The 72,089-nt window shown below is 35.4% G+C and overlaps 2 pseudogenes; both read left to right on the top strand.

Moving 5' to 3' along the window:
- The first annotated feature begins 19,390 nt into the window (after positions 1 to 19,390).
- On the top strand, positions 19,391 to 55,739 carry LOC127557375 (ubiquitin-conjugating enzyme E2 D3-like; annotated as a pseudogene).
- Positions 55,740 to 56,206: 467 nt separating this feature from the next.
- Positions 56,207 to 59,751, top strand: LOC127557376 (ubiquitin-conjugating enzyme E2 D3-like; annotated as a pseudogene).
- Positions 59,752 to 72,089: the final 12,338 nt, after the last annotated feature.

Genomic DNA, 72,089 nt, shown 5'->3' on the forward strand with positions numbered 1-72,089 from the left:
TTTTGGTCTCTGGAATGAGCACAGACTTAAATCATGTTCTACCTGGTATTGTCCCCATAAAATTCACTTGCAAATATGGTCTATATTACATTAGTCTACATTATCAGCTATTTATGGACAGGGTCCAAAGGTTGTTCATTGGGACATTTTTGCTGGACTAACTGGTTGCAAAATATGTCATGAACTCCACTAGACCTCCTGGTAGTTTGCTTTTTTAACCTTCCAAATGTCACAATCTCCAATCTACATCGACTGAAAGTGAGAAAGACTGGCTATAACAAAGGCAAATACAACAGTATAGCCATATGCTCTCAGTTTCAAGTCCAAGAACCCTCTCCAGCCTAGAGGTTCTCATCAGCTAGTCCTCCTTCTTCCATGACAACAAGGGAAAAGCCTGGCTGACTTTCTAAATACATCCCGTGTGTTCAATCAAAAAGACTTCTCTTCACCCCATAATTAGCAACTAGAATTAGTCACAGAATGTCTGCACTGGTTTCCAAGTCTACATCAAAACTGCCTCATCCAAGCACTGTGCCTGCACATGCTTATAAGGATCAGGATTGGCTAGTCCCCTATTCCTTGGCCTCTTCTAGATATTCAGCAGATTATCAACATCATTCTTAAAATTTGGCAATCATAACTAAACACAATATTCAAGATGACATCTAACTAGAGCAAAAAACAATGACTGCATTCTATTTCTGGAGCTATTTCACTTTGAAACAAATTGTGGGTTAGTGAAATCTAAGATTGCCTAGAATCCTGGTGTCCAATTTTTATTTCCCCATCTAGAAGAACCAGGGGTGTCTCTTTGTCAAAATCCTACTTTTATTTTTCCTGAAGTAGGATGTTAATATAAGTGTCTCCACCCCATATTTATTATAAAAGCTTTGTTTTTCTTTTTTTTTTTTTATTCGGAGTTGGGTGAGAAGGCAAGGATAGGGATAAAAACAAAGAGAAGAAAGGAAAAGAAACAAAAGAAAAGAAAAAAGGGAAGCAAGAGGAAAAAGAAGGGAAAGAGAGAGGAAATAAAATAGCTTGAGACAGAATGAGAGAGAGGAGTTTTTGGCCAGTTCAGGGCCTGAAGACAAGAGAAAGCTTAGGAAGGAAAACCAGGATAAGAGGAGATGTGAAGACTTCTCTTTTTTTACAGATGTATGATTTGGGGGCATTATAGGATAAGACTAACTTAGGGGATATATGATTAAAGAAATTGCTGAGCCCACCAGCCCACAGCAAACAGGAAGCAACCCCTATACACAGATGACCTGACAAACTTAAAACTCAAGAAGAATAAGCAATCATCCTGAATGTTGTCCTTCAATCAGTACCAAAGACAGTCAAAAAGAAGCTTAGGGCTGAAGTCAAAAGACCTTGTTTCCAATTCTGGTTCTATCACTTTTCAGTCATGTTAATATAATGGAAATATAAGAATCCCTGTTCTAGGTCTTGTGCGAATGTTGTGAACAATATAAATGGTGCAGGTAAAAGATGAGTAAATGATATCTTAACTTGAATAATCTGGAATTCTACTGAATAGAGAGTACATGAAATATTGTTACATTCATTATGAAAAAGAGATAGTAAAGACAGGAAAGATATAGCTTAAAATTCATTCTGTTTCTTGCAAATTCCAATATGTTTCCTTTTCTTTTTATATCAAATACTATAGTGAGGCAAAGGAGATAGCAAGACGTTGAAAATCTCTGGTTTATCTTTGTTTTCCAGATCTTAATAATATGTAAAGCTTTCTCTTTATTGTCAATTACAAGTGTCACAAGAATTAGGGTCTCAAAGACAAACCATTCATTGTAAATAGGAAAAAAAAACAGGTTGGGAAAATGGCTTATCTAAGGTTAAAAGGGTAGCAAGTAACAGAGATGAGATCTTAATATAGATCCTTTTATTCCAAATCAAGGATGTTAAAATTTTCACCACACTCTTTATACTATAGAACTTCTGGAGCAGTCACATGAGGGCACTTTGGCATGATATTCAGCTCCAGAGAGATTTTTTTCACTTTTTATAGTTACTGCAATTTGAAACTTTCAAAAGATAGGAGCTCAGGGTCCATAAAGCCATGTAGCATCCCTTTGCAATTTTAAAAATCAAGCACATGGGGAGAAACAGCACAGTTTTGATATTATAAACTCTTTCCATGGATGGTACAGAATAACACTCATGTACTTTCCAGTAGAAGCCCTGTGGCTCTATTCTGCCCCAAAGACAAAGGTAGAGGAATATAATTTCTTTCTAAAATGAAATTGCTTACAATTTCTTTTTTAAAAAAATCAGTTTTATTATGTATAAATATGTGTGTTCACATTACAGATAGTGAGTATTGGAAGCTTCAAATCCAGTGGATATACATGTGTGTGTATACATACACATACACAATATATACATACACATATACATATAAAAATGTGCAGATCACAGTTTCTGAAGTCAAAAGAGACATGAAGATTAAATAACACATCATCCTGGCCTTTCTATAGCTCACAACTTAATTGGAGGACAAGATTCATAATGATCCATGATAAATGCATAAGAAAGGCTTGTAACTCTGGTACTCTACAATTTCTGGGAGTGAGGGTAAGAACAATGACCATTATTAACTTGAGGTGACCACAAAAGGATTCAAGAAATTATCTTACTTTAAACTGTACCTTAAAACACATAGAAATAAGGAAGAATAAAATGAGCATAACCAAGAGAGCATTGTATATAGTAACAACATTATTATTTTAAGAATGAATTAAAAGAATGTTACTTTTTTCTATTATAAATACCCAAATCAACTATAAAGGACATAAGAAGAAAGATACTATCTGCAACTAGAAAAAGAACTGATAAATAGAAGTATGTATAGAATAATTATATATATATATATATATATTATACACAAACACCCCTATTTGTGTCTAACGGTAACAATTTTGGGAGGTAGGAAAGGAAAATGAAAAATAAAAAGATGTTTTTCTTGTCAACCTTATAATAATGCTTTTTCCATAAATTAAAAACAAAATAGAAATAAAGGTGGGTAAGAAGAATTTATCATAGAATAAACGAAATGGCTTATGCAAAGGCACTGAAACAGGACAATATAGGATGAGATTCAAGATAATGAATGCCACAATAAATCCACACCCACAAGCTTGTAATCTTTGTTAAGCACTATGGCAATCCCTGAGCATACAAAAGAAGGTAAAAGACATTACCTGATCTCAAGTAACTTACTTTCTTTTTCTTTTTTTTTAAGTAACTTACTTTCTAATGAAGGAGATAATTAAATAACTCCAGGAATATAAGATAAATACAGAACAATTGAAGGTAAAATCTCAGAAAAGAAGATACTGATATCTGGCAGGGAATTGAACTGTTTCCTGCAAAAGATAAGAGTTTGAGATGAATCTTGGGATAGATTAAGAGATAGAAATGGAAAGAGAGAGAGAGCATTCCAGGCAAAGAAGTTGACAACCACTGCCAAGACATAAATCACAGAATTTGATTTTCAGAAGGGACTTTAGCCGTTATTTCATCCAACTCTGGAATATAGTACATGCACAGAGCAGGTATAAGCTTGGTATAAAGTTGGCTGACAACAGATAGTATTGTTGTTTGGGTTTTTTTTTTTTTTTAATTTTTTTCTTTTGTGAGACAATTGGAGTTAAGTGAGTTGCCCAGGGTTATACATTTAAGAAATGTTAATGAGGTTGCATTTGAACTCTGGTCCAACAGATTCCAGGGCTTGTGCTCTATCCATTGTGCCATTTAGCTGTCCTGCTGGCAGCAAATTGTAAAGGGCTTTGAGTGCCAGACCAAAGAATCTAATGAATCAGAGTCACTGAAGGAATTTGGGCAAAAGAGTGATACAATCAGATTTGTGCATAAGAAAAATTAATTTGGCAGCATTTGAAGGATGAAGAAAAGAGGAATGGATAAGGGGGTAAGCCTTCAGGATGTTCTTAGTCCAAATGGGTTATCACACTGGAGGGAGATTGAGAGAGACAGAGACAGAAAGAGAGAGACAGAGATAGAGACAGAAGCACAGAGAAAGAGGCAGAGAGAAAAGATAGAAGGTAGTCTTAGAAGAGAAGACAGACTATCCATCTAATTTCATGTTATAGTTTCGAACATAAGCATTCTTCATCCACTTGTTTTTTTTTTTCTGTGTAAATAATTCTAGTTAATTCTTTGGAAAAATCGTGAATCTCACTTAGAAGGATATGCAATGTTTTGGGGCTTGCTATAATCAACCCAATGTTATCAGTTATCAAGAAGAGGGGTATTCTGGTGCTAAAATAAATATGAGGTACAATCTAGAGATCATTAAACTAGGAATGAAGAGACCTGGTTCTATTCTCAGCATTGACTAGTTGTATGACTTTGAACAAGTCAACTCCTCTAGGTCTTTATTTCTTCAGAAGATTATTTAAAATATTTTGAGGAAACACATTTTTTCTTAAATGCCAAAGAACATGAACCATCTTGTTTTGATTCTTTTATTTTCAGAGAGTTAGGGACTTCTAAATTTCAAAACTTCTAAAAGTTTTGAAATGCATATGATGATAGTAGAGGTAATAATGGTTATGGTTAATGGATTCTGAATAGATTATGATTAATAATAATAGACAAATAAGTTTAGATAACAGAATATAGTAAATATAGAAATGAGTTTAAATCTAAAGATCTGGGTTCAAATCCTGTTCTTGATACATAATAGCTATGACTGTCTGAGCAGGTCAATGTTTTAGTGTCCCAGACAATTCTACAAGACCAAAAGTTGCAGATCAGATAGCAACTTTATTGGCAGAGGAGGTTTCCTTACTAGCAGTTCCTTGTACTAATAAAATTACAGGCAAAATTTGCAAAATAACTCACATTTCTGACATGTTTTAAGTTTGATACTGCATTTTCTTCATACTTATCTTGTGGGATAAGTAAGTAAAGTAAAATTATCCATATTTTACAGTAAAAATTAACACTAGGGTTAATTGACAGATCCACAATCACTCAGCAACTAAATATCTGAGGGGTGACTAAACTCAAGTCTCCTAATCTAACACTTTACATTAAATCACACTATATTTCAGATTATAAGATGTTTTAAGATTTATAAAGTGACTTTACCACAATCTTATAGAACATAATTGAAGAAGTTTCTCAATTGACTGAATGTATTTATTATATTTAGCTAGCCTTGGTACACCTTAGGTAGATTTGAAATTTTCCTATGTGCCATCTATTCTTTTCTTTGAGGATGGGGACCATGTCTTATTTGTCTTATTTTTTTCAGTCCCAGTTCATGACTCTGAACATGGTTGGTATTTAACAAGTGCTTTTGAATGAATGACAAAAGAATGTTAGAATTCTAAAATCTAAAATCAGCTTAGCATTTACCACAGTCTTCTCTGTAAAGCACTGGATGTCATCTGAGTGGGTAGTTTATCTAAAAGCATCTGTTATTGTACTTCAGAAATAAAGTCACTTGAGATCTTAGAGGTTTTCAAAAAGCTCTAGCAAATTCTGAACTTCAAGGCTGTTTCTTTGAAGAATCCAGGAAAACCTGTTACAGCCTAGAGCCTAGAACTGAAATAGTTGGGAGGAAAAAAGATCATAGTGTAATTAATGTTATCACAGGCAGCCCAAATATAGCTCAATTGGACCAATCAATCAAAAGTATAAACTAGGTACAAGCAAATACTTAATCAACTTGAAATGGAACAGTCTTTTGATCTCTGGATAAAGACAGATGAGACCACATATGATATATCTTGTGATTGACTGAAAGCATAAAATGCATCTCTCAGTCTGTTTAGATAACACTTTCACAGTAGACCTTTATTCCCAAGTAACTAAGGGAGGTGAGGCACTGTTCAGAGAATGTATATGCTGTCCAGCACACTAAAGATGAGCTCTGAAGGAATCAATATTTCCTATTAACACTTCTTCCCCTCATTCCAGTGATTCCATTATCATTAAAATAGCATTACTCTGCCTGGTCAGGAATCTTTACCTTGTTCTTCCATGCTATCACCCTTTAATTGAGCAGAAACAAAACCTGAAAGAGATCAAATACCATTAACATCATTTTCTTGGAAGAAGCTTTGATGAAGATTTTGATGGTGTACTATTTATCTAATGTATAAAATCCAAACTCTTTAACCTGGCATTCAAAGTCCTTTATGATACAGGCCTGGTTAATCTATATAATCTTTCTTTTGCTTCTGTTCTTTAGTAATCCAAAGTTCCTGCCAAACTGGACCCGTAACAATACATAAATTTACACCCTTTGCTTTTCTGCCATGATTGCACTTGTGTTTATTATATTCTCTGGTTCAGAATAATCTCTTTTCCAACACTGTAACCTGTTGAAACCATATTCATCTTTTAAGGTGCATGTAAATTACGGACTAGCTCTTTGGAGGACCTCGGGGTCAGCCAGAGTCAGGATAAATCAAAGTCCTTGGTCTTTAGGGGAAGAAGTGAAAGAAGCAGTCAAGCAGAATCCTGGATTCTCCAGTCCAAAGCCATCAGCTCTCTCCTCCTCATCCTGCTGCAAAGTGACTCTCTGGCCTGCTCTCAAATCCTTGTCTCTGATTATCTTAACACCAAACTTTCAGTAAGCACCAAACTGTGAGAAGAGCCATTTATCCAAACATATGCTAATAAAGTCATTATCTCATATCAAATAGGTAATTAGCCTTAAGTGCTCAGTTGTCTGATTCAAGCACACCTTTTTCAGAGTTTCAACCCTCTACAAGTGCAGTCCAAATATTACCTTGTAACAGCAAACCATCATTAATGCACAGAATCTCTGATTTGGAAGGGACTCTAAACATCATCTCATCCAACTCCCTCCTTTTACAAGTATCACATTTAAGACCAAGAGAGGAGAATATATTTATCAAAAATCACACAGCTCAGAAGTAAAGTTTCACATATCTGATCTAACAACTCTTTTAATTCCCTCATCCTACCACCTTTTTTTTCACTGAAGGATGCACTCAACCAAAAATACTTTCTTCCTTCTCTTCCATACTTTTTGTTTTCTCTATTAGCCCAACTTCATGTATCTTGTTTTACATTGAAACGATTTGCAAAAACTATTAAAATACTTAATTTTTTTCAAAAAAAAAAAAGTGAAACTGCTATACTTGAATTCTAACGCTATAGACCCTGAAGTGTTTAGAAAGGGAAAAATAGTAGAAACAAGACTAGAAAATACAAAAACAGGAAAAGCAACCAGATTGGAGTTAGTATATAAAGAGATCCATATTGGAGGTGATATATTGGTTAGGACATAGAGAGACCAAATTACGGGGTATTTAAGGAAATGAAGATACCAAAACCTGTGATAGATGAGTTTTTGTCTAAAATTATTGGAAATAAGACCTCCATTGTACTTACTAACCATCTCTACACCATGAAGAAGCACAGAAACACTTTGTTGCTACTCCGTTCCCTTGTTCCCCTTTTTATGTTATCTTTTCTCATTCCTTGAAAGCAGAGACATTCTTTTTGCTTTTCTTTGCATGCTCAAAGCTTAGCAAAGTGCCTAATATATAATAAGTGCTTAACAAATGTTTTTTTAAAAATCTGTCTATCATTAGTCAGAAATAAGCAGACTTTCAGAAATGTTACCATTTTTCAACTGACAAAGATATAGAGTATGCAAAATCCTATTGTACTTTTTGTTTATTGATTACAGAAAATTATTCTCCTAGGTAGAACAAAATATTCCATTACACAGAAATGCACTGATGTGGTCTAGAGTGGATGTGAATAAACTATAACATAACCTATAACAAATTCTTAGGAAGAGAAAAAAGCAGAGATATTATCAAGGAATTGCATGGGAGAAAAAGAAAATGAATCAGTCATATAGTAAGAATGGGGGATGACAAGTTCAAACTGTACCACTAGCATTCTTGAGACATTGGAAGAGAGAAAGAGAACCTCTAGCTTGTTGAGTGGAATCTCTGCATATACCTTTGGAGGACAGTTACATAGAATGTGTATGTATATGTGGACAATGATTTACTTCACTAGTAGCAGTTCCCTAATTGATGAGATCACAAATTTATTTGAGTTGAGTAATATGTTAAACTTACTTTAGTATAAATTTCATCTTCACTATATTGTAAGTTTGTGGATGACTTAATTTATTCATCTTTTTGCTTCCCATAATGCCTGGTAGAGTGTCTTATATTTAAGAGAAATAGAAAAAAGACTTCCAAATCATCCATTAACTCTTCGTTGACAGTAATCCCCTATATATTATCTTGAACAAATAGTTATCTACTTTCCACTTAAAGACCACTAGTGAAGGGAAACCTATTAGCTTATGAAAGCCTTTTCAGATTAGCTTTTTTGCTTTTATTTTGTTTGATTTTTTTCCTTCACATCAAGCCCAAACTTTCATAATTTCCACAACACTATTCCTAGTTCTTCTCTCTGGAATCAAACAGAGCAAATTCCTCTTTCAGTCAAAATTTACCTTTCAAATATTTGAAAGCAACTGTTATTATTTATAGTCCTCCAAACTGTTTCCTTCTTCTCAGGGCTCAACAATTCCTAGTTCCTTTAACTAGATCATTATAATTCATGGCCTCTAGTCCTAGTTGCCCTCTTCTAGACAAGTTACAGTTTGTCAATGTCTTTGCTAAAAAAACTTCCATCCAGAATGAAATATGATATTCTGGATGTGGTCTATCTGACCAAGTCAGAGTACAAGTGCTATCTTATTTCCTAACTTCTCAATACAATGTTTCTATTAATTCTGTCTACAGTAGTTTTATCTTTCTTTTTTCCCCCTTTTATTGGTAGAAATAATGGTAGAAATTCAGATGCAATCATCTGACCCTCAGTCTCAATTTCTTTAACTGTAAGATAAGGGCATTGAACTAAAGGACCTCTAAAATTCCTAACAGATCTAGATTGATAACACTAGGATCTCAGTGATCCTATGGTAACCCTGATGGTTGTCTTCTATTTACAAAAAAGTTTTCATGTTCAAGAATTAGCCATGTTCTGCTTGGACCAGAGAGAAGTGTTAGAACTAGTGAACTAATGAAATTGAAAAGTAGCAAATTTTGATTTATTCAAAGAAAAAATTATAGAATGTTATGTAAAACAATACTAATTATTAGTATATTGTTAAGGGAAGAAAGCTGGATTTGGAGAAGAAGAGTTCAAATCCTAATTTTGTATAATCTTGGGTGAAATTCTTCATATCCTTGGCTTTAGTTTTCTCATATATAAAAATGAGGGTTTTGAAATAACTAGTAAGTCCCCTCTAATTCTAAATTGTGAATCTATAGGGACTCCAAGGATTCTTGCAGCTGCTTTCTTATAATCTAATTAGAGGGTTCCAGAAATGGAATGGAATGCTGCTTCAGCATGTGATACAATTAGATTCTCCCCATTTTTCCAAGGACAGGGTAATGACTTCTCAGGCATGTGGTCAAGATGATTTTTTTCTCATCAATGGGGTAGATTAGATCAGAGATATCAGACTCATAGAACCACTGACGAATTACAGAATTTGCTATTGCCTGTAATCAGGTTAAAACATAATGGGGATTGTTTAACAAAGCAAATAAAAATAAAATGCTGCAGAGTTAGTGTTAATTTGTACTTTTCCAATACAATATGTGAACATTCAGGCATCCATTTCTACTTGAGTTTGACACCACTGTGCTGGAATTCCTCAGAAATCCACTATAATAATGAGATTCCATAATTTAGATATTTCTAATAGCTTTGATGCTACAAAAGGAACCCCAGAAGAAACTTCTGTATGTTGAAGAGTCATGGCCCAAGCTCTTTTCTATCATGCTCCCTACTGTTCTATTCCTTCTATTATACTAACCAATGAAAGGAATAAATGATCACCTCAGCAGAATGCAGTTTCTCATATTGAGTAAGCTTGTATTATAAATTGGGTGGAAAGATCCCTATAATCTCTGATGCTTGTCTTTAAAAAAAAAATTGATTTTAAATGCTCTGGTTACATTTGTCATGAGAGGAACCATATGTTGGATTTCTTTTTTAGTCTGATTATCTCTCCGCTTTCAAGATCTGGAATTTTGTGTAACTTTGTCATTAAATGAGGCTCACCTGATTAGCATTAGGATTAGTTGTTCATTCATTTTCAGTCATATTTGACTTTTCATAACCCCTTTTGGGGATTTCATGGCAAAGATACTAGAATGGTTTGCCATTTCCTTCTCCAGGTCACTTTATACATGAGGAAACTGAAGGAAATAGATAAGTGACTTGCCCAGGCTCACACAACTAGTAAGTATATAAGGCCACATTTGAACTCAGGAAGACTCATCCCAGAATTCTATCTACTATACCTTCTAGCTGCCTCAGGATTAGAATAAGGGACAAAAAAAGTTTGGAAATTGGCAGAAACAGGGATTTTAGTCATAAATGGGCTAAAGAAAAGGTCTCAGAAAAGAAAATGATCTACTTGAGATGAATCCTTGAAACCAATATATCTTTCCCTGAGGGCTTATGAAACCCTATTCATTATATTCTAATGGACATAACTATGCATAAATCTTGCTGATTCAATTATATTTACTTTTCTTCTAGCTCAGCTTTCTTAGCCATGGAGAGTTAATTTATAGCCATATAATACTTTGGTGCTATTGAAATGTTTTCTTCATAACCACCCTGTAGACTTGTAGAGGGCTGCAGATAGTGGGGGAACTCTGGGTGAAGCCCTATTTTTCAGATAATGAAGTTCAGAGTGTGAAATTTCCTTGTCCATCATCATCCAATAAGACAATATTTAATCCTAGGGCATTGCTTGAAACCAACTTCATCCTTTCTGCTCTCCATGTTGTTTCATAGGGAGAGCCTTATTAGTTTTTCCTAATCCCAGCCCAGCCCTGGGCTATTCCTCCTAAACATTCCAGAATTAGTTAGTTCATGGAAGTTTTTCACAAAATCCCATACCATTACCCTAGATCTTCATGAAGATGGTACATTCCTGACCTGTATTAGGGTCAGGCCAAAGCCAAAATATTCCTCACTCCTTGAAGCATTCAATCATTATTACTTTCATCATTACCAATGAAGTAATAAAACTAAAAAGAAGATTCCTTCCCACTTTCTTTTTGTTTAGCTAAATCAGACTGAAGTGAAATCCTCTTCACCGTGCCTTGATTGAGCTTTATCACACCATACTTGGGATTTTTTCCAAAAATAACATAGATTATGTCAGAGATGTCTTTAAAAACATTTACATTGATTCAGATCAGTTCAATAGTCTTGTGATGAAGAAAACCATTTGTATCCAGTGAGAAGACTGGGTGGGAACTGAATGTGGACCACAGCATTGTATTTTCACCCTTTTTGTTGTTGTTTACGTGCATTTTGCTTTCTTTCTCATTTTGTTTCTTTTGGATCTTATCTTTCTTGTGCAGCATGATATTTGTGGAAATATAGAGAGAGGAATTGCACATGTTTAATATATTGGATCAGTTGCCAACTGGGGAAGTGGGGGAAAGGGAGGGGAAAAAATTAAAATACGGTATTTTGTAGGGGTAAATGTCAAAAATTATCCATGTATATATTTTGAAAATAAAAATATATATAATTTTAAAAATATTTACCTCTTTTTTCAAAAGAGCAAGAAAAATGCAGCGTCCATGACAAAATGGAATATAGATGGTACAAGTGAGATTGAAGGAGACAGAGGTCTGGACAAGGAATCACTAAGATCTGAGTTCAAATTTAGCAGCAGACATGCTATTTATGTGATTCTCAGAAAATTACTTAGCATTTGTCTGATCAGTTTCCTCATATGTAAAATGGAGATAATAATAGCAACTATCTACCAGCATTGTTGTAAAAATAAGATAATTGTAAAGTTCTTTGTCAGCTTTAAAGTATTAGCCATTATTATTGACATCATTATCATTATAATTACCATCATCATTAACCTCTTTGACTTGGAGATAAATTTTTCATTTCAAGAGAGTAGTCCAAGTTGAATAAGCCAAAGTAGGTACTAGAGGAACATAAAGAATAAGGTTTCAAAGATGGTTCAATGGTTAGTAACTGAGTGGTAAGTTCACTAAGAGTTAAAATGTGAAAAGTAAGGAAAAACATCAAATAAGAGCCAGGTGGGAGTATTGAAAATCCACAGATTAAATATGGATACCACGAGAAAAAAAATACATGCAGATATACAAAACTCAGGGATTGGTAAATGCATCAATATTTGGTTTGTTCATTTCTTTAGCTGGCAAAGCTACAACTACTTAACCAGGATCAGAGAAAGAAAGAGTAAGGACACTTGGAACCATCCTTGGATAGTTCATCAACACACCAACTTCAGATTCTAATCTCAGTAACTAGTCTCTTGTTTTGTACTTTATAGTGTGGTACCTGCCTGATTTTCTAGATTTTGGACATATTCGCCCTATATTACCCTCAGCTATCTAAGAAAACTTGATCCTAATGTTCTATCTTCTTCTCCATTGATTCCTGGGATATTCCTCCCATGAGCCAGTTAGATAACAAGAGAGCATATTTCTCCCATGAGCATAGTTAAATAACAGTAGAGAAAAGACTTGTAATGAATCTTGGGTCTGATACTGAACTACTTATGTGATTTTAATTAAGTTATGCTCTCTTTTGCCCCTTTATTTCCTCCTATTTAAAATATGGGTGTTGGATGGCACCATCTTTACAATTATCCAATCTCTAAGGCATAGGAGGGAGGAGGAAAGAAAAAAAATAACATGATAACGTTAAAAAGAAATGGAAATTTGCATACAATAGATTTGCTATTTCATGTGTAATCTTTTTATTATATTTTACTATGGAAATACTTGCTTTATTCTATAAATTAAAAATAAAATAAACATGAATTTTTTTTAAAAAGAAGATGAAATTCTCAGAGGGAGAGAACTATTTTTCTGTTATCTTTATATGTCTAATTCATAGCCTAATACCTATGTACATATAGGTCGTAGCACAGTAGACATGACTTACTCATTGTTAGTTGATTGAGCCATTACAAATAATACTTACCATCATGCTATTTTTGTCCTTATCTTGGTACCCCAAGTCCCATCCCTGACTTGACCCCTTAACTACTCCCCCATCCACTGACAGTTATGGTGGAAAGAACATGGAATATGAAGTCAGAAGACCTGGGTTCAGTTGCCACTTCTATAAGCAGTGGACATATTCCTTTAACAACTCTAAGACTCAATTTCTCTCATCCCTAAAATGGAGATAATCATACTCGCGTTATCTTCTTCTTAGAGTTGCTGTGATGGAAGATTTTTGTAAAATTAAAGCACTGTAGAAATGTGACTCGGTTGCTATGAAATCTTGTCACCAACCACTGGTCACTATTGTCACTTCCCAGACACAATTTTTTTTTCCCCCAGACACAATTTTATGGGACAGCTGTGTTCATTGCCAAACATCCCTCAAAATGACATCCTGGAGCTCTGCTTACTGTCTTTGGCTACTGCCACTGTTTACTGTCATGCCTGTTTGGCACATCCTTCCATTGTCCCCTTCCAGACTTGCCTTTCTGGGCTTCCTGATAAGGTCACTATTGCTACTGCTAATTCTGCCACCGAGATGGACTCTAGTGTTTCTGGTTACCAAGGTCCCGATTATTTCTTACTTGTTCTAGGGAAAACAACAGCTGGCTGAGATGGGGAAATGAAAGCACTTTCTAACATCTGGATACAGTTGTTGTTAATGAATTCCCTGAATCCTTAGGGCTTTGATTATCCATATTCTCTTTGAAAAGCAAGTAACAAGCCTTTAAACGTCTGCCACTAGATGGCAGTGGTCATAACAAGAAGAATGCCTGTTTACCTACTTCCGAGGAGTTTTTCCCTCAAGAGGCAGTATTAGTCCCAAATCACAGATGTACCTAGGAATTTCAGCACCTGGGACAAATTCTCTTGAGGAGATTGAAGAAAGGCCATCTAAATTACGGACTCTCTTTTTACTTGGCTAAGGGAGAATGAAGACAGAATTCATTGGGCTTACCAAAGCTGAGAAACTGGAAGGCCAGGGTTAGGGTAGAAGAGCTTGTTCTCCTAGCCCAACTCTTTATCATATCTATATCATCACCTAGGTCAAACTCCTAACTGCCCTGTGCTAATTCTGGCTTAGTAGGGTTTTATCACTCAAATTGGTACTTTTGGTAAAGAGAAGACAACAACTTTTTAAAGAAAAATAACACTAGAAAAGAAAATTATCTTACTTATTCTGAATTCAATAATAACAAAAGATTGCCCTCTAATTAACAGATAAGATTGCTTAGTGAAAGTCCTATGAATTTACCTGAGAATACATAGGGGTCAGTTTTTCCAAGGTCATAAGATCATATGAGCTAAAAAGGGGACTTCATAGGCCATCTAGTTCAATATCTTTGTTTTACAGATAGGGAAACTGAGGATAAAGGAGGGGAGAGTGATTTGCACACTGAGAGTAATTGTCAGAGGTGTTATTTGAATCAAATCCTATGATTTCAGAACCATTTTTCTTTCCTAAGGAACACACTGTCTCCATGCTAGTAAGTTTCAGAGATGGCATTGGAACTCTAGTTCTTATTAGCTCCAAGTCCAACATACTCTTCACTGTATCACATTGCTTTGACATAGGCCCAATATATAGATGTATACAAGATATTCTGAGGTTAAATATTTTGCCACACAGCCAGTAAAGTCAGAGGATAGAATTGAGACCCAAGTCTTCTGGCTCCAACTCTAATCCTTTTTTTCATTCTCCTAGATTGCCTAGGCTAAATGTTAATAAAGAATCTCTGTGCTTTGAGCAGAACTAGAATACCTATACCTGATTTCCTGTCTGTCTGTACTGCTTACAAAGTAAAGCATGGCCTTTAGTCCTGAAACCCAGGCTTTCCACATTCTGATTTTCTGTGTTGTGCTGGACCAGGCCAAGACTGGCAGTCTGTCTTCACACAGATGCCAGTTTTTATTGAAATGCCTGACCATTTACTTTAAAGAGACTTAGCTAGCTTATTTGACTTTTCATCAGTCTGGGTTTAAAGTGAGATAAATCCAATAACAGAGGCAGGAAGTGTTCCCTTGTGCTAAGTTACCGCTGCACTTAATTGGCTCACAGCTCCAGGTTCTGTGAGTGCCAGCCTGAGAGGAAATCACTGAGTTCTGGGATCCAAGGTGTTTGAGTAAAGTCTTTAATAAGATAAGAGCTACATTGTTTCAAGTATACTTCCTGGATATATTTGGTTTCCTCTGAGTCTTCTCACCTGCCCCCTAAAGAAATCAGCAGAGACAGGAGAGATACACAGTAATGATGGTGTTAGGGTCTGATATGACAGGGAGAGAATTAATATGTCTCTCTGGGAGTTAGAGGAAGCAGTGACCAAAGTTCAGCTCAGAAAGGAAAAGGGAGGGTGATTGATATTAAAGAGAATTGCCTAGTTCATGCTTTTCATCCTGGAACTGGGTCTTTGTGCACATTCATTCTCTGTTGATGAGCTATAAATAACCCAGTTTCTACAAACAGGAGATAATTGTAATTGTCATTTAATGGAATTCATGAGAGACCCAGACATGTTCTCTAATTCTGCTTTTGGTATAGAAATCGAGTCATAAAACAGTGGAATTAAAAGAGGCCTTGGAATACCTCTACTCACAAAACAGAACCCTAAAATAAAGAATATTTGGCCCTTGATGGGCCTTAGAGATCAGTTAGTACAACACTGTCATTTGTTGGACAAGGAACATGAGGTACAGGAGGATGATTTACCCAAAGTTATGCAACAGATTAATGGCAGATCTAGGATCCAAAAACCCACTAGGAAGTCAATTCTTTTTGTCTTCTCCCATGGGACATGTTCATAATGGATCTTCTTGGTCTGGGGACTACACAGGAGCTTTGGGACCTCCTTCTACCCATCTGTGATTCTGTTCTGAAGGGTTTGCACTTGGAGATTACAAAGAGTCCCCCTCATGGACACTGAGCAGGAAAAACTAATGATTACGTGAATATGAACTGTGCAAACTGTCAGGACTGCTTCCAGCCACTTCAGGGGAGAGGTGGGAGAGATGCAGGTAACCCAAGTCTCCTTCCTTGCTGTCACATGTTTATAAGCACATGATAGCCAAATCTCATGTTCTCCCTAGTCTAGCCCAAGACTGTGCTGTGTTTGGTGTTTCCTAATATTAGGCAAATGAATTTCTTTCTACAGATGGACATGTCCAGACTTGGAGGTGATCTTACTGAGAAAGGTCCTAGATCTTTTCAAGTTATAGCTTCCTGGCAGCAAAAAAAGAGACTCAACAATTCCATCATACTTAGAGAAAATGACCACCAGCAAGAGGTCCCAAGTCTGGCTTGTTTAACCTAAAGATGGCCTAGAAATTGTTGGACAATGTAAAAGTGAGATGAAATGTAAATGGCCATTATAATTAGCAATCTTCAAGCTGCTTTACATTCTGATAGAGTTCAATTATCATCTTCTCAGGTACAGTATAACCATAATTTTTAGTTCTCAAATTCTGTTTAAAGACGTTCTGTCAATATGTACCATGAGTCTTTTGTCTTAGAATTACCTATCTGCACCATTCTCCACTTATATAGTATATTAAATATGGTTCTATATCCTCTTTAGAAAAATCTAGACAAGAGCCCAAATCTAATAGTTTAAAAAAATTGTCCCCAGAATACCATAGTGGAGACTTAATGAGCCCAAGATGGTGAAAAAAGAAAATATAGTTTCCCTCTCAGTCCCTCAGCCCTCTCAGAATCCCTAGGAATATCCTTAGTTAAGAGTATGGGTCCATTCTTGAAAAACTAAAACGGTGAGGACAATTCCCCAGCCTCTCTAAACCGAGGAGTGGTTCTTTAGGTTAGACAATTATCCCACATTATCTCTCTGCATGACACATGAACTTGAATCCCAGCTTCTTGACATCCCCATAATTATGTCACAACTCTTGTAACCACGAGGAAGAAATAAACAACTCATTTCTCTACTCACTGCTTCAGTGAATCATCTTGGGAAAATGACTTCCTGTTTTCTGTTTGACAGGCTGAGCAGAAATATAGGTAAATGAGTTGAATTACCCCTCTTTGAAAGGTTTGGACATTCAATCTTCATAGTTCTATAGGACAAAGATTAGGGAAGATATCTAAATTGCCTCAGTTCTAGTTAATACTTTTTTCCAGGCCAAATTATTAAAAAAAAAAAAAAAAAAAAAAAAAAAAAAAAAAAAAAAAAGCAAAGTTTCCACTTCCCTTTCTGAGTCCCACATACCTTTGTGTGCCACCAGAATTTTCATAGCCTCACTCAACTCTCAGACTCTCTGCTACTCCAATTCAGGATTTCCAGGGTAGTTTCAATATATCTTTATAAATGTAAAGGAGCAGGACACTAAATATCAAAAACATATCACCAACCCTCTTCTAATGAAGTTAGAAGTGTAACGGGTATTATACATGTGACATAATGTATATTGTCACCAGCCTAGGTCTCTAGATTAATTCTGACTCTGAGAGATGAAAGAAGACATGCTATTTCCAACAGACAAGGCCTGCACAAAAATGGTACCTGGCTTGCCTAGCAAGGTTAAAGATAACAGTTTTATTGTAGGAAGAACAAAATGGGCTGAAGTACTTTGCAAATGTGTAAGTCTAGGGTCAGCAGCTCAATTATTAGTAAGCTAAGTAAAGAAACATACATACTATGACAAAAATACCTTTGGTTATCTTGATTCCAGAGGACTTTTGGTGAAATATACCATGATGTATGAGATGTAGAATGAAGCCATTACCAGGTCAAGCTCTGAGTTGATTATTAAGTTTAACTTTTTTTGGTAGTCAGTTAATTAGCATTTATTAAGGCGTGATCTGTTATGGGCCCTGTGCTAAGTACAAAGAATACAAATGCCAAGGAGGGCTTTATTGTGGTAGAATGGGGGATAAGATATAATAACAGCATCAATAATAATAAAAATAATATAGTTACCATTTATATAGTGTTGTGAGATTTAAAAAACACATAATTTTGCATATGTAATCTACTTATGTCATCATTGCCATAATTCCATTTCAGAAATGAGGAAACTGAGAAACTAAGTGAATTGGCCAGGATCACACAACTATTAAGTGACTCCATGTCCAACATTCTATCCACTTTGTCACCTATGAGACAATGACAGTAACAGAAAACGTTTAAAAGTATCAATAAATGTGTATACTAAAAATTGCATTGATGTGCAGCAATTATATATCTCAAATGAAATAGTCAAAAGTTTGTTATTCTTTATGGTCTCCATGTTCTTCCTCCTCTTTCAGGGAAAAGAGAATATATAAGCATCTACCTCGACCTTTTCAGGTGCTATCTCACTCTCCTGACCTGCCCTTTGGCCTTCTTCTACAATAAAATTTACCAGTCTTTTCTGCTACTCCCTCACCCCCACAACTAAAGGATTAATTAGCAGGTCAAAAAAACAAAACAAAACAACAACAACAAAAAAAAAAAAAAACCCAGACACAAAAGAAAAAATGGCTGATAGAATGGTTGTTGTTGTTGCTCAGTCATGCTCAACTGTGTGACTACCCCCACTGCAGTGATTTATCATTTCCTTCTCCAGGTCATTTTACAGATGAGGAAACTGAGGCAAACAGGGTTAAGTGCCTTGAACAGAATCATAAAGCTGGAAGACTCATCTTCCTGATTCTATAATATAGACTCCTGTACTGTATTCCCCATCTCCTCCTCCCCATCCCAAAATAAGAGGATATTTGCATATTAAAAGAGGTTGACTGGAGAGAGAGCTTTCCTTTTTCCTTTATCCTTGTCTAGAGATATATATACCTGTGAGCCAGATTGTCCTTTTGCTTATTCTCACCAATAGCTTTGTAATCCTAGAGGATCAAACCATCCATCAGCTCAAATGACATTTATTAGCTTTGTGTGAAAGATAAAAACAACTCTACTAATTACTTTGTTTATCTTGTTGAAAAGAACCTTTCAGTTCTTGCTTGACTCTATTTCTCAACTCCCACTTCCCTGCCTTTGAAAAGGTTCCATTCCCAGAATGCCCTATATTCTGATTTGTCTCTTAAAATTCCTAGTTTCCTTTGAAGCCTGAACCAAGTGCCTTCTGTTATGAGGCCTTTCCTATTCCTCCAGATGCTAGTGCCCCACACCTCTGAAATAATTTTATATTTATTTGTACAAATTGTTTCTAACAATAGAATATAAAACCCTTCAGAAAAGGGGCAATTATAATTTTGTCTTATATCCCCAGCTCTTAGCTTTGTGTTTGACATGTAATAAATCTTTAAGTAAAGCTTCCTGTTATATTCAAGATCTAACTGCTCTGTAATCAGCGGCATAATGGGCATGTTCTTAACACCAATCAAGAAGTCCTGCCAGCCCTTGCAGGTAGTTCCACCTGCAGGTAGATCCTTGGCAGCTGCTCCTCCTGCCTCCCCCACTCTGCCCCACAACTCTCTAGCCTTCTCATATTCCAATATTCTCATATTTAATAAAACATTCAAGAGAATCTGTGACAGTGTTAGTCATCTTTCTTAGGAAATATTGAGCCCCAATGAAGAAATCTCTGATTTTCCTATTAAGCTCAGCCTGAAGCCCTACAATGATCGACACTATTAGATAGAAGAGTGAAAACTGCATCAAGCCTAGAGAATGTCATCAAACATGCTATTTCTTCATACAAAAGCCACATTGCAATGATTCTTACTAATTGGCATTATATTAAATTGGGTAAGTCTTTCTCATGAATCATGGTTGGGAGCAGTCTCTACAAGAGAGCCATGGGGAAAGTATGCCTGAGAAAATATTAAGGAAAGCAAATAAATGTTCCAAAACAGAAAGCCTTAACTTTGTTTGTGTATGTATATGTATTATAGACCCATAGTTTTTGGATCCCTTCTCAAAAATACTAATAATGCTTTTAAACTCACTACATGATATATGAGTACTTTCCTTTGCAATTGTAGATATAATCATATATATAATGTGTATATATTTACAAAGTAACATATATTGTACAATTACAAAGGAAATATGTATTGTAATGTGTGTTGCTTTGTAAATATATGTGTATGTTTATGATTATTCCTATGCTTACTAAGGAAACTACTTATATGTGATAAATATGATTGTTTTATATATAATACACATATGTATATATGAATATATATAAATACGAGGTAAATTATATATATATGTGATTACATATATATAAAGGAAACAAATCATATTTAAATACAGTTATCAGTATAGTAAGGAAAAAAATACATGTCTGTGGACTTCCTGAAATCTATCCTTAGGTGCTTACTATGCATCCTAGATTAAAAACCCTTAATCTTCTACACTCCAGCTTTTTAAACTGTGGGTTTCCATATAGGCCTTATAGCTGATTGTTGGGATCATGAAATTATGATTTACTATCACAATGTTTGATTTTTACATCTATTTTATATGCCTATATACCTAGGGTCACATAAAAATTTCTCAGCTGAAGATGGGTGGTGAGTAGAAAAAAGTTTAAGAAGCTCTTCTCTAGGCCAAGCCAAGAAGAGAGAAAATAAGAATGAAAAGACAGATTATATCCAGAGTCTTTTAAAAAAAACATTACAATGTATATATTTATAAAAAATATATATCTGCATTTAATTGTAACCTTCTGAGAAGAGGTAGGAGGAGGAAGGGGAAAAAATAGAATAATATAAAAAAGTGTACAGCAGAGAACAAAAGAAAACCCACAAGAAAGCAAAGAAAAGATGGACAGCTCTGAACATAATAGGAAGTATTATTATTTAGGCTTTCTTGAAATGGAAATGTATTGCTTTATATTTTGAATCCTCTCATGATCTACTGTATAAATGGCAATGTTTGTATTTTTATTCTTTTCCTATTTTGTATTCAAATTTAAAATAATAATAATAAAAAAAACATTACAATGGCAAGGAAAGGGCCTCTATAATTTAATCCCACTTTATCTATTCAGTCTGTCTCTCAGTATTCTGTTCTTGGTGCTTCAGTCTCCAATCAAATTGAACTAATTGTTCTTGTGACTTATATATTTTCCTTCTAGATGGGGGTGGAGTGGGAGGGAGGGCAGGTCATAGAAAGAGAACTGTGTCTTATTTAATCTTCATATCACTCCCTGGTTCCTTGTTGTGTTTTTCACACAATAGGAAACTGAGGTCCAGAATAGAAGCAATTTATCAAGATCCGAGAGTTAGTAAGTAGCCAAGACAAGATTCAATCCCAAGTATTCTGATTCCAAATCCAAAATTTAGTATAGAACCTGGCCCATAATAAGCACTAAATGCTTTTTGATCCATCAAATCCAGTGTTCTTTCCAGTGCACAATTCTTTATTGTCTCTCTAATCAATCAAAAAATCAGACCAAGGCACTATGCTATCCACTTTGTGAGCAATGGATTTTGACTCAGAGGTTCTGAACTTAAATCCTCATTCTGCTACTTTTAACCATGTATAACCATGGACAAGTCCCTGTTCTTTCCTCTTTTTGAGACATTGTCTTTGTATCTGTCTCCATTGTCACTCTCTCTCTATCTCTGTCATCTCTGCTCTGTCTTTGTGTTTCATTGAGTCTCTCTCTTTCCTCTCCCCCTCCCTCCATTGATAAGGCTCCTTTCTGTTTGAAAATCCTTTAATCTTAGTAGAAGAAAATAGGATGGGGCAGATTATTGATTTTCTAAATCAACCTCTATGTTTGCTGATCAATATTTCCTTGGTAGATTGGTCAGCTCTAAACTGTGATCAGCTATGCTCTGTTCATATCCTTATATAGTAATACTTCACAATGAGGTATAAATCTTCAAATTTAAATAAAATATATATTTTTAAATCCTCACATCTATCACTTTGAATCAGACTGGAACAAATTAACTGCATTTCTTTTCATACAGTTAATCATTCTTGATCACATACAGTCTGTTTTCAAAATAACATCAAAATATAGCATTTTGTCCTTGGAATTTATTATTTGAAAACCGAACAATATTAGAAATTAGTTTTTGATGCTGTGGAACACATTCACTATCTAAAAAAGGATTCATCAAAGGTGAATTAAAGTATACTTCCCCCCTGTTTTATACCAATAAATAAGGTCAATTAAAAATCAAGCCATTTATCATTCTGTTTTGATCCTCTATCTATATTCCTAATTGCCATTGTCTATAAATGATCAGAAATTATACATTTCAGTTACCATTTTAGTTTGATTCCTTTGAAACATTTATGCAAAGCATTATGCAAAACTTAAAGGCTAGATAAATACTATTATTATTATTATTCAGGAGAATATGTACATTAACTTCTTAGGAATTATAGGATCATAGAATGTTAAAGGTTGAGAGGGATTTTCTTTAAGACCCTGTCCAACCTTCTCACTTTACACATAAGGAAACTGAGGCTTAGAAAAAGAAGTTAATTGCCCCAGGTTGCTCAGTGAGTTAATAGCCAAGTTGAAGTTAAAATTCTTAAGTTACAGCACTGGTAAGGCAGTTTTACCTTGGGGCAATTGTCCATTCTAAATGATGGCTGAGGGTGAGAAATGATGTAGAGTTTTCTTTTCAAATATAGGATGCTTCTTCCAACTCTGAGACTCTGTGAGTCTAATCTCTTATAGCAACTAGGACGGTGCTGATGTTCAGGGGCTCCTATCGGTTAAATAATCCATCCACTTGATAAAGAGTTGACTCAATGATTAAAATCAGCAGCTGAATATGTTGGAGTCTCCCTATTAATGCAACACTAGACAAAGAGGAAAGACACAAATTTTAAGAAAATTGCTTCTTTTACAAAGAATGTTTCACTTGCTCTGTTTTTTCTCTGCAAATCTTAGATATTGAATGCATAACAGAATCCTGGTTACTTGGTGAACAGACTTCATTTGATACCTGACAGTTCAGACTATCCCTGATCCCCTCCTAGAAACTGCTAAAGTCAATCAAATGAGAGTGTTTTTTTCAAACCTGCCTTATTAGAATGGGAAACCAGAGTCTGAGAATTAAAACCATCAAAGACCCAAACTGGGTGGAAAACAGAAAGAAAACAGCTCATCAAACAGACTGTAAAAACCCTGTTCAGGTTTCCAAATTCCAAAAGCCTTAAAATAGTCACATCAAATGCACTGCCAGGTTTTACCCAAAATCTTAACTCTCTCCATCCTTTTAGAAAGAAAAAGAAAAAAAAAATACCTTATTAAATCAGAGACTTCTCAGAGGCAAGGAAAGATATAGATTCCCCCAAGACCAAGGCAAGAAGTCCTCCCCAAAAAACAAGCTTTAAATAAGCTTAAGATTTATTTTAAATTTGAATACAAAATAGGAAAAGAAAAAAACACACACACAAATATTGCTACTTATACAAAAGCTAGCCACAGAATTCCCACCACCACCATTGCTTTATAATCTCCTTTCATCCCTAGCCCCATTCCAAAGCTATATGGGTATGATGTTTCCAGCCTCTTCTTAAAAGTATAACGTGTTCAACCTCTTCTCTACTTGTAATGTGGCCTCTTTCCCACTTATTGTCTTCCTTAAGTCACTTAATTGCAGCCCAGGAATCAGTTGAAAATCAAAGGTAGGGAAAATGAGAGATTGTGCCACGATCCTGAAAACCTCCTGTGTGGCTATAATGAAACCACTGGATAACATTATCAACTTCTAGGTTTCCTCATTATATTATCTTCACTGGTTGAGGGATAATTGATCATCATCTTTATTTTCCCAAATCTTAACAAAAAGACAATTCCTAGAGAGAGTACCTGGGAGGTAGAAGAAGGCCTGTGAGGAAGAAATGTTAATTCCCAGGTGAGTTTGTGTCATTTTCCTAATTATTCTGAGCTGCAAGAATTAGAGAGTGATTGACAGGCTATGAGAGGACTCAAGCTCTCCAGTTGTTACTAATAACAGCACAGTATCTCTTGAGGGAGTTTATGTTTCTAGAAGTGTCCAACCAGAAGAAGGACAGACACAAAAGCTACCTTTGCTTCATAGATCCCAGAGGTTTTGTGGTAGAGCATACAATATCTTGAAAGAAGAAGCAACAGAATGTCATAGAACTAGGATCTAGCATTAGGAAGACTTGGATTTGAATCCAACTGAAAACATTTATTCTGTCACTTTAGATAATTCACTTCAACTCTGGGACCCATTTTCTTCATCTGCCAGATGGAAATGGTACTCAGATCAACTTTTCAGAGTTGTTGCAAGAATCAAAGCAAGCTGTGTAAACAGATCAGAAAATTTAAAATACCATTATATCCCATATTTTCTGACATAGAGCTGGATCTAAAGCAGATATACAATATATCTGTTAATCTGACGTGATTCATTTATTCAACATTTACTGAGCCACTTCTATGAGCTAGCATGAAGACTAGAGAGGATGAAAAAGAAATACCAGAGAAAACTTTAGAAGTAGTTTGCTTTTTAAAAGGACCATCGTATTATATAGGAAATACAAATACTATCATACACACACACACATACACACACACACACACACACACACACACACTCCCTTTCCACTGAATGCCATTTGGCAGAAGAGAAAGCATAGATTAAATGACTTGCTAGTATCACACGGACAATAAGAATTAATCCTGGATTTTCTAAGTCCAAGATCAATAACTTTTCGGTTAAATCACACTGTTTCTCATTACAAGCCTCTTAATAGATATGATCTCTGCCCCCATGGACTTTCTAATCAAGTAGAGAGAAACTCTAATAACTCAAGTACAAATGAAAATATACTCACCATATATGAGGATTGCAAAGTATCATAAGGAAAGGTCAACTAAGCATTTATTAAGTACTATTGCATGACAAGAACTATTGCTAGAAGGTTCAGATATAAAGACAAATGAAACCATCAATCCCCACCCTCAAGGATTTTTTATTCCATCAGGGAAAACAATATGTACAAAAGCAAATTGTCCCCTCTATTATCCCTCACATTCTCATTCATCTTTAGTCTTTTCCTGTCTACCCAGGACTTTCCTGATTTCTATAAATATGTTTGTTTCTCTCTTATCCTTAAAAAGAATTCTCCCTTGATCTGGCCATATATTCTAGTTATCCTGCTATATCTATCTTCTCTTTGGTAGCTAAATCCCTTGACAAGGCCACCTACAATTGGTGTTTGCAAATACTCTCTTCTCATTCTCTTCAAAATTCTCTACAGATTGACTTCCAACCTAATCATTCAATTAATGTGCTTTCTCCAAACTTACCAATCACCTCTCAAGTGCCAGATCTAATGGCTTTTTCTCAATCTTCAGACTTTTTGACATCTCCACTACACTCACACTGTTAATTGCCCTTTTCTTCTAGATATCCTCTTCTCTCTAGGTTTTCAAGACACTGATCTCCTTTCTGTCTGACTATTTATTCTCAGTCTCTTTTGCTGGATCTTTATTCCGGTCATGAGTGCTAAAGTGCATATTCTCAAAGAGCAGTTCCTATGGAATCAATGATTATCTCTATGCTAATGATTCTCAGATCTAGTAATCAAGGCTTAACCCCCAGGTTTATATCTTCAACTAACTGCTGGACATCCAAATTACACATGTTTACAACTGAACTCATTATCTTTTCCCTCAAACTCTCTTCTCTACCCAAATTTTCTATTATCTTGAGTATTAATATTATTCTAGTCATCCAGAATATATCTAGATAGATAGATATCATCTTCTCTTTTTCCCTCTCACCAGCCTTCCTTATCGAATCAGTTGCTAATTTCTATTACTTCTATCTTTACTACTACTACTACTTCTTGCCTCTGATATTGTTACTAGCCTGATGCAGGCACTTACCAAGATTAGGCTTTTTGGTTGGTCCACCAGACTACAATCTCTCTTACTCCAGGCCATTCACTCAGCTAACAAATTGTTCTTCCTAAAATGGAAATCTATATCATCTTCTTTCATTCAATAAACTTGAGTGGCTCCTTATTACTCCCAACATTAAATATAAAGTATTTTGTTTAATTTTAGTGCATTTTATAACCTAACCCCTTCTTATCTTTTCATTTTCCTTACCCATTACTTGCCTTCAGAAACTATATGATCTAATGACACAGATCTCCTTATTGTTGCTTACTCACTGCACTCTCTCCTGACTCTATGCATTTTCACTGACTAACCCTCTTGCCTAGCATAATTTTCCTTCTCAAATGGCTTTTTTCAAATTTCAGCTAAAATTTCACCTTCTATATGAAGCCATTTCACTCCTCCCTAAAATCGTGCTGGGAACTTTATCCACCCAATGCCTTTCTTCTGAAATTAATTATTACAGAGAATTGGACATAACTGAAAAATGACTGAACAACAAAGTGCTTATGAAATACATTGATTGATAAAATAAATATAAGCCATAAAAATAAACTAAATATTAAACAATTAGTGAAGAAATAGCAGCTAGAATTTCAAGTAATATACCTTGATAAAAGGTAGAACTTTCAAATGGGATAAATTATATAGTTTTCTTGCATAACCTAAGGAGATGATGAATGAACTGAGGTTTGAAGTGTATCAACACACAAAGTTGAGGAGGGAAGAAGGATTTCTAGGTCTATAAAACTTCGTGAACAGAAGGAAATGTATGTATGGCAGACACTGAGATGTCTAGTTTCTTGTAAAATAAAGATAATAGGGGAAATATGAAGCTAGAATTGAAGGATAAATAAAGCACTCTGATTTCCAGACTAAGGAATATGGATTTTATTTAGCAGAGAATAAGGAACTTCTAAAGATTATGAAGCAATAGAATGATGTGTACTCTAGGAAGGTTGATGAATCTGCCCCAATAAGCAAGACTTAAAGCAGGGAGGCTAATAATAATACTACTGAAGTATTTCAGATTAAAAATGAGGGCCTGGACTAAGAAAAGCTAATATTTATATAAAGCCTGTGGTAGTTAGGTTGTGCAATGGATAAAGCACTAGCCCTGCAATCAAGAGGACCTGCATTAAAATCAATTCTCTGATGCAAACAAGCTGTATGACTCGATCAAGGCACTTAATTCTATTTGCCTCACTCATCAATAAAAAAAGCTAGGGAAAGAGTTGCCAAACAGCTCCAACGTCTTTACCAAGGAAAAGCTGAAATGGAATCACAGAGCGTTGGATACAACTGAACTCAACAGCAAACAATATATAGTGCCTACTATGTGCCAGACACTATTGTAAGCTCTTTGCAAACATTATTTTATTTTTTTAAAATTAAATATTATTTTATTTGATTTTCACAATAATCCTCGGAGATAGGTGCTGTTATTATACCATTTTATAGATGAGAAGACTGAGATACACAGAGATTATTTGATTTACTCTGAGCTACACATTTCTTTTGATCCATAGATAAACAGCTAATATGAAGATAAAGAAATAGTGATAATAAACCCAAAGAAATTTTAAATATCCTGGATCACACATTTTGGCAGAAAACCAAATGCTGCCTTACAGTTATGTACCTAATTTCTAATGTATGCGGCATTTCTCACTCAATAGTCTGATGGATTCCAGAGGGCAAAAGATGAGACTTCTCATTACTATCAAGCACAATTCTAATGACTAACTGCTGAATGAGTGTTATGGAAAGACCTTAAGACTACTCTCAAATTCAAGAGTACCCTAGAGTACCCCCAAATTCAAGGCAATTCCAATAGATTTGTGATGAAAAGTGCCATCTACACCCAGAGAGAGAACATAGAGACTGAATGCAGATCAAAGCATAATAGTATTTTCACCTTTTTATTGTTATTATTTGCTTGTTTGTTTCTTTCTTGTGTTTTTATTTCCTTTTGATCTGATATTTCTTGTGCAGCATGACAAATATGGAAATATCTTCAGAAGAAAATGTTTAACCTATATCAGATTGCTTACTGTCTAGGAGAGGTGGGAAAGAGAGAGAGGGAGAAAAATTTGGAGCACAAGGTTTTGCAAGGATGAATATTGAAAACTATCTTTACATGTATTTGGAAGAAAAAAAACTACTAAAAATAATTTAACTCTGCAGCAAGTGTTTGGGCACATCCCATACTGCCTGCCAGGGCTATTCTAATAATTTCCTTAGCAATTTTCTCATTTCCATTTTTCTCCCCCACTGCAGTTCATCCTTCGTACTGGTGACTGATTCATCTCATTAAAGTCCAGAGCAAGTGGGCCATTTTTTCTGCTCAAAACACTTTAGTAGCTCCCTATTGCTTATGATATAAAATAAAACTCCTGGGCCGTCACTAGTTGTCTTGATGTGTCTTGCCTTGAACTCTGACTTTGTGCCGCTATGCCTGACTTAAATCCAATTCTTGAGCAAGTCAAGATATCATCCTCATGATTTCACTGGTTCTTTCTGAGAATAAAAGATAAACAACCATCATCCTAGTCACAACCACCATCACCACAATAAAATCCAAACTCCTTGGGCTAGCATTTCAGGTCTTCTAAAGTGACACAGGTTTTTCAGCCTCATCTTATAGTACTTTCCTTAACCTAGTATAGCACCCATTGAATTGAACTCACTGTCGCTGGAAAACACAATACATTTTTCTATGTCTTTACCTTTGCTCATTCAGTTCCCCTATGTCCTCCTCCCTTCTCTTTTGTACCTATTGAATCTCTATGGGTTTTTATTAAAAAGTTGAGGCAAATCTCTGTCTTCCCCTCCCGTTTCAGACAAATTAAGTTACCTTTTCTTTGAACATCAGATATCACTTTTTTATATACACTAGAATAAATGTCAAATATTATCATTCTTAAAGTATGGGTCATATCTTCCTAGTAAATTGCAAGTTCTAGAAGTATGGAAACTGAGTTATCTAAACTTCAGAGTGGGTCTAGCAACCAGCCCCAAGCTTTGCAGACTATAAGTGCTTAATAAATATGTGTTGAACTTAAAATAAATTAAATAGAAGGCACTTTAATGGCAACTGGATGAGTACTCAAGCTACAAGGAAATTTGTTTTCTTTTTTTTAATAGAAAGGCTTGTTAAGCGAACTATAACTGTCATCTTACAGATAAGAAAATATTTGTGTCCTAAGGAGGTGAGGGGGAAAAAAGATAAAGCAAAAAACTTGCCCAACAGATAGCAAGTTAATATAGAGCAAAGACTAGAATTCCAGTCTTTTGGTGTCCAGAGGCTTTGAGTTCCTTTTTAGTACTTCAGAATCGATTTTCCTGCCTCTATATTATTACACTGTTTTCCCCAAGCAGACACATTTCTTAAAATTTTCAGAGAAGACAATTGTGCTGACTGAATGATCTCCTCCCTTCTGCTGGAATCTTGACACTGATTTGTCAAGTGCTATTTGAAGAACCCTGTTTGACAGCAATTTCCCTCCCAGGTGCTTTATACAGATGACTATCTCTGCTAGTCAGAAGGAAATAAGAGAAAGTTTTGAAAGACAATGAAATGCTTTTCTTGTGTGGGATCATTGGTACCCTACTGACATGTGGCCATTCAAATGTTTTATCTGAATCTTAGCTGGAATTTATTTCTGGCTTTTAACTGCTATCCATGGAAGAGAAAAATTAGGCAGCAAAAAAGGCATATAATTAGAAGATTGAAAATCTGATAAAAAGGGGATTATTTGAATAATTGCATGAGCAATGTGTAAGTACAGAAAGGAATGACAAAATTAAAACTTAATAGGGCCAGAATATCAATTTGGGACATTTTGACTGCAACAGAGGATTTAAATGCTTTTTCAAAAATATGAAATTTACCAAATATTTCTAAGGTCAAATCACTGGTTTCACCCCGCAGGTAATAGCTCTATTATTAGGAAAACTTGGAGGGCCTTAACTTCTGCAAAAATACTGAAACGTAATAGGAAGAAAAGAACTAGAAGAGTCTGTGAGTTTCCAATTGGTTTTCTATTTCTATTATTATTTTTTCAATGATAAAATTGGAAATTTTTCTAAAATTCTATTTACCTCCTTAAATTCTTTCTTATTTATTTTAGGGTTTGATTAATCTAGTTTTGAAAGAACAAGATTGAGAAACTCCAGTAGTATAGTTTTGCTATCTATTTCTTCTTGCAACTCTTAACTTCTTTAGGAATTTGGATGCTATGCCACTTGGTGCATATATGTTTAGTGTTGATATTGCTTCATTATCTATGATACCCTTTAGACAAATATAGTTTCCTTATGTACCTCTTTTGATTAGATCTATTTTTGCTTTTGCTTGATCTGAGATGAGGATAGCTATTCCTGCTCTTTTACTTCACCTGAAGCATAATAGATTCTGCTCCAGACTTTTACCTTTACACCATATGTATCACTCTGCTTTAAATGTCTTTCTTGGAAGAAATATTTTGCAGGATTCTGGCTTTTAATCCAGTCTGCTATCCATTTCTGTTTCAAGGGAGAGTTCATTCCATTCACATTCACAGTTAAAATAATCGATTCTGTATTTCCTGCCATTTTTTTAATCCCAAGTTATGTTTTTCTTTCTTTTCCCCATTTCCCTCCTCCCCAGTATTTTGCTTCTGATCACCACTTCCTTCAAACAGTCCTCCCCCTTTAGAGCCCCTTCTCCTTTCTTATATCTTTTCCCTACTACTTCTGTTTTCCCTTCTATTAGCCCCCCCTTTCCTTTCCCATTTCCCCTCCCACTTCCCTATAAGGTGAGAGAACTTTCTCTATGAAACCAAATATGCCTGATATTCTCTGTTTGAGCCAAATCTGATGATAAAAAAAAGAAGTGATGAGCTCTAAAATGCTCTTGGAAAAACCTGGAAAGATTTCCATGAGCTGATGCAAAGTGAAATGTACCATGTACATAGTAACTGTGATATTGTAAGATCATTTGTGAATGACTTGGTTATTCTCAGCAATACAATGATTCATGACAACTCATGGCAGACTTAAGATGAAAATGCTATCTACTCCCAGATAAGAATTGATGTCTGAATACAGACTGAACGATATTATTTGTTAACTTTACTTTTGTTCAGGTTTTTTTATTGTGTATGTTTTCTTTTACAACATGACTATTATATATTATATTATATAATTGTATAAATATATCATTATATTATATTAAAACAATGTTTTGCAAGATTACATATTTAGAATGTATTATTTGTCTTCTCAAGGAGGTGAGATGGAAAAAGAAGAAGGGAGAGAACTGGAACTCAAGGCTTTACAAATTCGATGTTAAAATTCTTACATGTAATTGAGGAAAAATAAAATACTAAATAAATTTAATAATAAAAAAGAAAACTATTAAGAGACACAAAGCACTAAGATTAAGAGGGCTTAGTCAAGGCTTCCTACAGAAGATAGGATATTAATTGCATTTCAAGGAAGCCAGGAAAGCCAATAGGCAGAGAGGAGGAGAAAGAACATTGCAGATATGGGAGAGAAATGTCTTGAATCTGGAGATGAAATATCTTGTTCTAGGAAAGAACTAAACCCAAGAATATGTATGTATGTTGGGAGAAAGATAAGATGGGAGAAGGGAAGGTTGTGGAAGGTTTGAAACATTTAACAGAGGGCTTTGTATTGGATCTTGGAGGTGATGGGGAAGCACCGGAGATTATTAGGGAGGGATGTGTCATGGGAAGATGTGAACTTTGGATTTAGATTGCAATGGGAAGAGACTAGGGGCAGACAGACCCAGGGCAGGTCATCACAATATTTCTGGCTAAATCTAATCATCTTCAAATTGGGATTGGGATTGGGAAGCCTAGCATCCAGAAAAAAAGGAAGTGATGGGGTCAGGGCCCTCAGAATTTCTCCCATCCTGTCCAGGGTCTAGTGGGAGGTTCTGGAAACTATATTGTGAGAGAAATATTGGTCTTTAAAGCAGGTCAGGTCCTAATATCATCTACTTTAATCATGCACTGGGCACCCCAAGGGCTGGTGGATGGGTTCCCCAGTTGTTAATGAGAAAGAAATTGATTTTCAATTGCTAAAGTCCCACTGATGGGAAGCATTTGAAACTTCTGAGTAAACATTAGTAAAGGATGCTCTAAAAGAGAGACACGTTCTAAAAGGAAAATACATGTGAAATACAGACGCCGAGGATTTTCACCAGAGTTCAGGAGATTTGGGGCTATTTTTTTTTCAGTTTTCTGATCTTGGAAGGTCTGCTGCTTGGTCCTGTTCATATTCACTTGTTTCTCATCTTTGAGAACAAAGATGTGCTCGAAAAAGCTTTATGGAACTCTATGCTTTGCTGAAAATGTCAATGTAACCCCAAATCAACTCCAAAAATGTGCTGGTGATACTGAGCCATTTCCAAGAGCCTGAAAAAAATCTTCATTTTTTTGTCCAGGAAATTCCAGTAATTAATAGGAAGATAGCGGGTTCAGTCAAGGATCCATTTCCTAACTGCCCCCTTCCCTATCCTCTCCCCCAGAATCGCAGATGGAAATGGAGCAGCAACGCCCTATACCTCTACAAGGCCTGGGGGGAGGGCTTCCCAGCGAAGACTGATCCTAACTACTGTGTGAGCCTGCCTCCTGAGTCTGGTGAGTCCAACCCTTTCCCTCTGCCAGCTGCACAAGATGCTCCTCTTCTCTTTGTGTGGTGTGGAAGCCTGGGGGAAATGGGACACCTCCTTTCTAGAATATGAGTGATTCTCTTTTCTATTCTTTCCTTTCTCCCACCTCTCTTGTCTTCTTTCTTTGCCCTTTTCCAACCCTTTCATTTTTTTCTGTTCTCCCTTTTTACTTATCTTCCTTTCTCTTCATTCTCCTTTGTTTTCAGCTCCTCATGGATAAACTTCAATGAGTAGAATATCTGGTACCAGGAAGTTTCAGTCAACAGACTAGGGACCTACCATCCTAACCCATCCCTTCATCTAACTTACACCATTTCTTTTTTTTTTTAAATAATTTTTTATTGATAGAACGCATGCCAGGGTAATTTTTACAGCATTATCCCTTGCATTCATTTCTGTTCCGATTTTTCCCCTCCCTCCCTCCACCCCCTCCCCCAGATGGCAAGCAGTCCTTTACATGTTGAATGGGTTGCAGTATATCCTAGATACAATATATGTGTGCAGAACCAAACAGTTTTCTTGTTGCACAGGGAGAATTGGATTCAGAAGGCATAAATAACCCGGGAGGAAAAACATAAATGCAAGCAGTTTATATTCATTTCCAGTCTTCTTTCTCTGGGTGTAGCTGCTTCTGTCCATCTTTGATCAATTAAGGCTCTCTTTATCGAAGAGAACCACTTCCATCAGAATACATCCTCAAACAGTATCGTTGTTGAGGTATATAATGATCTCCTGGTTCTGCTCATTTCACTTAGCATCAGTTCATGTAAGTCTCGCCAGTCCTCTCTGTATTCATCCTGCTGGTCGTTCCTTACAGAACAATAATATTCCATAATGTTCATATACCACAATTTACTCAACCATTCTCCAATTGATGGACATCCTTTCATTTTCCAGCTTCTAGCCACTACAAACAGGGCTGCCACAAACATTTTGGCACATACAGGTCCCTTTCCTTTCTTTTGTATCTCTTTGGGGTATAAGCCCAGTAGAAATACTGCTGGATCAAAGGGTATGCACAGCTTGATAACTTTTTGAGCATAGTTCCAAATTGCTCTCCAGAATGGCTGGATGTGTTCACAATTCCACCAACAATGTATCAGTGTCCCTGTTTTCCCACATCCCCTCCAACATTCCCCATTATCTTTCCCTGCCATTCTAGCCAATCTGATAGGTGTGTAGTGGTATCTCAGAGTTGTCTTAATTTGCATTTCTCTGATTAATAATGATTTGGAGCATATTTTCATATGTCTATAAATAGTTTCAATTTCTTCATCTGAGAATTGTCTGTTCATATCCTTCGACCATTTATCAATTGGAGAATGGTTTGATTTCTTATAGATTAGGGTCAGTTCTCTATATATTTTGGAAATGAGGCCTTTATCAGAACCTTTGATTGTAAAAATGTTTTCCCAGTTTATTTTTTCCCTTCTAATCTTGTTTGCATTTGTTTTGTTTGTACAAAAACTTTTCAGTTTGATATAATCAAAATTTTCTATGTTGTGGTCAATAGTGATCTCTAGTTCTTCTTTGGTCATAAATTCCTCCCTCTTCCACAGGTCTGACAGGTAAACTAACCTATGCTCTTCCAATTTATTTATCATCTCATTCTTTATGCCTAGATCATGAACCCATTTTGACCTTATCTTGGTGTACGGTGTTAAGTGTGGGTCAATGCCTAGTTTCTGCCATACTGATTTCCAATTTTCCCAGCAATTTTTGTCAAATAATGCATTCTTATCCCAGAAACTGGTGTCTTTGGGTTTGTCAAACACTATATTATTAAAGTTATTGGCTGTTTTGTCCTTTGACCCTAACCTATTCCATTGATCAACTAGTCTATTTCTTAGCCAATACCAGATGGTTTTAGTAACTGCTGCTTTATAATATAATTTTAGATCTGGTACAGCTAGGCCACCTTCATTTGATTTTTTTTTCATAAATTCCCTTGAAATTCTTGACCTTTTGTTTTTCCATATGAATTTTGTTATTATTTTTTCTAATTCATCAAAGTAGTTTTTTGGGAGTCTGATTGGTATAGCACTAAATAAGTAGATTAATTTAGGTAGTATTGTCATCTTTATTATATTTGCTCACCCAATCCAAGAGCATTTAATATTTTTCCAGTTGGTTAGATCAGACTTAATTTGTGTGGAAAGTGTTTTGTAGTTTTGCTCATAAAGTTTCTGATTTTCCCTTGGCAGATAGATTCCTAAATATTTTATACAATCAGTAGTTACTTTAAATGGGATTTCTTTTTGTATCTCTAACTGTTGGGTTTTGTTAGTGATATATAAGAATGCTGATGACTTATGTGGGTTTATTTTATATCCTGCAACTTTGCTGAAGGTGTAGATTGTTTCTAATAACTTTTTGGTAGAATCTCTGGGGTTTTCTAAGTATACCATCATATCATCAGCAAAGAGTGATAATTTGGTTTCCTCATTGCCTATTCTTATTCCTTTAATCTCTTTCTCAACTCTTATTGCCAAAGCTAGCATTTCTAATACAATATTAAATAGTAACAGAGAGAGTGGGCAACCTTGTTTTACTCCTGATCTTATTGGGAATGGTTGCAGTTTGTCCCCGTTACATATAATGCTTACTGATGGTTTTAAATAGATGCTACTGATTATTTTAAGGAAAAGTCCATTTATTCCTATACTCTCAAGAGTTTTTAATAGGAATGGATGTTGGATTTTATCAAATGCTTTTTCTGCATCTATTGAGAAGATCATATGGTTTTTGTTAATTTGATTATTAATATGGCCAATTATATTGATAGTTTTCCTAATATTGAACCAGCCCTGCATTCCTGGTATAAATCCTACTTGATCATGATGTATTATCCTGGGGATGATTTTCTGTAGTCTTTTTGCTAATATCTTATTTAAGATTTTAGCATCAATATTCATTAGGGAGATTGGTCTATAATTTTCTTTCTCTGTTTTCAACCTACCTAGTTTAGGTATCAGTACCATGTCTGTGTCATAAAAGGAGTTTGGTAGGACTCCTTCATTCCCTATTTTTTCAAATAGTTTATAAAGCATTGGGGCTAATTGTTCTTTGAATGTTTGGTAGAATTCACATGTAAATCTGTTGGAATCCTTACAAACTGATAACTAATTAGATTTGATCTAATCTTACAAGAAGATGTTTTGGGCAGAACCTGAAACAAGGTACTAAGTAGAACTAATTAATACAAGGCTTGTGTTTACACCTTTACTCATTGGAGTTCACAAGTATGCCAGCTTCACAAAGTAAACTTTGTAACTTTGAGTTCACACCTCCCTTGAAGCCCTTAGGGCCAGAAAGCACTATGGGAGAAAACCCATAATCCCTCTCTCTCGTATCCCACAATTCCTCCCTCTTGCATAAAAGAAACAGACAGAGGCTCTTGGAGTGATTTCACCGGAATGACATAAAGAGTGGAGCTGGCTGGAGGCTGAAGAAAGCAGATGCAGAGGCTGAAGGACAAAACCTTTGGATTTGGCGACATTCGGAGAGAGCTCTTGGAACCAAGCAGAGAGATAGGCCTCTAAGCTAACCGGGCTATATTGGAGATAATAAAAGATCTGAACTTTTATCACCTGGCTGCATTTGGGAAGAAGATCACCAACATTTTGGCGCCCAATGTGGGGCTGACAGACCCTCCCCACCCCCCCTCAGTGGATTTCAGTGGAAAAGCTCCGATCCTGATTCAGTGGAAAAGCTCTGATCCTGATCCAGTGGGAAAGACTCTTCAACCCAGAAATTAGGGTGAGTGCAACAAAGAAATTTTGTTAGAAGAGTTAAAGTAGAATTTCCTCTCCCCCAGAATCGCAGATGGAAATGGAGCAGCAACGCCCTATATCTCTACAAGGCCTGGGGGGAGGGCTTCCCAGCGAAGACTGATCCTAACTACTGTGTGAGCCTGACTCCTGAGTCTGGTGAGTCCAACCCTTTCCCTCTGCCAGCTGCACAAGATGCTCGTCTTCTCTTTGTGTGGTGTGGAAGCCTGGGGGAAATGGGACACCTCCTTTCTAGAATATGAGTGATTCTCTTTTCTATTCTTTCCTTTCTCCCACCTCTCTTGTCTTCTTTCTTTGCCCTTTTCCAACCCTTTCATTTTTTTCTGTTTTCCCTTTTTACTTCTCTTCCTTTCTCTTCATTCTCCTTTGTTTTCAGCTCCTCATGGATAAACTTCAATGAGTAGAATATCTGGTACCAGGAAGTTTCAGTCAACAGACTAGGGACCTACCATCCTAACCCATCCCTCCATCTAACTTACACCATTTTTTTTTTAAATAATTTTTTAGTGATAGAACGCATGCCAGGGTAATTTTTACAGCATTATCCCTTGCATTCATTTCTGTTCCGATTTTTCCCCTCCCTCCCTCCACCCCCTCCCCCAGATGGCAAGCAGTCCTTTACATGTTGAATGGGTTGCAGTATATCCTAGATACAATATATGTGTGCAGAATCAAACAGTTTTCTTGTTGCACAGGGAGAATTGGATTCAGAAGGTATAAATAACCCGGGAGGAAAAACATAAATGCAAGCAGTTTATATTCATTTCCAGTCTTCTTTCTCTGGGTGTAGCTGCTTCTGTCCATCTTTGATCAATTAAGGCTCTCTTTATCGAAGAGGTCCACTTCCATCAGAATACATCCTCAAACAGTATCATTGTTGAGGTATATAATGATCTCCTGGTTCTGCTCATTTCACTTAGCATCAGTTCATGTAAGTCTCGCCAGTCCTCTCTGTATTCATCCTGCTGGTCGTTCCTTACAGAACAATAATATTCCATAATGTTCATATACCACAATTTACTCAACCATTCTCCAATTGATGGGCATCCTTTCATTTTCCAGCTGCTAGCCACTACAAACAGGGCTGCCACAAACATTTTGGCACATACAGGTCCCTTTCCTTTCTTTTATATCTCTTTGGGGTATAAGCTCAGTAGAAACACTGCTGGATCAAAGGGTATGCACAGCTTGATAACTTTTTGAGCATAGTTCCAAATTGCTCTCCAGAATGGCTGGATGTGTTCACAATTCCACCAACAATGTATCAGTGTCCCTGTTTTCCCACATCCCTTCCAACATTCCCCATTATCTTTCCCTGTCATTCTAGCCAATCTGACAGGTGTGTAGTGGTATCTCAGAGTTGTCTTAATTTGCATTTCTCTGATTAATAATGATTTGGAGCATATTTTCATATGTCTATAAATAGTTTCAATTTCTTCGCCTGAGAATTGTCTGTTCATATCCTTCGACCATTTATCAATTGGAGAATGGTTTGATTTCTTATAGATTAGGGTCAGTTCTCTATATATTTTGGAAATGAGGCCTTTATCAGAACCTTTGATTATAAAAATGTTTTCCCAGTTTATTTTTTCCCTTCTAATCTTGTTTGCATTTGTTTTGTTTGTACAAAAACTTTTCAGTTTGATATAATCAAAATTTTCTATGTTGTGGTCAATAGTGATCTCTAGTTCTTCTTTGGTCATAAATTCCTCCCTCTTCCACAGGTCTGACAGGTAAACTATCCTATGCTCTTCCAATTTATTTATCATCTCATTCTTTATGCCTAGATCATGAACCCATTTTGACCTTATCTTGGTGTACGGTGTTAAGTGTGGGTCATTGCCTAGTTTCTGCCATACTGATTTCCAATTTTCCCAGCAATTTTTGTCAAATAATGCATTCTTATCCCAGAAACTGGTGTCTTTGGGTTTGTCAAACACTATATTATTAAAGTTATTGGCTATTTTGTCCTTTGACCCTAACCTATTCCATTGATCAACTAGTCTATTTCTTAGCCAATACCAGATGATTTTAGTAACTGCTGCTTTATAATATAATTTTAGATCTGGTACAGCTAGGCCACCTTCATTTGATTTTTTTTTCATAAATTCCCTTGAAATTCTTGACCTTTTGTTTTTCCATATGAATTTTGTTATTATTTTTTCTAATTCATCAAAGTAGTTTTTTGGGAGTCTGATTGGTATAGCGCTAAATAAGTAGATTAATTTAGGTAGTATTGTCATCTTTATTATATTTGCTCGCCCAATCCAAGAGCATTTAATATTTTTCCAGTTGGTTAGATCAGACTTAATTTGTGTGGAAAGTGTTTTGTAGTTTTGCTCATAAAGTTTCTGATTTTCCCTTGGCAGATAGATTCCTAAATATTTTATACAATCAGTAGTTACTTTAAATGGGATTTCTTTTTGTATCTCTAACTGTTGGGTTTTGTTAGTGATATATAAGAATGCTGATGACTTATGTGGGTTTATTTTATATCCTGAAACTTTGCTGAAGGTGTAGATTGTTTCTAATAACTTTTTGGTAGAATCTCTGGGGTTTTCTAAGTATACCATCATATCATCAGCAAAGAGTGATAATTTGGTTTCCTCATTGCCTATTCTTATTCCTTTAATCTCTTTCTCAACTCTTATTGCCAAAGCTAGCATTTCTAATACAATATTAAATAGTAACAGTGAGAGTGGGCAACCTTGTTTTACTCCTGATCTTATTGGGAATGGTTGCAGTTTGTCCCCATTACATATAATGCTTACTGCTAGTTTTAAATAGATGCTACTGATTATTTTAAGGAAAAGTCCATTTATTCCTATACTCTCAAGAGTTTTTAATAGGAATGGATGTTGGATTTTATCAAATGCTTTTTCTGCATCTATTGAGATGATCATATGGTTTTTGTTAATTTGATCATTAATATGGCCAATTATACTGATAGTTTTCCTAATATTGAACCAGCCCTGCATTCCTGGTATAAATCCTACTTGATCATGATGTATTATCCTGGGGATGATTTTCTGTAGTCTTTTTGCTAATATCTTATTTAAGATTTTAGCATCAATATTCATTAGGGAGATTGGTCTATAATTTTCTTTCTCTGTTTTCAACCTACCTGGTTTAGGTATCAGTACCATGTCTGTGTCATAAAAGGAGTTTGGTAGGACTCCTTCATTCCCTATTTTTTCAAATAGTTTATAAAGCATTGGGGCTAATTGTTCTTTGAATGTTTGGTAGAATTCACATGTAAATCTGTTGGAATCCTTACAAACTGATAACTAATTAGATTTGATCTAATCTTACAAGAAGATGTTTTGGGCAGAACCTGAAACAAGGTACTAAGTAGAACTAATTAATACAAGGCTTGTGTTCACACCTTTACTCATTGGAGTTCACAAGTATGCCAGCTTCACAAAGTAAACTTTGTAACTTTGAGTTCACACCTCCCTTGAAGCTCTTAGGACCAGAGAGCACTATAGGAGAAAACCCATAATCCCTCTCTCTTGTATCCCACAATTCCTCCCTCTTGCATAAAAGAAACAGACAAAGGCTCTTGGAGTGATTTCACCGGAATGACATAAAGAGTGGAGCTGGCTGGAGGCTGAAGAAAGCAGAGGCAGAGGCTGAAGGACAAAACCTTTGGATTTGGCGACATTCGGAGAGAGCTCTTGGAACCAAGCAGAGAGATAGGCCTCTAAGCTAACCGGGCTATATTGGAGATAATAAAAGATCTGAACTTTTATCACCTGGCTGCATTTGGGAAGAAGATCACCAACATAAATCCATCTGGTCCCGGGGATTTTTTTTTTTAGGGAGTTGATTAATAGCTTGTTCTATTTCTTTTTCTGAAATGGGACTATTTAAGCAATTTACTTCCTCCTCTGATAATCTGAGAAGCCTATATTTTTGGAAGTAGTCATCCATTTCACTTAGGTTATCAAATTTATTGGCATAAAGTTGGGCAAAGTAACCCCTTATTATTTCTTTAATTTCCTCTTCATCAGTGGTAAGTTCTCCTTTTTCATTTTTAAGACTGCCAATTTGATTTCCCTCTCTCCTTTTTCTAATCAGATTTACCAAAGGTTTATCAATTTTATTGGTTTTTTCATAAAACCAACTCTTAGTTTTATTTATTAGTTCAATAGTTTTTTTTACTTACTATATTATTAATTTCTCCTTTTAATTTTAGAATTTCAAGTTTAGTAACTGATTGGGGGTTTTTAATTTGGTCTTTTTCTAACTTTTTAAGTTCCAGGCCCAATTCATTGATCTTCTCTTTTTCTATTTTATTCAAGTAAGCCTCTAAGGATATAAAATTTCCCCTTATTACTGCTTTGGCTGCATCCCATAAATTTTGATATGATGTCTCATTGTTGTCATTATCTTATTCAATTATCTTGAAATTATTAATTGTGTCTATAATTTGCTGTTTCACCCAATCATTCTTTAAGATGAGATTATTTAGTTTCCAATTACTTTTTGCTCTATTTACACCTAACTTTTTGTTAAATGTAGTTTTTATTGCGTTGTGATCTGAAAAAAAAAGCATTTACTATTTCTGCCTTCCTGCATTTAATTTTGAGGTCTTTATGTCCTAATATATGGTCAATTTTTGTGTAGGTTCCATGAACTGCTGAGAAGAAAGTATATTCCTTTCTGTCACCATTCAGTTTTCTCCAGACATCTATCATACCTAATTTTTCTAATATTCTATTTACCTCTTTAATTTCTTTCTTATTTGTTTTGTGATTTGATTTATCTAAATCTGAGAGTGCAAGATTGAGATCTCCCACTATTATAGTTTTGCTGTCTATTTCTTCTCGCAACTCTCTTAGCTTCTCTTTAAGGAAGTTAGATGCAATACCACTTGGTGCATATATGTTTAATACTGATATTGCTTCATTCTCTATAGTACCCTTAAGCAAGATATATTTTCCTTCCTTATCTCTTTTAATTAGATCAATCTTTGCTTTTGCTTGATCTGAGATAAGGATGGCTACCCCTGCTTTTTTTACTTCACCTGAAGCACAATAGATTCTGCTCCAGCCTTTTACCTTTAGTCTATATGTATCTCCCTGTTTTAAATGTGTTTCCTATAAACAACAGATTGTAGGGTTCTGACTTTTGATCCAGTCTGCTATCCGCCTCCTCTTTATGGGAGAGTTCATCCCATTCACATTTGCAGTTAAAATAACCAATTCTGCATTTCCTGCCATCCTAATATCCCCAGATTATACTTTTCTTTTTCTTGCCCTCCTTCCCTTCTTCCCTATTGGTCCCACTAACGTTGCACAGCTCTCCCTCTTTAGTATCCCTCCCTCCTCCCTGGGAATCCCTTCCCCTTTCTTGTACCCTTCCCTTATTACTCTTTTTCCTTCTCCCTTTTCCTCTCCCACTTTTTAATGAAGTGGGAGAAGAATCTGTGTAAAATAAATATGTCAATTGTTTCCTCTTTGAGCCAACTCTGATGAGAGTAGGATTCACACAATGTTCCTCCCCCTCTCTAAGTTCCCTCATATATGATAGGTTTCCTCTGCCTCATTGTCGCATGTAGTTTCCCTCTTTTTATCTCCCTTCTTCCCTTTTTCTGGAACTATCCCCTTTCCATTTCTACTTCCCTTTTTTATGTTATATCGGTAAAATCAAATTATACATATGATTTTTATGTATATTCACAACAGAAATACAGTTCTCAAGAGTTCCTTTTACCTTTTTCTACTTCTCTTGATTCCTGTTGTTGAAGATCAAATTTTTTGTTGAAGTCTGGTTTTTTCCTTAGAAACAGATGGAATTCCTCTATTTCATTAAATATCCATCTTCTTCCGTGGAAAAAAATACTCAGTTTAGCAGGATAGTTTATTCTTGGCTGCATTCCAAGTTCTTTTGCCTTTCGGAATATCTGATTCCAGGCCCTTCAATCCTTTAATGTTGAGGCAGCCAGATCTTGCGTGACCCTTATTGTGGCATCTCGGTATTTGAACTGTTTTTTCCTGGCTGCTTGTAAAATTTTTTCTTTAGTCTGGAAATTCTGAAGTTTGGCCACAATATTCCTTGGAGTCTTTATTTTAGGGTCTTTTTCAGAAGGTGTTCGATGAATTCTTTCAACGCCTATTTTCCCTTCTGGTTCTATTACTTCTGGGCAGTTCTCTTTGATGATTTCCTGTAAAATAGTATCTAGGCTCTTTTTTTCATCATAATTTTCGGGTAGTCCGATGATCCTCAGGTTATCTCTCCTAGATCTATTTTCCAGATCTGTTGTTTTTCCCAGTAGATATTTGACATTTTTTTCCAATCTTTCATTTTTTTGGTTTTGCTTGACTGATTCTTGATGTCTCAATGAATCAGTCATTTCTATTTGTTCAATTCTAATTTTTAGTGAGTTATTTTCTTCATTAGCTTTTTTTACTTCTTTTTGTATATGTCCAATTGAGTTGTTTTGCTCTATGGAATTTTTTTCCATTTCACTAATTTTTTTTTTTTAGTGAGTCATTTTCTTTTTCCAATTCGCAAACTCTGTTTTTTACCTTTTCCAATTCACATTTCAGGAAGTTGTTTTCTTTTTCCACTTTATCAAATTTTTCTTTTAATGAGTTATGTGCCTTTTCTGTACTCTTTTGCATAGCTTCTCTTTCCTTTCCCCATTTTTCTTCTAGCTCTCTTTTAAGGTTTTGAATAGTCTCTTCTAGGAGAGCCTTTTGTATTGGAGACCAACAATTGTCTGGAGACTGTCTGCTATTATTCTCTTCAGGGTTGAAAAGCTGTTCTCTTTCTGAGTAGAAACTATCAATCGTTCTTTTGATTTTTTTACTCATTTTGTTAAAGCCTGTAAGGTCTGCCTTCAGAGCCAGGAGGTTACCAGCTTCCTCTGCAGAGCAGTGAAAGGTATATGGACGGGGTAGCTGTCCTGTCGACCGGGCTACAAAAAGCAGAGAGGTACTGGAGTGCTCTGGGAAAGAGTTCCCCACCCGAAAGTAACTCAAGCCTGCAGGGCCGGGCTGGGAAAGTGCCTTTCAAAGAACCTCAGCAGTGTGAGATAATGACTGCCCTGGGGCTAGTCACTTCCGGGTTTGAGGGGTTACTGCCAGATCTCATTAGGTTCTGGCGTTTTTTAGAGGACCCTCTGTTTTAAGCTTTAACTTCTCTGCCAGTTTACTGCTTTGTAATCAAGGCAGAGCAGTTAGCCTATAGCAGAGTCGTCTCTATAACTTCTCCAGCCACAGAGATCACCCCCACCCCTGGTCTGCTCAGGACGCCAGCCTCTCACTGCCTGTGCTAGTCTGTTCCTGGCCCCTCAGGACAAACCTTTCCTGGCGAGCTTCCGGATCGGCTGGTAAGTTGTAGTGCTTCTTATCTTCATGAATTTAAGCAATGAAGAGTTATTTTTGAGGCTGGATTAAATATTTGGTTATGAGGGTAATGAGAGGAGCTTAGAGAGTCGTGTGTGCCTGCTCCGCCATCTTGGCTCCGCCCCGGAAGTCTCTCTACACCATTTCTTTACAGATTTCCAGAACTGGAAAGATGAATCTTGTCAGAAGGAGCTCCTCTACTTGTGCAAGTTCAAAGCCTAGAGGAGAAAGCAAAAGAAGAAGCTGGAATTCAGCTGCTTGGAAACAAGCACAGCCAAGGAGAACCATGGCCATAATGCCTCTGTCCTTCCAAAGCATCTTCTTTTCTTCCTCCTTCCTCACACCAGCCCCTCTCCTCTTATTATCTGCCATCTGTCTCCACTTCTCCTTTTCCATTTCTTCTTTTCCTCTTACACTGAATTCATTGCTAACTTCCCCAGGGCCATTTATGCCATTTACCTCCATTAATTCAAAGTTAATACATAACCTGAATATAAATGGTCACAATGTTTTTAAAAAGTAGAAGAGATCAAGTTTAAGTTCTCACATATACTGTGAGAGTTCTTAACTAAAGAATCAGGAGGATCTCCAAAAGAAAAATTTGGATCACATTGAAATTGAAAAATTAAGCTTCACATTGATATATGAAATTCTGCTTTTTCCTGTATTTTTGGGAAGGAGGAGACAGTTCTCTCCTTTGTGGACTCCTTCTCATAGCCATTGACTTAGGGAGGATTCTCCTTCAGGTTCCTTCCTATTGGGTTATGTTTGTGAATGTTATGTCTTACTAATGATTTGTAACTTTGAATAAACTTACTGATCTGAGCCTCTGAAATTTTTTAATGAACTTCCAGTTTTTAATGTGATGGTTTTTCATGGTTTACAAATTCTTTCCTCATGTCAGATTTATGAAAAGCTTAGAGAAGAGGAAACTGAAACTCAGAGAAATTACAAAGATTACAGAGTTAGAAATGTACCAGCCCATATCTTTGGATTTCACATTTGGTCCCCAAATCTTTCCCTCATAATTTTGTTTCATCCTTATTTTAATTCAGCTAAGAATTTCTGGTAGGTCAGGTAGGAATTGCCATTTTTTGTTGAACTTAGTCTTCTTTCCATGTGTGAGAAATGCTATTGAAAATTAGTTCATCTGCTTATTGATCGACCAATCAACGCATATATGATTTTTCAGCTTTTCCTATGTCCCAGACACTCTAAGGATGCAAAGAAAAGCCAAAAATAGGTCCTTGATCTCAAAGAATATGGTGCTCACATTCTAAAGGGGGAGAGAGCATACACAAGAATAATACAGAAGAGATAAAAGATCATTTCAGAGGGGATTTATTGAGTTAGTCCCAACTGAGCCAGAGGCATGAAGTCTCCCTCATTAGATAGTCAAAGGAAGAACATCATCTGAGCCAGGAACAGAAACAAAGAGAGTAGCAAAAGCCCTCTTCTGATGCAGAATCCTCTCTGATTACTAATTCTCATAATGCTCCTAGAAAAAAGAGCCAGTCCCTCCCCTGTTGCATCTCTAAATCTAGGTCTCTATAAATCTCTATGGGGCAGCTAAGTGGTTCAGTGGATAGAACACTGGAATAGAAAACTGAAGATTCATCTTCCTGAGTTCAAATGTGGCCTCAGACAATTCCTAATTGTGTGACCTTGGGCACATCACATAACTATTTACTTCAATTCCTCATCTGTAAAATAACTTGGAGAAAGAAAAAACAAACCAATCTAATATCTTTGCTAAGAAAACCCCAAATTGGATCTCTAAATGTTGGACAGGATTTGAAGATGTTAATGAATTTTATATCTAATAACTTTGAACAAAGGATCACACTTGCTTCTTGAAGGTTAGGAGTTTGGGGGACTGTATTATGTATAAAGAGGTGAGGATAAGAGTCATACAATGTTTATCCCCCTCCCTTCTTTCCCTCAATTATAATAGGTCTTCTTTGCCTCTTCATGAGATGTAATTTCCCTCATTTTACCTCCATTTTCCTCTTTTTCCAATATAATCCCTTTTCTACTTCTAGTTTATTTTTCATATTATTACATTAAAATCAAATTATATCCACACTTTCTAAGTATACCCATAAGACAGGTATAGTTCTCAAGGTTCTTTTCTTTTTGCCTTTTTATGCTTCTCTTGAGTTCTGTATTTGGATATGAAATTTTTTGTTTAACTCTGGTCTTTTCATCAGAAATAAATAAAATTCACCTGTATCGTTGAATGTCCATTTTCTTCCCTGAAAAACAATGCTAAATTTAATTGGATACTTGATTGTTGGCTACAATCCAAGTTCCTTTGCCTTTCAGAATAGTAGATTTCAGGCCCTTCAGTCTTTTAAGGTGGAAGCTGCTAGGTCTTGGGTAATCCTAATTGTGGCTCCTTGATATTTGAATTGTTTCTTTCTAGATGCTTGCATTATTTTTCCTTGATCCAATAATTCTGAAATTTAGCTACAATTTTCCTTGGAGATTTTATTTTGGGGTCTCTTTCAGAAGGTGATCAGTGAATTCTTTCAATGGCTACTTTACCTTCTGGTTCTAGGATATCAAGACAATTTTTCTTGTTGATTTCCTGAATGATGATGTCTAGGCTTTTTTTTTTTCATCATAGTTTTCAGGAAAGTCCAGTAATCCTTAGATTTTCTCTCCTAGGTCTATCTTCTAGGTCAGTTATTTTTTAATGTGGTATTTCATGTTTTCTTCTATTTTTTTATTTTAAAAATTTTGTTTGATTGATTACTGAGTCATTCACTTTCATTTATTCAGTTCTAATTTTTAGTGTGCTATTTTCCTCAGTTATCTTTTTTAGCTCCTTTTGTATTTGGTCCAATTGAATTTTTAAATGAGTTGTTTTGTTCATTGGATTTTTCCCATTTCACAAATTCTGTTTTTCAATGAATTGTTTCCTTTTTCATATCTATTTTGGAAGGCATTGTATGCTTTTTCCATTACATCAAATCTATTTTGTAGGGAGTTATATGCTTTTTCTATTTTACCAAATCTATTTTGTAAGTAATTTTCTTCAGATAATTTCTATTTTTCCTTTTCCATATCCTCTTGCAAAGATCTCATTTCCTTTCCCCATTTTTCTTCAAACTATCTTTTAAGGTTTTGAATAGTCTCTTCTAGGAGAGCCTTTTGTATTGGAGACCAACAATCGTCTGGAGACTGTCTGCTATTATTCTCTTCAGGGTTGAAAAGCTGTTCTCTTTCTGAGTAGAAACTATCAATCGTTCTTTTGATTTTTTTACTCATTTTGTTAAAGCCTGTAAGGTCTGCCTTCAGAGCCAGGAGGTTACCAGCTTCCTCTGCAGAGCAGTGAAAGGTATATGGACGGGGTAGCTGTCCTGTCGACCGGGCTACAAAAAGCAGAGAGGTACTGGAGTGCTCTGGGAAAGAGTTCCCCACCCGAAAGTAACTCAAGCCTGCAGGGCCGGGCTGGGAAAGTGCCTTTCAAAGAACCTCAGCAGTGTGAGATAATGACTGCCCTGGGGCTAGACACTTAGCAGTGAGAGTTTCTCTGCCCCAAACCAAACCCTGCCCTGGGGCTGTGGGTATTAGCAGCTGAGCAGTGAATGGATTTGCAGGGATAGGAAGTGTCTGCCGGGGGAAGCGCAGTCAGCTGGGGAAGTTCTATTGCCCCAGGCCGAGCCCCCCACACTGCCGATTATAGCTGCCCAGGCTGTGCCCCACTGTTGTGCAGATTAGTAACTGTCCCCGCAAAAGCCCCGAACTGCCAGATGTGGCCACAGGCCTGGGGTAAAGTCTGCCTGAGTCACTTCCGGGTTTGAGGGGTTACTGCCAGATCTCATTAGGTTCTGGCGTTTTTTAGAGGACCCTCTGTTTTAAGCTTTAACTTCTCTGCCAGTTTACTGCTTTGTAATCAAGGCAGAGCAGTTGCCTATAGCAGAGTCGTCTCTATAACTTCTCCAGCCACAGAGATCACCCCTGCCCCTGGTCTGCTCAGGACGCCAGCCTCTCACTGCCTGTGCTAGTCTGTTCCTGGCCCCTCAGGACAAACCTTTCCTGGCGAGCTTCCGGATCGGCTGGTAAGTTGTAGTGCTTTTTATCTTCATGAATTTAAGCAGTGAAGAGTTATTTTTGAGGCTGGATTAAATATTTGGTTATGAGGGTAATGAGAGGAGCTTAGAGAGTCGTGTGTGCCTGCTCTGCCATCTTGGCTCTGCTCCCAGCAATTTTTTAACGAGATAAAAAGTGAAGACACTTTTGTTTTAAAAACTTCTTAAATTTTTATGAAGTGTGTGTGTGTATATACACTTTATGTATAAAAAAATTAGTAATATTTATTCTAAACCTTTAGGGTTGGCAAGGAGTGAATATTACTGTCGGAATAAAGAAGATGGGAAAGAATCAATGGGTAGAGTTTGTAGAGAGACAGATATTAACTCAAAGTAATAAAAAAGTAAGAGCTATTAACAGTGAAACAGGTTGCCTGAGGAAGTGGAAAATTCCTTGTTGATGATTGGAGTTATTCAAGTGAAAAACTGGATGTCACCTTGCAAAAGATATGTGTTATAAAAGAGATTCCTATTGAATTTGGAGTTAGTATAGGTGATTTCTAAGGTTTTTTTTTTCCTTTTAAATGAGCAGTTCTATGGATCTAATACCTACTTCCAAATTTGAGATATAAGTAAAAAAAAATTATAATGGGATTATGCTTTTATTTTTAATAAGGACAGTTTAATAAACTATGGGGGAACATATTTTTAAATTTTAAACATAAGAAATGAAACAAGCATTTCCATAATATAGTATAAAAGTGGGGAAAAGATTGCTTATGAAACTGAAAATCTATTGTGTACAATTTGCTTATTCTTTTTAAATATATAATAGTCATCATGTAATTTTCTTTCCCCCCCTTTCCTCCCCTAGAGATAACTACCATTAGACACAAATACATAAATATAGGATAAAATCACTATCTATTTTTTAATTTATCAGTTCTTTCTCTAGATACAGATAATATCTTTTTTCATAGGTCTTTTATAATTGATTCTTCTCATATACTAAGAAAGAGGAGTCATATTTCTAAGCAGAAAAAGCTGAAGTGAAGATCCATCTAGTATTGTAGGTAGGAAACCATGGAAAATCATTTTTTACTCTTCTTCCATAGTAAATTCTGAGGGCTTTAAAGTTGAAAGTGACTTTGGAAGCTATCTAGTCCAATTATTCCCATTTTTATAGATAAGGAACCTAAGATTCAGAGAATGGAAGTGATTTGCATCTGGTTTCACAGGTAACAGCAGTAGAACTAGAAGGCCAGGTCTAAATTCATTACTTTTCCTGTCATATCACCAAAGCAAAAGGAATAGAATTGAGAAGTTGGCTACAAGTCAGAACTATAACTTCAAAGGGAAATCACTTCACTTATCACAGCTAATACTCTAGGCTTTGAGGCTATAATCATAGAGAAGGAAAACTAGAAACCTTATCCAAAGAATTTCCCTTGGTCCACCATGATCTCTTCATATAGGGATTCAAAGGGTGTGTGTGTGGGGGGGTGTAAGACAGAAAAAGAAAGACAGAAAGAGATGGCCCTCACTGACAATCTGATAAGTCTATGGAAGATAGTTTGTACAGTAAAAAGAGTGCCAAGTCTAAAGTCAGCAAGACTTATCTTCCTGGTTTAAATGTTGCCTCAGACACTTATTAGACTTTAGGCTAATCACTTAACCCTGTTTGTTTCATTTTCTTCATCTGAAAATGAGCTGGAGAAGGAAATGGCAAACCATTCCAGTATCTTTGACAAGAAAACGCCAAATTGGGTCACAAAGAGTTAGATACACAACTGACATGAATGAATATTTACAATAAAAATATCTATGGACCCTTTCTCAGAACAATGTCATAGAATAAAGAAATATAAGATTACAAAGAAAACTAGTTATTTTAAATAGTTACTATGATATATTTTTTAAAGTTTACTGGCACTACATTAAGAGCCATTGACAGTACAAATCAGTCAGGTCAGAAGGTGTCATTCCCTAGATCAGGTCTTTCCACATTTATGACCTTTACTAAGATAAATTATTCCAAAATTGCCCTTATTAAACTTAGATAAGAGAGTTCACACAACAACTGATTATATTTCACAAATTATCTTGTAGCTATACACATTTGGTACAGAGACTGATGCTTTGAAACCATATTTGTATTTAGGAAATAATTTCAAAGAATAGAAAAAAAGAAGAAAATATATGTTAAGATCCATTATTTGTAAAGAGATATAATTAAGGCAGTTAGGTAGCAAAGTGGAAACTGGGCCTAAAATCAGGACTTTGTCTTGCTGAGTTCAATCTGACCTCAGACACTAAATGACCTTGGGCAAATCACTTAATCCTGTTTGCCTAGGTTACAAATGACCTGGAGAAGGAAATGGTAGACTCCTCCAGTATCCTTCCCAAAAGAACTTCAAATGGAGTCAGGAAGAGTGCCACATTACTGAAACAAGTGAACAACAATAACAAATAATCAGATGAGAGTTTGAGTGTGCTCATTATTTCCTGTGTTTTTCATCTCTTCAAGTGACTTCTCAACAGAAGAAAGTCCTTCCAAAATCAAAAGCCACTGGAAACTTAAGGAATTTGGGTAAATAATGCATACCAGCATATGGCCCTCACACACACACACACACACACACACACACACACACACACACACACATTAAATAAATCCCCATTACAACATCTCTGGATGGAAGGACTACAAAGATAAGGAATAATTTCTAACACTAAAGAATGTAAAAATTTACATTGGACAAATGAAGAGATAGAAGAATATGGAAACATGTTAGTACATATCATTTTTAATAGGATGTTTTAAGACGAAAATCTAGGAAGAAAATATTCAGCTTCAGCATGCATAGAACATTTGGCCAAAAATATGTGTAAGATAAAAGATAAGAGAAAGTTTGAAAAACTTCAAGGTCATACAGTTTCCTGGAGAGATATTAGGACATACTGAGCAAAATAAAAAAGGAAGAAAATGTTAGTATGAGAAAATAGGACATTTTGGCATTCTAAACTTAGATTAAGAGGTTGAAAAAGTTTCACAAAAGATTTTAGTATAAAGATGGTATCTTAGCCTCCGGCCCAAGCAGAACTTATATTATCTGGCCCCAGGGAACATAATTTGATAAAGATCCCACACAGAGTTTTTATAGATTCTTAGATACTATGATATGTAAGACCTAAATCTAAAACATTTAAAAATGTTTCTAAACTAATCTTCTAAACTATATCTTCACAAGTTACATTTTGAAGGTAATTTGCTGGATTTCATCAATGGGGGCATATCTAAGCTAGTAAATTCATATCCCATATATAAGTCCCATCAACTCACATCAGGACTACTGCTTATTAGCTGCCTCAAAGTCAACTTGAAACAGAGATAACTGTATATTTTACATATTTTTGCTTATATTAAGAGAAGGATCATCAATCAAATTTCTAGTATATGCAAAGTATTGTGTTCTTCAGTAGAAAGAGCACTAAAGTCACTCTGACATATATTATGTATACAATTTTTGGTTGAGCAAGTCACTTAACTTGATTGGACCTCAGTTTTCTAATTCATAGATAATCTAGTGGTTAGAGCAATGGGCTTAGAATCAGGAAGAGCTGAGTTTGAATCTGGACTCAGAGACTTACTACTGTGTGACCCTTGGCTTATTTAACCTCAGTTTGTCTCCATTTCCTTGGCTATAAAATGAGGATAATAATAGAATCTATTGCTGTAAAGACCAAATGAGATATATTAATATTTAATAAAATAATGAGAGTGATGCAGTGCCTGACATAGGTGTTAAATAAATGCTTATTTCTTTCTTTCCTTCCACAAAATGGAAGGTTTTGATTATATAGTTTCTGAGGATCCTTTTGGAATGAAATTTTTGATCCTATAAAAGAATTTCTTATATTTGGAAGGCAGAAATAGAAATAAGGATAAAATAATAACTTCCTGAGCTTGGTGTTTAAAGTCCCCTATTGTTATGGTGCAACTTTCCTTTCTAAGTGTTTCACATTTCTCATTTTCACACACTATGTTCTAATAAACCTGGACTACTTCCTGTTCCCTGAACTCAGTATTCCATCTTCCACATCCATGCCTTTTCCCAGACTATTGCTTTTTGCTAGGGATGCACTTCCTAGTTATCACCATATTTTAGAATCCTTCTCTTCCCTCAAGGTTCAATTCAGTTGTCACCTTTAACAGAATGCCTCTCGATAGTAGTCTTCTAGCTCTTTAATCATTCTGTATTTACTTATCTGGGCAATAAGTGGCACAATGGAGAGAGTGCCATGACATCTGACTTCAGAAACTTAGCTGTGTGACTCTGGAAAGTCACTTAATCCTCTTTGTCTGAGTTTCCTCCTCTATAAAATGAACTGGAGAAGGAAATGACAAATTACTCCAGTATCTTTGCCAAGAAAACCACAAATATGGTTATGAAGGATTGGACACAACTGAACAACAAACTCAACTTATATCATTCTCCACTTCCAGCAGAATGTAAGTGTCTTGAGCATTACTAATAAATATTACTTATCTTTATATTTTCATTTTATTTTATCTTTTATTCCAGTTTCAATATTTTATATTGCTATTCCCTGCTCCTACCATAATGTTTTGCCTGATATATACTTAGTAATTTTTTGTCTACTTTAATGTAGCTAAATTGGACAGTTGGATTTTATTAAGCTAACATAGAGGAATTTGGGTGGTACAGAATGTTGGCTCTGGCATTTGGAAAACCTGAGTTCAAATCCAGCCTAAGACACTTACTAGCTTGGAGAATGGCTGAATAAATTATGGTATATGAATATTATGGAATATTATTGTTCTATAAGAAATGAACAGCAGGATGATTTCAGAAAGGCCTGGAGAGACTTACATGAACTGATGCTGAGTGAAACGAGCAGAGCCAGGAGATCCTTATCTACTTCAACAACAATACTATATGATGATCAATTCTGATGGACCTGGCCATCCTCAGCAATGAGATGAACCAAATCAGTTCCAATGGAGCAGTAATGAACTGACCTGGCTATGCCCCACGAAAGAACTCTGGGAGATGACTAAGAACCATTACATTGAATTCCCAATCCCTATATTTTTGCCTGCCTGCATTTTGGATTTCCTTCACGGGCCAATTGTACAATATTTCAGAGTCCGATTCTTTTCGTACAGCAAAATAACAATTTGGTCATGTATATTTATTGTGCATCTAATTTATACTTTAATATATTTAACATCTACTGGTCATCCTGCCATCTGGGGGAGGGGGTGGGGGAAAGGAAGGGAAAAATTGGAGCAAAAGGTTTGGCAGTTGTCAATGTTATAAAATTACCCATACATATAACTTGTAAATAAAAAGCTATGAAATAAAAAAAAGTAAAAAAAAAAAAGACACTTACTAGCTATGTGACCCTGAGCAAGTCACTTAATCCTGTTTGCCTCAGTTTTCTTTTGTAAAATGGAGATAACAATGGCATTTACCTTCTAGTGTTTTGTGAAGATCAAATGAAATAATTTTTGTAAAAATTTTTACAAAATCTTAATATGCTATGTAAATATAGTAGTGTTATTGTAGTTGAAGACGTTGTCCCCAACATAGCCTTCAAATTACTTTTCATTTAAAGATATATCACAGAAAAAAGATAAGTGATCTTGTATATATTTTGTATTGATATCACTGTATGTTTCCCTCCCAAGAAAGTGTTTTGGTTTTGTCTTTGAACCTCCAGAATGTGACCTAGCACTTGTCTTGAAAGTAAGTACTTTAAAAAAATTTTGAATACATGAGTAAAGCAGGTTTATATAAGGAAAAATTTCTTAGCAATGAAAACTACCAAAAAGAAAATTAAGTTACTTCAAGAGGCTTTTGGTTCTTCATTATTGGAGCTCTTCAAGTGGGACTTAAGTGTCCACATATTAGGAATGCTAGAATAAATAAACAATAATAAAGCTAACAGTTATATAACATTCTAAGTTTTTAAATATCTTATTATATCCTCACAAAATCCCTGAGAGATAGGCACTCTTATTATTATCTCCCATTTTACAAATGAGAAGACTGAGGTTTAAAAATCCAGAAAACTCCCCAATGTCACAGAACCTGTAAGTGTTTGAGCCAGAATCCAAACCTAGATTTTCCTTAATCCAAATCAAACATCAGACTCAACTCTATCTTGCTGAAAGAAAAAAGTATTTCTTTTCAGATATGGATTAGACCAGATGGTTTCTAAATTCCCTCCCAATTCTGAGTTCCATAGTTCTCTAATGACTTTGCTTCAGAGAAAAGCTAACTTTCATCTTGGTAAGATGTGAACTCTTATTCTGAGCCCAAGACGGAACCCAATCCAGAGCAGGCACTTAATAGATACTTTATGAATTGAATGAGATGTCAAAGTCCGCACATTCAACCAAGTCCATTTTTCATCTCTCTGCCAGCTTTGAACTTTAGCTTATTCTCTTTATCAAACCATATGTCTTTTGCTAAGGAAATAGGTTCACTGAGCAAGTGACACTGGCTAATAATAATAGTAATGTTAACATTGTGTAGCACTGCTTTGTGCCAGACACTGAGATAAGCACTTTATAAATATTATCTCCCTTGATTCTCATAACAACCCTGAGAGATAGCTTGCTATTATTTTTAATACAATGTTTTTATTTTCCCCAGTTACATATAAAAATATCTTTACATTTGTTTTTTAAAACTTTTGAGTTCCAGATCTCTTCCTTTCTCTCTATTCCCAAACCCCATTAAGAAATCACATGTGAAATTATGCAAAACATTTCCATAAAAGTTAGTTGCAAAAGAAAATATAGATTCTCCCCAAAAAATACCTTCAAGAAAAATAAAGAGAAAAATTAAAGAGCATGCTTCAATCTATATTCAGATATAATCAGCTCTTTTTCTGGGTATGGCTAGTAGCTTGCTATTATGATCCTCATCTTATAAATGAACAATTAAGGCTTACAGATATGAAATGACTGGTCTATCATCACACAGTCAGCGAGGGCAGATTTGCACTCAGGTCTTCCTGGCTCCATCCCCAGCACTCTATGCACTGACTTACCTGCTGCTGCATCAGGATTTGGAAAATCCATCAAACTACTCCTTTATGATCCTAACTCAGTCATTCCTTTCTTGACCACTCTCTAGATCAGGGGTTCTTAATTATGTTTGTGTATGTGCATGTGTTTGTCACGGGCCCATTTGAAAGTCTGATGAAGTCCTTGGACTTCTCCTCAGAATAGTGTTTGTGCTTACCTTCATAATGAAACGAAATATTAAATTTCATCTGCAGGTTAAAATAAAAAACAGTTTATTTTCCTAGCCAATTCAGGGATTGATAGCCCTTCAATTCTATCCTGTAGTCCTGTAGACCTCATGTTAAGAACCTTTGTTCTAGGTCTGGAAATGGCACCTGTGTCAGGTGGAGTTGGTGTGAGAAGAAATATCCCTTCCCCAACCCCTCCCTGCTTCCCAGGACAATCAAATTTTTTTGGCCAGACCCTTCTGCCCACCAAAAGAGAGCAGAGTCAGGTATAAAGAGGTACATACCATAGATGATGAAATGGATAGTGCTTTAGATATTTTGGATATCCATTTAAATGAATAGGATTCGTGTTTAGTTGGGGATCTTTTCATTGGCAAGTCACATTTATGAGACCTAATAACAGTCCATAGCAAGGCAGTGCTATTCTTTTTGACAATTCATTTCCCTACAGACTATCCCTTCAAACTACCAAAGATTAAGAATTTATCATTCAAACATTAACACCAATGGTGGTCCTAATCGTCTAAGATTACAATGGTCTCCTGTCTATTTCTAAAATTCTTTTACCCATGTTTTCACTGCTATGTGATTCGTATCCAGATGATTCTTTAGTTCCATATCTTGCATGAATCTATAAAAAATGGGACAAGTACAAAAGAATATCTCAAAAAAGAACTCAGAAATATGCCATGTGATACTATCTTAAAGTCATAATGACCTGTATTATATCTGGAAAAAACTTTATATCATTCTCCACTTCCAGCAGAATGTAAGTGTCTTGAGCATTACTAATAAATATTACTTATCTTTATATTTTCATTTTATTTTATCTTTTATTCCAGTTTCAATATTTTATATTGCTATTCCCTGCTCCTACCATAATGTTTTGCCTGATATATACTTAGTAATTTTTTGTCTACTTTAATGTAGCTAAATTGGACAGTTGGATTTTATTAAGCTAACATAGAGGAATTTGGGTGGTACAGAATGTTGGCTCTGGCATTTGGAAAACCTGAGTTCAAATCCAGCCTAAGACACTTACTAGCTATGTGACCCTGAGCAAGTCACTTAATCCTCTTTGTCTGAGTTTCCTCCTCTATAAAATGAACTGGAGAAGGAAATGACAAATTACTCCAGTATCTTTGCCAAGAAAACCACAAATATGGTTATGAAGGATTGGACACAACTGAACAACAAACTCAACTTATATCATTCTCCACTTCCAGCAGAATGTAAGTGTCTTGAGCATTACTAATAAATATTACTTATCTTTATATTTTCATTTTATTTTATCTTTTATTCCAGTTTCAATATTTTATATTGCTATTCCCTGCTCCTACCATAATGTTTTGCCTGATATATACTTAGTAATTTTTTGTCTACTTTAATGTAGCTAAATTGGACAGTTGGATTTTATTAAGCTAACATAGAGGAATTTGGGTGGTACAGAATGTTGGCTCTGGCATTTGGAAAACCTGAGTTCAAATCCAGCCTAAGACACTTACTAGCTTGGAGAATGGCTGAATAAATTATGGTATATGAATATTATGGAATATTATTGTTCTATAAGAAATGAACAGCAGGATGATTTCAGAAAGGCCTGGAGAGACTTACATGAACTGATGCTGAGTGAAACGAGCAGAGCCAGGAGATCCTTATCTACTTCAACAACAATACTATATGATGATCAATTCTGATGGACCTGGCCATCCTCAGCAATGAGATGAACCAAATCAGTTCCAATGGAGCAGTAATGAACTGACCTGGCTATGCCCCACGAAAGAACTCTGGGAGATGACTAAGAACCATTACATTGAATTCCCAATCCCTATATTTTTGCCTGCCTGCATTTTGGATTTCCTTCACGGGCCAATTGTACAATATTTCAGAGTCCGATTCTTTTCGTACAGCAAAATAACAATTTGGTCATGTATATTTATTGTGCATCTAATTTATACTCTAATATATTTAACATCTACTGGTCATCCTGCCATCTGGGGGAGGGGGTGGGGGAAAGGAAGGGAAAAATTGGAGCAAAAGGTTTGGCAGTTGTCAATGTTATAAAATTACCTATACATATAACTTGTAAATAAAAAGCTATGAAATAAAAAAAAGTAAAAAAAAAAAAAGACACTTACTAGCTATGTGACCCTGAGCAAGTCACTTAATCCTGTTTGCCTCAGTTTTCTTTTGTAAAATGGAGATAACAATGGCATTTACCTTCTAGTGTTTTGTGAAGATCAAATGAAATAATTTTTGTAAAAATTTTTACAAAATCTTAATATGCTATGTAAATATAGTAGTGTTATTGTAGTTGAAGACGTTGTCCCCAACATAGCCTTCAAATTACTTTTCATTTAAAGATATATCACAGAAAAAAGATAAGTGATCTTGTATATATTTTGTATTGATATCACTGTATGTTTCCCTCCCAAGAAAGTGTTTTGGTTTTGTCTTTGAACCTCCAGAATGTGACCTAGCACTTGTCTTGAAAGTAAGTACTTTAAAAAAATTTTGAATACATGAGTAAAGCAGATTTATATAAGGAAAAATTTCTTAGCAATGAAAACTACCAAAAAGAAAATTAAGTTACTTCAAGAGGCTTTTGGTTCTTCATTATTGGAGCTCTTCAAGTGGGACTTAAGTGTCCACATATTAGGAATGCTAGAATAAATAAACAATAATAAAGCTAACAGTTATATAACATTCTAAGTTTTTAAATATCTTATTATATCCTCACAAAATCCCTGAGAGATAGGCACTCTTATTATTATCTCCCATTTTACAAATGAGAAGACTGAGGTTTAAAAATCCAGAAAACTCCCCAATGTCACAGAACCTGTAAGTGTTTGAGCCAGAATCCAAACCTAGATTTTCCTTAATCCAAATCAAACATCAGACTCAACTCTATCTTGCTGAAAGAAAAAAGTATTTCTTTTCAGATATGGATTAGACCAGATGGTTTCTAAATTCCCTCCCAATTCTGAGTTCCATAGTTCTCTAATGACTTTGCTTCAGAGAAAAGCTAACTTTCATCTTGGTAAGATGTGAACTCTTATTCTGAGCCCAAGACGGAACCCAATCCAGAGCAGGCACTTAATAGATACTTTATGAATTGAATGAGATGTCAAAGTCCGCACATTCAACCAAGTCCATTTTTCATCTCTCTGCCAGCTTTGAACTTTAGCTTATTCTCTTTATCAAACCATATGTCTTTTGCTAAGGAAATAGGTTCACTGAGCAAGTGACACTGGCTAATAATAATAGTAATGTTAACATTGTGTAGCACTGCTTTGTGCCAGACACTGAGATAAGCACTTTATAAATATTATCTCCCTTGATTCTCATAACAACCCTGAGAGATAGCTTGCTATTATTTTTAATACAATGTTTTTATTTTCCCCAGTTACATATAAAAATATCTTTACATTTGTTTTTTAAAACTTTTGAGTTCCAGATCTCTTCCTTTCTCTCTATTCCCAAACCCCATTAAGAAATCACATGTGAAATTATGCAAAACATTTCCATAAAAGTTAGTTGCAAAAGAAAATATAGATTCTCCCCAAAAAATACCTTCAAGAAAAATAAAGAGAAAAATTAAAGAGCATGCTTCAATCTATATTCAGATATAATCAGCTCTTTTTCTGGGTATGGCTAGTAGCTTGCTATTATGATCCTCATCTTATAAATGAACATATTAAGGCTTACAGATATGAAATGACTGGTCTATCATCACACAGTCAGCGAGGGCAGATTTGCACTCAGGTCTTCCTGGCTCCATCCCCAGCACTCTATGCACTGACTTACCTGCTGCTGCATCAGGATTTGGAAAATCCATCAAACTACTCCTTTATGATCCTAACTCAGTCATTCCTTTCTTGACCACTCTCTAGATCAGGGGTTCTTAATTATGTTTGTGTATGTGCATGTGTTTGTCACGGGCCCATTTGAAAGTCTGATGAAGTCCTTGGACTTCTCCTCAGAATAGTGTTTGTGCTTACCTTCATAATGAAACGAAATATTAAATTTCATCTGCAGGTTAAAATAAAAAACAGTTTATTTTCCTAGCCAATTCAGGGATTGATAGCCCTTCAATTCTATCCTGTAGTCCTGTAGACCTCATGTTAAGAACCTTTGTTCTAGGTCTGGAAATGGCACCTGTGTCAGATGGAGTTGGTGTGAGAAGAAATATCCCTTCCCCAACCCCTCCCTGCTTCCCAGGACAATCAAATTTTTTTGGCCAGACCCTTCTGCCCACCAAAAGAGAGCAGAGTAAGGTATAAAGAGGTACATACCATAGATGATGAAATGGATAGTGCTTTAGATATTTTGGATATCCATTTAAATGAATAGGATTCGTGTTTAGTTGGGGATCTTTTCATTGGCAAGTCACATTTATGAGACCTAATAACAGTCCATAGCAAGGCAGTGCTATTCTTTTTGACAATTCATTTCCCTACAGACTATCCCTTCAAACTACCAAAGATTAAGAATTTATCATTCAAACATTAACACCAATGGTGGTCCTAATCGTCTAAGATTACAATGGTCTCCTGTTCTATTTCTAAAATTCTTTTACCCATGTTTTCACTGCTATGTGATTCGTATCCAGATGATTCTTTAGTTCCATATCTTGCATGAATCTATAAAAAATGGGACAAGTACAAAAGAATATCTCAAAAAAGAACTCAGAAATATGCCATGTGATACTATCTTAAAGTCATAATAACCTGTATTATATCTGGAAAAAACTTTTTATCACTGTCCCTTTTTTTGTTTTTCTTATCCAGCTGCTCCTCAACCATACCTTTAATTTTTAATTTTTATTTTTATTTAGTTATGCACATTTATTATGCACATGCTTATCTGAGAACATTTAAATTCTTCTGTCCTTGAATAATAATTACTTTTAGAAGCTGTAGTTAAAAAAGAACAATTGCTTAAGATTCAGGATATTTTAAAATGTGGAGCATGTGAATTATGTGGCCAATGTCTTCATTCTAACTTGGTTATGAAACTAAAACCATTTCTCACAGCTCTAACAGATACTGAAGATACAATCTGAAGAGAAGGTAGATAGATGCATAATAGCGTCCATCTTGTTTAAGTCTTCCATTGTTAGAGATCTGAGGTTTCATGATCTATTTTATACTCATAACTTATTTGGTTGGAGAATTATTACTTAATTTGTAGCATTGGCAGAACAGAAAATATGGTGTATTTTATGCATGTCAGTTAAAGAATGACTTTCTCTTGTTCTTCAGAGAATGGAAATTGGAAGTCAAACATCTTTTGTATTTCAAAATTGGGTCTTTGACTTCTTGTAATTTTCATTTAAATTTTATTAGGAGGCTTGGAGCTATTAGTTAATCTATCTTTCAATAAACTATTTAATATAGCACAGAATAAATGATGCAAGTTGTCAATGAATGAGAGATCAACTAATAGCTCTGCCAGTAATTGATTTATTTTTCTTCAATAAAGTTTCATAAAGAACAAAATAAAAAAATGAAAAGGAATCCCTGTTTTAGACATAGAGCTTTTATAGAATGGAATACAAAATCCTTGAGGGAAGGGACTGATTATTGTTTTCTTTTTGTGTGTCTTGACCATGATAGGTGCTTAATAAGCACTAGTTCAACTGGAGGATAATCCATGCTTCATGATGCTTCTTCAGGGCTATAGGTGTTCTAAAAACCACTCAATTTTTCTGCAGTGTCCACTTTGTGCTCAATATTCCCAGGGAAATTGTTAGCTATTATTGCAAGGGGAACCCTCCTTTCTTTCTATGATAATCATGCCAAAATCATTTGTTTCCTGGGTATGTGAACAAATTCCACATTTCAGAATCCCACAGTGCCTTCATACATATAGGGACCATAACTACTCTTATCTTTGAGGCCCATAGTAATTATGTGGAACACATTTCTAGGAATAAATAAACCATCCAACAAAAGACAAGAATAGCATCAGCCTAATCTTACTCTTACGTGTTCATGGAAACAATTCTATCTGGCCAAGGAAAACAAAATAAAATATTTTCTTTTCCTATAAAATGCAGACTCTAATACTATCACCTTTCCCTCAAAATAATTGTTTTTTTCATATTGTTCTGGAATGTCATCTGGGCTTTTTTTCTTACTTTACTATTAATCTTGCTATTTCTGCCAATAGAAACCTAAACATAGTGGTCACTATATAAATAGCTGTTGAATTAAATTTGAGGTGTCATCCCCTCAATATCAGGCTCCTTCATCCAGCGACCAATCAATTAATCAACATTTATTAAGTACCTACTACATGCCAAGTATTTTGCTAAATTGGGAATATAAAAAGATAGCCTCTCTCCTCAAGAAACAAAATTACCTAATGGGAGAGAAACCATGAAAACAAGTATGTACAATGCAAACTATATACAAGATAAATAGGAAGTAATTAACAGAAAGAAGGCACTAGAATTAAGAAAGTTAAGGAATAAGTAAAAAGTAAGGGAAAAAAAAGGAAAAGTCTTTCCACTGCTGCAATGGAGTTTTATCTGGCTCTCTTGCTCTCTTTTTAACATGACAGTTTTCATAAGAGATTAGAGGTTTCTTTCTCCTTTCTTTTATCTATTATCTACTGTTAATCTACTGTTATCTATCTACTCTAGTTTCAGTTCTAGAACAGAAACTTTTGCCTTTGAGAGGACTATTAATAAAACTGATGTATTTCTGCCTCACAACTTTTCTGATTGTATCAGCACTTAAGAGCAAAGGAGTGTTGTATACTTCATTCTTTATGTAGTGCCTAGTACTATAATTGATGGAATAAATGGGGTGTTCCAGGAAAATAAGCAGCTCTGGGGTGAGGGTTTACCCCACCCTTTTCAGAGCTGTTCATTCATCCTTGGGGCCCACTTGACTTTCACCTATGGTTCCAAGGAATGATCACATCCTAGTAAAAAAAAAAGTCTTAACAGACAAGCCAAACCGAGGATAACCAAGGGGACCTTGTGAGTTAGAAGGGTGTCTATCTCCAAGAGTGTGGAGACTTCCCCTAGTGGAATGGGTGGATGAAAACGATTTGTTCCAATAGCCAGGAGGACAGCTAATGCAGGTGCTGTGGAGCTTGATTAGACATTGAAGATATGGAGGTCATCCCCTGCCTCTGGACTTTGATGATTCTAAGAGAGAGAATGCTATTGTCGACTTTATTTAACTCTGTCTTACTTAAAATTAACTCAACTATTAGCCAGGATATTACCCTGTAATGTCATTGGTCTCCTTCAAAAATGAAGTACAACCCACAAACACTGTACTTGACAGTAATAAATAGGCCCAAAGTTCATTTGTGATGATAATAAAATAGTTAATTTCTTGTTCCTCACACCTACTCCTTCAGAGTAGGGAAACATTCAGGTTTTCATAAAGCAGAACAATAATTATACACTTGCACCAATTCCCTCTTTGATAACTTTTCTTAGCTAGTCAGGAACAGGGGTAGCTGTCCAGTCCACTAAAAAGACACATTATATTCATTGCTCATTATTAAATCCACAAACATCCAGTCACCATATGCTTATAATTTGAGACACTTTGGTCAAAGACTCAAACAGACCTCAAGATTCACCTGAGACAAGAGTTTGGCTTTGTTTTAAAATAGGAACTTAGATTCAGATAATCATAGAATTCATAAAGGACCCCACAATCATTCAGTCTAAACATCTACTCAATTGGTTGAATTCAGGATTGGAAGGATCTACTAGAAATTTATAAGATAACAGGATGATAAATTTAAATTAAACCTAAAAAGTAGTTAATAATTCTAGTTGATTAATAGAAGGTAAGTTAAAGGACATTTAATTCTATCACATTCATTATAAGGATGAAGAAACCAAGGCCCAAAGACATTATGGTTTGCCCAAGATCATGCATACAGGGATTTCTAAATCCAGCATTCTTTCCATTCTAATACTTTATATTCAAGCTGCTAAAGTAGAATTTATTTTACCATGTACAGGAACCAAAAACAAAGTACTTATGATGTTTTTCAATGTTCAAAACCAGAAAATTACCATGTCTCTAGAGTGACTGTGTACTAGTCCCCACCCCTTTAGGCATTCAAATTTCCCACTTCTAAAATTAGTATAGTAATATCTGAGCGTTGGCAAAGTGCTTTGATGGCAGTGGATGAAATTGGCTACATACACACCAAGAACTGTTATTATTATATTGGCAAGACATTTCAAAAGTACTCATATCTTCCTCCATCTTATTATCCTTAAAAATGAATAGCCACTCATCAATGAGAATTGACAAATGGCCCTCCATATTTGATAAGAGTCAAGTCCGAACAGTATATATATATTTGTTAGGCCTGCTATATATCTCCCTTGTTTTCCCAGCACATTAGCACTAATCCATTTCCTGCATATTCCAGAACAAGGTACAGCTAACATTCAGCTCTCTAATAACACTACATTTCAAATTCAAATCTAAGGTCGAATTAAAGTGAAACAGGAGTAATGTATCACCAAACAAATTGTGACAACTGAAGAAAAAACTTCATAGAGTCAGTGTTTTAAGATGCTTTAGTAAACTACACAAGTTCTTGGAGTGCTAAATGATAGTAATAATAGTGACAAGGCAAGGATAACATAGTTTCTTATAAAGTAGAAGCGACATAATGACATATTATTATGTTTTTAGGAATTATTTTTCAACTATAAATTGAACTAGATGATCACTAAGGTCTCTTCCACCACTGACCTTAACCACCATCTTCCCTCAGTCCCTAGTGAAGGCAATTCAAGAGCCTGAACTTAAGATCCTAGGGAACTGCAATATTTCCAACCCAGTGCCCTCAGCCACTGTTCTGGAAATAAGCCCTGGAGGGAGGCAGCCTGGCCAGGTTCCTGCAGGCACTTGTCACAGCCACTGAAGACCTTGGCAAGGGAGGAGGGAAGGAGTTCTTGCCACCAAATTTCTTGGTACTCTCAGATGGTTCAACATCAGAAACTGAAATTATTTTATCAGTGAAAATGACATTAAAAAGAAGCACTGACATACATGCTCCTTTCTCTGAAAAGACAATGCGAGCTCTTCATGTGACCTTCCATATGTATTTTCTGAGAGAAAGGACTTTCTTTTCTCTTTGCATTCCCCAGCACTTTCTACAGTGCTTTGCTTAATCAATGCTTCATTCAGTAATTATTTATTCACTTCAATTGAAAATCACATAATTCTCTGATAAGATTGTAGAGTGTTTTCTTCCCAAGAACCCTTTGAGATGGAGAGTAAATACATTTTGAGTCCTATTTTTACAGAAAAGACCATTGTTACTGAACAGCTCAGAATAAAGCTACCTTTATTGCATTACTGTATTTATTATTTGTGACAAAGGTCAAGTTGTTTCACCCCTCTAGTGAAGAGATTGGCCCATGGTCCCACAGCTGGTAAATGCAGATAATTCCTGCGATGTCTAGGATCTGGGGAGTGGGGTTAGAATTAAAATCTGCAGGGGGCCAAGGATGCCGGGAGGCCGCCTCCTCCAGAGGGACGCCGGGCTACTTCGGCTTGCAGGTGACCCGGGAACAGGGCTCCTCCATCGGGCACCTGCCCCCTTTTGCGCCTGCTGCGTGGCGGAGGGACGGCCACCTGTCCGCGGACCAGGGCGAAGAAAGACCGGGAGCTCCTGTTCTGTTGGACTGGTGGGAGGGCGAAGGCCGGTCCCCACCCGCTGCCTGCGAGCCTCTAGATTTAGTTTGCGTCCAAGACTTGAGACCTGGGGTTCCACACAATTAGTTTTATGGCATCAAAGAAGCGCGTTGGAAACTGCGAACCCTAAGGAAAGATATACCCTGAGTAGGAAAAATGGTTACGCTTGGAAAAACCGTTTCTGACTTGAGTGATGGGAGAATAGCTTTATACTGGCTTCCATTCTGCTCCATCCAGCCAGTCAATTGGACTTCTCATCCAGATTGGTTTGTAAGCAATTCGTTCTGGTTCATCACAGATCTTGGCTCACAGGAAATTAAAAACTTCTGGAATCTTTTTGCCATTGTATAGCTTGATGTGTTTAGTGACAGGCTATTCACAGTAGCATAAAATCTTCTCCTTGGAAAAGATATGAAATATATGTTTGAATCTTAATGATTCATGTGATTATAGTTTACATAAGTACTTAATGATCTTGGGGATTTTAATAGAAAATGTCAGCTATGTAAAACATTATAGGTAAAATTACATTAAACTTTTCAAGAAGAGTTCTATATACACACACAATATGGTATTTTCATTTTTGAATATGTGATTTTTAACTAACATTGATTTAAAAAAATTTTTTTTAATAGGTCACTAACACAAAATTCTGCTCAAGTCCTTTTTCCAAACCCATTTTTATGATTTGTTAAGTATAACAGTTACTTTTTTGTAATAGTAGTCACTGGTTTTATGCTTTTGTATGACAAGGTAGGAAAGGAAAGAAGACTTAAACTAAGTAATTTATCCCCAGATCTGTTTTCTAATTCAGCTGTAACTCATTCGCAATTCCTTTAAACTTCATCTCCCTAAAGTACTATCTTAATATACTTGACAAACTCCAGTTTGGACTCCAGTAGCTTGAATTAGAAAGGGTTGTTTTGTGTTTGATGCCAATTATCTTTCTACTGGATTAATATGCGTCCCTCTTTTTAAAATTCAATCTTCAGGTAATTAATCTCCAGCTTCCTAAAGGTAATGACTGATTTTTAGCAAAGTATTCATTACTTTTTTTACATTTAGTTTTAGAATTCATTATAACAGATAAAATTTTACCTGTAATGATATGGGTTGGGTAAGAAATCCTTATAATATGTAAACTGTTGATATAAATGTATTAAAATTGACAGGTACTACTATTTTTTCTTTTGGATTTTTAGCTTTTATTATCTTACATTTAAGATATTATTAATTTGTTTGGATTTCATTTATCCACTCTTAATTTGAGTTTTGACATCTTCCTTTCAATTTTTATGGTCATTAATTATGTTATATTAAAAAGCTTGCATAAATAAATTTATTCTTCCTATGTTGTTTCTTCCAAGTGCCCCCTTCCCCCAACCCTATATGCTTAGGATTTATAGAAATAGTAAAGTAAAACAGAGGAACTTGCTTGATGCCTATAAAATTAATGAAAAGCAAAGTATCAAAATGGATGGAAGACTGGCCTTAGAAATAGACCTGCCTATTAATATATGCAAATATATTCTAGCGTGACCATGGACAAGTCACTTAAACTCTTAGGATCCCTTGAGAGTTCCCAGTACAACTGTCTAAGATGAAATTTAGATGTGTGTTTTTGATTGCCTTGGTAGAGCTTGGTAGAGCAGTTCTCTACACTGATGAAATCATAAGTCTGGACAAAAATAAATAAAATTTCAATTCCTAATAGTTAATTTTATTGGATTCATTGCTGAAAAAAATTGTCTTGGTGCTTGGTAATAAATTTTCATACATCTCTCTCTGCTTTACATGCCAAAGGAAGAGTTAAGGGTATTAGGTATGAATAGTAGTGTAATGTTTCCAAAGGATTATGCGATTATATGATAAATATAAATACATATGTAAGGATTAGAGTTTCTGGAATGGAGTAGTATTTAGTCTTAGCTATTAATATTTGCCTATTTGTTACTAAATAAACTTTACTTTTAATTAATAGAATATTTATACCAAACAAATCTGGCATTTAATGAAAATAGCTAGTGAAGGATTTCATTCGAGTCCTATTTTCCATTTTTATTATTAGTTCAAAAATGAAATGAACTTCTAGATTTAATTTTAGTTACTGGATTTTAGAGACTTGGGAATAAACTCATGAATTGTACACTATGGATTTAGAGAATGTTTGAGTTTGCAAAAAAAAAAACTTCAGATATCACTTGATTCAATTTCCTCTTTGCTTAGAAACTGAGGCCCAGAACAGTTCATTGACCTTCCATTGCAAGATGTGTAATGGCAGAAGAAATAGAACCTGGATCTTCAAGTGCTTCATCCATTGCTTAGTTGGTAGGCCTGAAATTAAAAGCAGAAAACATGACTTGACCTGGCTTTCTAGAGAGATCTTTAATAAATCTGCCTTGTCACTGAAGGCACTGTTAGTGTCTTTTTCTTCATAAATTACTTGACAGGAAAGGAACTTTGTTCTTGTGGTTCACCTTTGTGGCACTTTGCCAGGTTCTTTAACTTACACTGATTTAATGGACTCTGTGTCCTTAGCCAGCCATGCATACTTAACAGACAATGATAAGGTGCTGTTATGCAATTTTATTGATTTTTCCAAGTAGTGTAAGTTCAATGGTCTATTGGTGTGTGTATATTAGAACAATTAATTAATGCTCATATAACAATTTCTTTCTCCCTCTCCCAAATGGAAACCCCAAGTAAAATGAGGAAACCATTTTTATTCGAAGTCCATCAAGTATCTGCCTACATTATACCCAAAATATGATTTGAAAATTTAAATAGCCCCCTGAAAAACCAAAAAGATTCAGCTTTTCAATTTCCAACAGATATTCATTCTTAATGTGAAAACAGAAAGTTTTTTTAATATAACATAATTAATGACCATAAAAATTGAAAGGAAGATGTCCTCAAAACTCAAATTAAGGATGGATAAATGAAACCCAAACAAATTAACAATATCTTAAATGTAAGATAATAAAAGCTAAAAATCCAAAATAAGTTCCAAAACATTAAAACAACAGAGCAAAGTTTTTTTAAAAGTCTTGTCCTAATAAAATCTTATCTAGTGCTATTAGGTCATAATGATGATAATGATGATGATGATGATGATGATGATGATGCATTTATTAAGCATCCACCACATGCCAGGAGTACTACATATTTATGTAGTTTTTATACTTATAAAATATTTTATATCCATTATCTAATTTGATCTTGCAATGATGTAAGAACTGAGTGTCAGCATGGATCTCATTTCCACAAATATTATCAGTGGTGAAGTTAGCATTAAGTAGTAGGTTAGAGAAATGGTTACGTAAAGGGAGAATACCGATCTTTGAGTCCAAGAGAAAGAAAGAACATTGTATATGGAAGCAATAGTTGTTCTATCTGGGATATATATCAGAGAGAGGATGAGAAACCATAAGGACATACACAGAAAGAGCTTGACCCTGAGATATTGCTCTCAGTTTATTGGAAAGAAAATTCTTTTTTCAGCTATCTGCACTTAGGAGAATGTTGTATATGAATGATATAAGGCTACCTTCAGCACCTTTGCCTTGACCACCCAACCTTACTATGTATCCTGCCCTTTCTTTCTAAGAGTCTGTAGGCATTATCACCTGCTTTTTATGCCCACCAGACTTCTGACACTGAATCTCACCTACTAATGTGACCTAAGGACCATTGAGTCTTACCATATGCCCTGAGATTGGACCTTTAAGACTTTAAGTCCTTATTATCAGTTTTTTTCTTTTGTGTGTTGTCTCCACCATGTAAAATGTGAGCTCCTTGAGAGCAAGAAATCTGTCACTTTTTTCTATTCATATTCCCCAAATGAGCACAATTTTTTGCACAAAATAAGTGCTTAATAAATATTTTTTTAGTCATTCATTGGATTTTTTCCTATATCTTTTTGCTCAATGTAGATCTCTGGACATCAACCTTATTATCTGCTTTGATATTTCTGTCGCTGCACAGGTTTTAGGACTACAATGTCACTTTGGTTAACATCTTATATAGTTACATAAGGCAAAGTTTCTTAAAATGTGGGTTGCAACCTCATATGGCAGTGGGGGGTCACAAGTTATGATTTACTGTCATGAAATATTTGATTTATATATTTATTTTATATGTCTAAATAGCTTTTGTTACGTAAAAATTTCTCTGGTGAAAAGTAGAAAAATTTAAAAAGCCCTAACATGGCCCATATTGCATAGTTTTTGTATAAATTTTCAATAAGAACAAAGATCCTGTCTAGCTAACTCCTGACTGCAGCCCATTGCCAAGGAATCAGGAAAACATAGTCTCACCCACATGGAGTGATTTCTGGGTCACAGCTTAGTGAATAACCACACTGACCTGTGTTCAACCTCTTCCACTGTAGTTTCTTTGCCTGCTGAGTATATTTTAGAGCATCTCTGCAAGAGGAATGACTCCAATTTTTCTCATTTTTTTGCAATATGTCAAAACTATATTCAGCTTGAACCGAACAGATCCGAGTTCCTGCAGGGTAGGTGGGTCTGAGGGGCTGCCATGGGCACCAATGGATAAGGGTGAATAAATCCACACTGGGATAGTAGAAATTATTATGAGCATTATGAGGCATTATAGGGAGGAATTTAATTTGACTAAAACAAAGAAAAGAAGCAGGAAAGTCAATAAGATTTCTTCTCCCCAGAACCAAAAATTCTTCTTTCTTCAAAGCCTGACTCAATTGTTCTCTCTTCATAAATGGCTGATATTCCAAAGCTGTGACAGCCTGAATGTTCATCTAATCCATTCCATGGTAACCCCACAAGCAGGCTCCATTTGAAACCTGTATTTATGTCACTTCTGGACAACTCAAATAGCCAGAAAGGTTTTTTTTTTTTTTTTTTTTTTTTTTTTTTTTTTTTTTTGCTAAGAATGAGCTTAATCTATCTCTTCATAACTTCAATTTACCTTTCCTGATTTTACCCTCTGGAGGCAAGTGGAACCATTTACCACATATAATAGCCTTTCATAATCCACATATAAACTACATGATAGCCTTTCAAATATAGGACAACAGCTGCCATGCTAACTCCAAGTCATGTCTTCTCCGGAATGAACCTGTTTTGATCTTTTGACTAACTTCCCTACATCGAGGCTTCAGGTGCATGTTACTTATTCTTCTTGACACTATCTTATCAATGTCCTTTATAAAATGTTATAAACTTAATTGAATATAATATTCTAGATATATTCAGAACACTGCAGAATAGAGGATATTTTTAGAAATTATTTTGCCAAAATATATGCCAATAAAACCAACAACTTAAGTGAAAAATTGAATATTTATAAAAATATTAACAATCGACAGTACATGAAATAAAGAATTTAAACCACCCAATTTCAGAGGAAGACCTGAACAAGCCATAACACTCTCTATGATGACAACTTGGTTTCCTTTTGACTAAAACCAAGCTTACTAATATTTGTTAATTAGGATAAGAGTTCATGAAATAGGATGTAGATGTTAAGATTATAAATGAAAGGATATTATTTAATTATATGAACGTTAATACATATACAACATGTCTTTTAAGCATTACAAGAGATATCTTAAACAAACTGAAAAATTAATAAGGCCTCTTAAAATAAAAGTACATTGGAATTCTCTCCTGATATCTGGTTGGAACTTAGAAGCTTTCAAAGGCTGTGCCAAAAGTTTACAAACTCTGACATACGTTACCCAAAAGAGCTGAAAAGGTTCCAGATATGTGTCTGGTAGCCGAGTGTGTTGGAAGAATCAAATCATCAGAAAGCTGTCCCTGAAGGCTGATGGATGAAGGTGGCAATCATGGAGGGCACACACACATGGGATACACGTGCACATAAATACACACATCAATAGTTTTACTGATCCTTGAAGGATTAAAGAAGAAATACTCAAATTCAAAGAACTTTATGAAAATCACTTCAGGAAGCTACAGGCCTATTATGACCTAGAAGAGACTAAGTCTAATCTAGTTAATTATATCCAGAGTAGAGATTCTTAACCCAGAGTCTATGAGTTGTAATGCACACACAAAAATACATATGTGTACATGTGTATGCATGTGCACGTGAATTCACAAATTGTGACCATTTGCATGTAACTGTACATATGCATATATGTACTCGTGCATCTGCATGTAGGTATGTGCATATATTTCATTATTATTGGTTTCCTTTGTGTTCCAGTATATTGTATTTTATATAAATAAAACAAGAAGGGGATTTCCAAAAGAGACTATAACACAATAAGGATAAAAAACCCATGGTTCAAGATATTCAAGGCATCTGGGAGTACATTAGGCAAGAATATTAGACTCAGTCAGAAAAGGTCTCGTGCAGATGTTAACTAATTGTGGTCACTTAACTTCTCTTAGTTTTCTCATCTATAAAACGAGGGAGTTGGACCCAAGGGATCTAAGGTTATTTCTAGTTCTAGATTGATGATCCTAAGCTCTGATATTATCTCCACTGTTGGCATTTTAAAGACCATCTTGGAACTTCTGCCCCTAGAAAACCAAACAGCTTCTTCTTTCTGAGTCTTATTAGCAAACTTGTTTTATACTTTATACTTAAGACTTAGTATTCTCTTGAGAAGCTGCCTTAGCATTCCTCTGGATGGAAAATGTGAGATGAATGAACCTTCAGAAATTTATTCCTGTCTGTAGGGGTTGAGTCCTCTGTAAAGAAAGCTAAGTATACACGATCATTTATTACCAGCTCACCTGCGAGGAGGAAATTCACTTTCCAGAGATGATAAATAATTTGCCTCTGTTCAGTGGAGGGAAGGACCATGATTATGAGACTATAGTAGCCAGGAAGAAAAACAAGGACATAGCCTCTAATTCTTTAAAACAAGACAATAGGAAAGCAATGGATTTATGTGAAAGGTATTTTTCTAATAATAATAATAAAAGCTTATACTTATGAGTACTTCATATTTATAAAATACTTCATATAAGTTATCTCATTTGTGATATAAAGAATCCAATATTTTCCCTATGTAGAGAGGTAAGCAAAAGTTAGCAGAAGGAATACTATACTTAAGAGTCAAAAAACTTGAGATCAGTTCTTGTCTCTGATAATTACTACTTATGTGACCTTGGACAAATACTTTGACCTCTGAGACTATTTTCATAACATTTTTTTTTAACTAGGGATTTTTTTGAAGAAAGTACTGAATAATTTTGAGATGTTTTATAGATTTATAGGAAATGAATACATATGTACATATATATATGTATCAATATGCATATATACATTTGTGTTTTATATATATATATATAGGTACATTATATACATGCATATAGTACATGCCCATATTCATTC

Source organism: Antechinus flavipes, chromosome 3 (assembly GCF_016432865.1).
Source record: "Antechinus flavipes isolate AdamAnt ecotype Samford, QLD, Australia chromosome 3, AdamAnt_v2, whole genome shotgun sequence".
In the NCBI taxonomy this organism is placed as follows: Eukaryota; Metazoa; Chordata; class Mammalia; order Dasyuromorphia; family Dasyuridae; genus Antechinus; species Antechinus flavipes.